This window comes from Heterocephalus glaber, unplaced genomic scaffold, assembly GCF_053883595.1.
Source record: "Heterocephalus glaber isolate CG9 unplaced genomic scaffold, H.glaber_assembly_v1.0 deba00001733, whole genome shotgun sequence".
Lineage (NCBI taxonomy): Eukaryota > Metazoa > Chordata > Mammalia > Rodentia > Bathyergidae > Heterocephalus > Heterocephalus glaber.
The window spans coordinates 130,678-202,766 of record NW_028258444.1 but is presented as its reverse complement, the minus strand read 5'-3'; the positions used below and the strand labels follow the sequence as shown (position 1 = coordinate 202,766).

The window sequence follows — 72,089 nt, the reverse complement described above, 5'->3', positions numbered from 1 at the left end:
CTCTCCCCTCTCCCTCACCTCCTGATCCCCTTCCCATCTCCACCAAGTCTATGTTCCTGTTTTCTATCATCTATATTTTATTTTGCTATTTATTTTAATTTTGGGTCTTTCATTTAAGAGGAACTATGTGATATTTAAACTCCAGTGTCTGATCTTTTTTTCTCAAAGTGCTTCCATTTTCCTACAAATGACGGAAATGTATCCCAATATTGTTTATACACACACACACACACACACACACACACACATTATATTCTCTATATCCATTCATCTGTTGAGATACATATAGGCCACTTTGGAGATTCAGCTATTAGAGATGTGCTCCTATAATATGGTGTGCATGGATCACAATAATATGATATTCTTAACTCTTTAGGAAGATACCTAGAAGTGCAAGAGCTGAGTCAAGTACAATTTCTAGTTTTAGTGTTTTGAGAATTCTCAGTACTAATTTCCATATTGGTTGTTCTAGTTGATGCTCCCACCGATGATGGAGAAGGGTTCTTTTCCCCACAACACACCAGCATTTGTTGCTTTTTTAGTTCTTGATGATGGCCATGACTTCTGAAATAGGATGGATTCCCAGTATTGTTTTGATTTGCATTTTCTAATGGCCTAAGATACTGTATTTATTTTTTTATGTATTCATTGGCAATTTGGGGCTGGTTTTAAACCTCTCCTCTCTGCCACAGCACACTCGATGGCTGGGTTCCGGAGGCAGCGATGGGGGCAGCTGTTGCAAGCACTGTCTTCACACATTCTTCTGCAGCCACAGCTACTTCCACTGCCAGGTCAGTGGTGGCCCAGGAGAAACAGCCCAAATCATTGCGGTCATCAAGCAGCTACGGCAGCAGCCTCTATGCAGCTGTGGTCCAGAGCCAAGCTGCCACAGAGAGGGGCATCAACAACCAGCAAGTCCAGAGCCATTTCCATCCTGAAGAAGAATACCCACCACCAGCATCTTCTGCCATCTCTCTTCTTTTGCTTCAGCCACACAGACATGGCAGCAAGCATCAAAGAGATTATTAGCAGAAACAAAGGGAGATATCAAGAGAATAGATTCAATTTAGGCTTGATCTATATTTATCCAAATATTATTGTTATGGCATTTCCTGCAGAGAGACTTGAAGGTATACATTGGAATAACATCAAGCAAAAAAGCATTACAAGATATATAGTGTCTTTACAAGCTATATAGTGTATGTGCTGAAACACATAACACCTCAAATTTTCTGCAGTTGCAGATTTTCCATTTAAATAGCCTCTCTTACCACAACTAGAATTTAGTATGCTTTTGTGAAGATCTTGAACATTGGCTAAGGGAAGATGACAATTATCTTGAGGCAATTCACTGTGAAGCTGGAAAGGGTGATATTGGTGAAATGGTTTGTGCATATTTATTACACCAAGGCAAATTTTTAAAGGCGTAACAGTCCCTAGATTTCTATGGGGAAGTCAAAACCAGAAGACAAAAAAAGCAGAAAATAGTCCCATTCAGAGACACTGAATGTTATTAGAGCTACCTGTAAAAGAATCATCTGGATTATACACCTGTGGCACTGTTGTTTCACAAGCTGATACATGAAACTGTTGCAATATTCAGTGGGGGAACTTGCAGTGCTGTTTATGATCTGCCAGCTGAAGGTGAAGATATGGCTCTCCAGTTCAGGGCCACAAGGCAGAAAGGTAAATTTATGTAATTCGAGTTCCCTCAGCCATTGCCTGTGTATAGTGAAATCAAAATTGCTTCCCTCCACAAACAGAAAAAAGGTGATTAAAAAAGGAACAAAATATTCCACTTTGGGGTACATATTTTTTTCATACCTAGACCAGAAGAAGCCTCAGAAAAAGAAAATGAAAGTCCATATGCTTCAAAAATTTATGGTATTTTCAGTACAGAGCACACAGATAATGATAAAGAATCTCAAGGTCTTATTTTAAAAAAGAATGATCTTGACAATGAAAATAAATATATGGCCTATTGAAAAGAAAGACAAATATAAAGTAATCAAGCAATATTTTACAGATTATCAGGGTAACTAAAAATGTTTTCTATATTTTTTTGCTTAAATTCTTTTAATGGTACATTTTAGGTATACAATACATTTACATCTATCATTGGGTGCTTGTACCTGTACATGATGTATCTTGGTTGTTATTTTTCCCCATTACCTCTGTACCCTTCCCCCACTCCACCCTTCCCTATTTACATAGACTGTTTCCAATTTTTTTCTTTTCTCATAATTTTTCCTTTCCCTTCTTTCCTTTCCCATTCCCCTCCCACATCCCCTACCCTTTTTGACCTTTTCTTCCTATTTCAAATTATCAATTATTTGTTTCAATCCTTATTTACACTTTCAGTTTCTCACACTAGAGAAACTATTCAGTATTTACACATGTGTCCTATTTTTTTCACTTAAGTGTATGGCCTCATTATGTATCCATTTAGCTATAATTGACTCTAGTTTTTCATTCTTTATGGCTTAGTAGTACTCCATTTTATAAAAAATAAAACACATCTTTATCCAGTTTCCAGTTGATGAGCACTTGGGCTGTTTCCAAGCTTTAGCTATTATGAACTGTGCCGCTATAAACATGGGTGCACATATATCACTGTATGAGTCTTTTAATTCTTTTCAGAAGATAACCAGCAGGGGAATAGCTGGGTCAAATGGCACCTAATGCCAATTGAAATTCTAAATATATACTTCATAACACTAGAGAAAATCATCCAAAAATTCTTTTGGAACCAGAAGAGACCTAGAATAGCCAAAGCAATTCTAAGCAACAGAAACATGGCAGGGGGTATAATAATCCACAACTTAAAATTATACTATGATGCTACTGTGATAAAAACAGCATGGTACTGGCAACAAAACTGACCTGACAATCAGTGGAATAGATTAGAAGATGCAGAAACAACTCCAGCCATACTCAGCCATCTCATCTTTGACAAAGGAGCCAATGACCCTCATTGGAGGAAAGATAACCTATTTAATATATGGTGTTGGAAAAACTTGATTTCAACTTGTCAAAGTTTAAAACTAGACCCATATCTATCATCATGCAGTAAACTAAGATCAAAGTGGGTTAAAGATCTAAACATTAAAACAGAAACACTAAACTTGCTGGATGTTAAGTTAGGTAAAAATGTTTTTTGATGATGTAGAAATTCCAAACCACCAAGTGGGAAGTTCAGTTAGTTCAACTGTTTAGAAAAGGCTTTTGAGGATTACACAAAAAAAGAAAATTTATAGTCTTAAAACTAATAATGTCACCCCAAGAATAAAGCTATCTTTCATTTTCATAAGGAGACATGCGAGAGAACATTCAGTCTGTTTATTCACAATGTCAGAAAAAACTACCTAAAATTCATCAATATTAGAATGACTCATTTTTGTCACTATACATCACATTAAAAAGGAGAACCATGTAACTTAATGTATTGTTGCTAAACCAGATGACATGTTTTAATACCAGATGCTTAATGAGGAAAATAACAAAATATAGAAATCACTCATCACCTTAAATTTATCGAGGTCACAAAAAGCAAACTAATGCTATGAGTTATCTGAGCATTTTAAAAGGGTGATCAAAAGCCATTAGATTAATAGAAAATTAGTTTTGGGGACAAATACGTAAACAAAAGTCATCAACACTTGGTTGCATTAATCCAGTGTCTATCTCTACTTCTGTATACCTTCAAAGACTGTCAAAATATACTTAGAGTCAATAAACTGGCACATGTACTTTCTCTGCAAAGACCTCTGTTGTACAAAAGAGCCATTCCCCTACTAGTGTTATAAATTCATAGTTACCATGCAAGGGGATCAGGATAGGGAAGTATTATTTGGACAGACACCACATAACTCCAGTCAGAAATATATTTGAGTGACTCCATAGAGAGGTCTATCATCAATGCATTGAGAGAAGAACACCTAGCTTCAGTTTCTGGCCTCCTCTACATATAAAACCTGAGAATCATCCTTGGAAGAAGCACCTCTAAATAAAGTCCTAATCCTTGAAGCTATACATTCCCAATTTCTAAAGTCCTTATAATGAACAACAGCCCTCCTTATAGTCTAAGCATCGTAGCTATAGGGCTCCTTTTTATGAGAAATGAAGGCATTTATTACTGATGAAGTTCAAAATTTTAAATATCACAAGACTGTCTCAAATCGCTGAGGTAATATAATTGTGATAATTTTATAATTAATGAAACTGAGTAGAGTAAATGGTAATATGACCCTTACAGAAGACTGACTGATTTCTCATGACAAGTCTCAGTAATTTCTTCATGAAGTATGAAATGATTGAATTTGCCTCATAGTAAGTGTACATGGTGGTGCATCCCATGTGAATCTAGCCATGAAGATCAAACATGGAAGCTAGCCCCAGATATAAACACCACCTTGATTAAATCTTTCTCTGCCTTGTCCACCTTTTCCAACATTCCCTCTGAGGCTCAGCCATACAGAATTGCTAAAACTGAATGCCTAACTCCGTTGCTACTTCCACAAAGTCAAAGCAACAAGATGGGGTTTAGAGATTGAAATCATTTCTCAAACATCACACCTCTGAATAAACAGCAAAATCAGGGTTGAAATCCACATTGCAAAGTACTCAAACATCATAGATTCAGGCATTTTGGCTCCTTGATATTATTGTAATTTAAACTTATTCTATAATCCAAAGCTCCAGGCCAATGACAAAATCACACATAAGATATTACAACAATGTGACTCCTCAAGGCACTCTTCCTTTCCTTTTTCCTCAAACTGTAGATAAGAGGGTGCAGCATTGGAGGGATCACAATGTACATAATTGAAGCCACTACATTCTTAATGGAGGAGTCAGTAGCTGCAGAATTCATATAGACTCCAAACCCGTCCCATAGAACAAGGACACCACTGAGAGATGAGACCCACAGAGGGAAAAAGCTTTATACCTTACCCCCACTGATGATATCTTCAGAATAGAGGAGAAAATTTGAATACAAGAGAAAATAATCCCCAAAAGAAGTACACCAAAAAATGTGATACCCACTAACTATACCATCAGGTTGTTGATAAAGGTATCAGAATAGGCCAGCTTGATGACCTGAGCAAGTTTACAGAAGAAGTATGGTATCTCCAGGTCTGCACAGAAGGATAGCTGCAGTACCACCAGAGTGTGGAGCAGGGCATTCACAGTGCTAATGAGCAGGGAGAGTAGAACCAGCAGGACACAGAGGTGGGGGTGCATGATGACTGTGTACCTCAGATGGTGACAAATGGTCACATAGCAGTCATAGGCCAACACTGTAAGGAGACAATTTTTCAAGCCACTGCAAAGCAGAGCAAAGAAGGCCTGGGAGAGGTAGCCTGTGTAGGTGATCCTCTGACCCTGTGCTTGGATGCTCACCAGCATCTTTGGAAGCATGGATGTGCTTACAGAGATACTGGTGAAGGAAAGGCTGGAGAGGAAGAAGTACATGGGGGTGTGGAAGTGGGAGTCAGAGCTGATGGTCAGGATGATGAGCAGGCTTCTCAAGATGGTGACCAGGTACATGGACAGAAACAGGCTGAAGATGAGGATATGAATCTCTGGGTCATATGTCAGTTTCAAAGGATGGAATTCTAAAACAGCTGTTTGGTTAGTGAGTTTTAAGTAAATGATTAATCTCATAGAAAAGATGGTGTGAAAAGTAAAATAAAATGACTTGATTTTAGACAAGCAGCAGGAGTATGACATGGTGACTTGTTAGAAAGGAAAATCCTTGGTACTGTTTCAGTCTCACTAATGACAAGATATGGAAATGAGGACCCATGATTCAAGTAGATTTCATATATCTAAAGATTGAGAACCAGGGTTTTTCCCAAAAAATTATCTTCTTGTGTATACTATGGAACCAAAAGGCTATTCAGATATTTTTGTCACTGATCCCTTCCATTCCTCTTCTCTCTTCTCCTCCTCTAACTTTGATACTCTTTATTGGAAACCAACACTTTTTCACACATTGTGTAAGCACTGAGACTATATGAAATAAGGCATCCAATTTCCATGAGAATTTGTTCATGTTTTCAGTGAAAATAAAGATGAGAATAAACTTATCGAATATGTCTTCTCAAGTCATAGTCTGTGGTGTTGGCATCTGAAGGGCTTGTCAAATTACTGTCAAGATAGTTGATGCTCTCTGATCCAGGAAATGAATTCACAAGGACATGTAATGTACACTGTTCATGTTTGGCAAACACTGAGTCAGAACTTATGTTGTCTGGCTGCTGGGTTGATTCTCATGACCAATTTCTGCCAATGTCTGTGAGCAGCACAAAGTCAGTATTGCTAAATGATCACATAGGTCTTTGAAATTTTGAGTATAGTTTTCATCATAAACACAGATTTTTGTTTCCCTTTCTTTCCAGGTATGGCCACTTCCACCACTTCTACAATTAAGCATGGAGGGAGGGAGAAATCCATCCAGGTAGACTTGAACAATAATTAGAAAAGGTTTCTTTCAAATTCAAGCCCATAAGACTCTCCCTGGAAGTGCAAGAAATCTGCTTTAGCAATAAATTCTAGAAGAAATGGGTAACCATGTTGAAAATACTGTCTTATCCTAAGTGAACGTTTTCCCTAGTGAGAGAGGTAGCATGTCATTACACAAAATAAACAAGTACTAGTCGCATGAGGGAAAGAATGAAATGCAGAAGCTCCTATGTAGACAGATTGAAATAAAAAGCAGTTTGTTACTCTTGTCAAGATGGCAGAGATGTCAAGATGACACCGACTTAGCTAAACAGGTTTCCTAATAAGAGGGTCCCTGGAGAGCAAAGGTCTTCCTCTCTTGGGGAAGACAGAAGCAGTACCATGCTGATCATCATTTGATGTGACATTAGATTCACACACTCTGAATTTAATTCAGGATCTGGTATTTGCTTTCTGAATGAGGGAAAATCTTCAACTATATAAGAAGCCAGGGTGTCCCCATGTGCTTAATGAAACTGCTTGATGAATGTGTTCTTTAACTGTACTTTGATAATCGTTTGTCAGTTTAGAGTTCTCCACACATTGTGTATCTTAAATATACAGTTTTTCTTTAAATATACACAGTTTTGTAAGTAAATTGGGAGGAAACTGCATGCAGATGTTCTGATTGATGAGAAATGAATGCAGCAAAGCAGTCAACACAGTGCTGGCAATTGGAACTGTGGTATTGATCTCTCCTGTCATGTGTATGATAATAGCAAATGATGATGTTCATCCCATAGAAAGAATAAATGTCGGGAGTAGGGGAGAGAAGAAAGACAGAACATCTCCAGCATATGAAATGCACACTTTGGGGGAGTGTTTATGTGCTGCACCTTCCACTGGGAATATTGGTTTGCAGAAAAGCACAGAAAGATGTATCAGTGACACCGAAATTCCTTTGGCATGGACATATAATATCTAACACTGAAAATGAATTAAATGCTAAATTCATTAGACACAGAAATCACAAAACTATGGCTACTTTAACTAGAAGCAAATGTATACATAAATAGCATTCCTTGAGAAAACTGAAAATATTTTAACCTTCCCAGATAAATGTGTTTTACTACAGGTTACTGTGGCATCAAGTAAAATCATGCTGGTCGGCATTCATCACTCACCAATTAAAACCTAATCTACTTTATGAAGGGGCAGGGGATTTAAAAAAGAACCAATCTGTATTATGCTCATGTAACTACTCCCTGAGATGATTGCAAACTGCATGTACTGCAATCATATACTAATAAAAAGTAAAATAAATGCTATCTTAGGATAAAAACTCATAAACTTCATTTTCTTTTAGACATCTTTAGTGCAAAAATATTTGGTGTATATTTGATACCTCCATTTTATATTCTTGCATAAACCCGATTTTTGTCTTTCCCCAGGGACACTACCACACCCACATGACATAATTATTCTGTTCACTTTTCATCAAATTGATATTATTCTTTCAAAAAATAAAAATTGCCGAATATGCTTGGTGAGCTTTATACATATACAGTCTTATAGCATATGCTATTTATAATTGATGCTCTCTGGTAATTTTTTAAAATTATCTTTTGCATATTTAGTCCTTTTTAAATTTTTACTACTAGAGTATCCCATTGACTTGTCACAATACAATTTAATGTCCATAAGTGATAAGCCTTTTAACATATAGGAAGATGATGGCAGATAGATATGTAGATAATAGACAGATAAAATAATAGTTCTATAGAAAGCTAGATGGATAGATGTGACTACATTTACAAAATAGAGCTATGCATTTGGGGAACCCCATTACATTCATGATATCTTATCTTATCTTAGAGAAAGGAAGATGAATGCAGGAGAATATAGTTTACAAATTGTGTGTACTTATTACTTTATTTTAAAAGATCTGAAACAATAGTATAATGTCCTAGGTTTTAATTCTGTAATGAGGTGAGTGGTATTGTTATCATTATTAACTCTAGTCACTCTGTTGTTCCTATATGAACTATTTCAGAGTTTTAAGAAGAAGAAAAAGGAAAGACAGTACCTCTGCATCTCCACCTCTCTACCCAGTGCCCTTGAATCACCTACCAGCATAGAACAAAAGCTTTCTGTATAATGGTGGATCAAAACCACTAAGATAAATCAAGGAGCTGATTGCTTTGAGCCAACTTCTGTACCCCCTAAAATTCATGTGTTGAAATCTTTATCCCTAGGCATATGGTGGTATTTGGAGATAATTCTTTCAAAAAGAACTTAAGTTAGAATATGCTCAGTAGGGTGAAGCCTAATCTGATAGGACTGGTATCTTTATAAGAAGTCACTAGGACAAACTCACAGGCACACATACACATATCCAAACACATACACACACATTGAAGATGCAGGGAGAAGATGGTCAGCTACAAGCCAAGGAAAGAAACCAACCTTGCTAATGTGTTGATCTTTGAATTTCCAGACTCCGCAACTGTGGGGAAAAAATTCTGTTGTTAAGTTACCCCATCTGTGGTCTTTTGTGTCAGCAGCCCCAGAACTGTATACCCCAAGTGAAACACCTTCCCCACCACCCTCCCTAAGTAACTTCAGTAAATTTAAAGATATTTTACAAGTCATCAGGTCTGAGAAAGAGCACGATTCTGCTCAGAATAAAATGGGCCTCATCCTCATGGAAAGTATAAGGAGAGCAGGAAGAGAGTGTGTGAATATTGGTGTGAAGGAACATGAGAATGTGAAACCTAACAGACTGGCAGGGGTCGCCTGGGGATTTAATTTGTTTCTTATCATTTTATGCATATAATGTCATCACTGCTTCCCCTGAGTGAAATTTAAGTAGAATACCATTCCTCATGTCCAAATCATCACCTACGAGACTGGCTTCACTGAGAGTGATGTTCAGCACATCCAGGTGTGGAAGGCAGAAGATCAGTTGTCAGCCCTGGTAGACAAATTAACTGAGGCAGGAGGGTCTCACTCAGGAAGGTCATCCTGAAAGTGGGTTTAGGTGTTGTTTCCTACTTAGGCCAGTCTGTGGAGTGACTTGGTCACAGGCCAATTCCTAGTCTCTTCAGAGCACATGAGGGCCTCGATATCCAAAGCTACTCATTAGAGTACCTATTTTCCTATTGTTACTGTTCTAGGAGTGTGTGTCCTTAAAGACTGAGAGTACAGAAAAGAAGAATTCAGGCCAGCTGATCTCCTGACCTCCAGTGTCATGTGCACCACCTCCAGTTCTCCCATGGCTTATGCTCTGCTCACTTCTCAGATCTTGCATACATAACCTGTGTCACTCTTCCATTTTTGCTATAAACCAAGTGATTTATATGGATTTCACAATATTAGAAAGGTGTGAAAATACATGGGTATGGATAATATAATTTCTATTAATGAAACTCATAATTTTATTTAAATTTTATATATTTTAAGTGGTCATGAAATATATCTTTAATTTTTTAAGCCATTGAAATATTTCAGTATGATTCTAAGCTCCTAGGGCCATATAAAAAGAAGTAACAGGCCAGATATAACCCAAGAGTCACAATTTGTTGACCCTAGTCTGAAAGAACGTTAAAAGGTACACTTCACTGAAGTTGTAGGATTCATCTGTGGTTTAAATATGAGCAGAAGTCTCCAAAGTTGGTTAACTTTCTCTAAAAAGATATTTTTAAATATAATAGTAGTATAAATATGACTAAAATGTGAAACTGCACTCATGGTATGTCCTCTTGTCATTGAATAGTTCATGAATCTTAATTTTTTTTCTATTTTTTACATAGAGGATTCTAATCTATTTTTTATTATTGGTGTAGTCCCATATGTCTATTTTTGATTTTATTTCTTTGCTTTGGGGTAATATATAAGATCTGATAGTATATACCAAATATTCATTGAAAATGAATTGATATGCAAAATCCATTCACCCTCTGAAACATTATTAATTGTCTTCCTCTTGACCAGGGTCTCTCAGCCTTGCCACTACTGATAAGGTAATCAAGTCTCTGCTACTTAGGTGGGTGATGCTGCCCTGTGCTTTGTGAGATGTTCAGCCGCATCCCTGGCTTCCATCTACTAGAGGTCAATAGTACAGTTCTCATCTGTAACAAGCAAAAATGTCTGCAGACATTGGTAGCACATAACCTGCTGGGAAACAAAATAATCTCAGTTGGGAAAAATTTACCTTAGACTCTTTCTGCCTCAGATTATTAGAGAGCTTGATACCAGGATTCTCATTCACATTTAACAAAGGGCAAGTCCTTCAAGAGGAGCTAAATGACAAATTCACTGTGGTTCTCTCTGAGATACCTTCCCATGACTAAAACTCAGGCTAATTGCTTTTCTGGGCACAAAGTTCTTACCAACCAGGAATCCCCGGGATGGGTTATTCCTCTACAAATGGACACGATTCACCCAATAGTGGTCAGGTCTCAGAATCTATGATTAGCATAGCCTTCCTGAAGATTCTTCCATTTCAACTGTGCTATTTCTCTCAGAAAAGTAACAGTTGTCAATGAAATAGCTGGTAGCTCTCTAGCTTCTCCCCAACCACTACCGTGATGGCTGTGGCTGTCTTATAGACCCCATACCTGCTCCAGATGATGTCTTCTGGACTCCACCACTGTAGGGAACAGAGGAAGGGGATGTTACCAGAACTTCTGCGGCAAGTCCTAGTCTCCTGTGAGTCATGGCAGCACTAGGTGAATTACAGGAAAGATAGAAAAATGAGACTGAGAAGAAGCTGAGCTTTGGGTCTGATCAGTGCTGCTCTGGGCAGCAAAGACAAAAACCCCTAGCTTGCAGCACTTTTTATTCAGTACATCAGGAGAAACAAATGTAACAAATGAATGTGTAAATTTCAGTATTTCACATTGGGATAAACAAAGTGTAACAAAAGACTGAGGGGCGGTGGAAATCTAAGAACAATGAGAAACTATGCAGATGAAGATTTGGTTCCTCCCAGGGTGTCTCCCACAGGTGTGGTCTTTTCCTGGAGCATTACAGCATCATGGGATCATTGAGGTCTCAGTTGTGATCCTAGACCAAAATGGAATTATGTCTCAGAATGCCATAGCTGGCCTATAGGTGGAAGAACTAGGCCTAATCAAATGATTTTTCCCTAGAATTATGTAGCATTGCTCCCAACACACCAGGCTCAAATTTAACCTAATTATAGAATTTAATTTGGACCAATCAGTAGGCTCAGATCAGAAGGCTTGAGTTTAAACCAGTTTGGACCAATCAACAGGCTCAAATTTGGTCCAATCACAGGCCTGATGGGGCTATAGAAGCAGCAGTCCTCTCAGAGGAAGACTCCTGTTGTATTGGAACCCCCACCCCATGCTGCAACAATTAAGCCTCACTTTGGTGGTCCTGTAAATCTGCTCATGATTTACTTCTCAGGTAGTGTGACCTCAGAAGGTTTTGTATGGACAGGTATTGATTTATAAGAAAGAACTAGAAACTCTAGGGGCTGTGATTCCTGAAGAACTCCAGAGACCTGCAGCAGAGAAAGATCATGATAGAGACCAGCAAGTGGCACAGCTACCCAATGTTATCCAGAACAATTCAGCATTGAACTGTGGTGGGCAGCAGCACCCCACAGTGACAGAGACCAACAATTGGCAATGTTGACAGGCAGCATCCATCACTGACTCATGCCAACTGTTGGCATCAGGGCCTCCAGCAGAGCTGAACTTTGCTGGCTCGTGATTTCCATCTGAAGAGAGCAAAAGAGCCCTCAATTGCTTGGTAACAACAGTAGTGGCATTTCCTGTGTTCTCTTGATTCAGCCTCCCCCAGTTATAACAAAATCTCACTATATTTCTCAAACCAGGAAATAGACATTAGAGCAATACTGATAATTAAACTACAAAAAAGACTAGGGCCCTCTTTTTAAGAAATGGAGGAAAGAGGACTTTATAGATTTGAAGTATATCTGAGCAAAACCTGAACCTGATCAATGACTCATTGCATTATGAAAGAAAACAGCTACCTCTGGAGATATAAATGGTTTCTCACTTCCTAGTCCCAACATGCGTACCTCCCATTTATGAAAGGCAGAAAAGAAAGAAAATAGGCAGTGAAGGAAAGAAGGAAGGAAGGAAGACATAAGGAAATAAGGAAGGGAAGGGGGTTGGAGGGAGAAGGAAGAAAAATAAAGGATGAAAAGTTAAGTAAATGGGAAGGGAAAATAGAGAGGAGAAAGGGAAGAAAAGGAAGGGAAGAGAAGGGAAGGAAAGGAAAGAAAGGAAATGAAAGGAGAGGAGAGGAGAGTTAAGGAAAGAAAAGAAAGAGAAAGAGGAAAGTGGAGGGAAAAGGGAAATGTAAAGGAAGAGGGAAAAAATTATTCCAGAACACTACTTCCTGTGATCATAATACAAAGTGGTTCCATTTGATGTATTCTTTGCTCTTCTTTCCCAATTTAATGACACAACATCTATCAGCATTAACTATGCTTTACATAATATCAACTTGAGCCTTTAAAAAATAAATATCATTGCAGAATGTGTTGAACTTTGTTTGGAGATTGGAATTATCATAGAGGCTAAAAAATGCCACCTGGATTCAACCACCAGAGGTTTTAGAACAATTAAAGAAAAAGGATAAAGGAATTGAAAATTATCAGGATATGTTATATGTGTGTATTGATTCCCCAAAAGAGAAGTTATTATTATGTATTACAAGCAGGCACTAATGAAAGAAATAAAGGAAAGAAGGAAAGAAAAAGCAAAAAATAAATATTTATTAATTTTTATCTATTGAAGAGAGAAAAAAAATAATGCCTAACTGACCTACATAAATGAAACCAAAATTGTAGTTTTGCAGTGTCATTTTTTTCACAATCTGGAGTGCCTTGGAGAAATGGAAAATGCCAGATCCAAGAAGAAAATATTCTAGATAAGCCTAAGTTACATTGTTGTGTTAGGTATCACTAACAAAGCCTACTACAGTCATGTGGAAGGATTCAGGGAACAGTTTGAAAGCCTTATTGACAAAATACAATCAATATCAGTATCATTTAGAAATAAAAATGGTAATAGAGAAACAGTTAAAAGATTAAAATCAGGCCAGGGATTTAGCTCAGAGGTTCTACCACCTGCCTCACAAGTGCAAGGTCCCGAGTTTGATAGAGTTAGATCTCCAGTACCAAAAAATAAAATGAAATAAATAAATAAAAATAAAAGATTAAAATTCATTAGTTTGTAATAATGGTTTTTAAAAAAGAAAATGAACACATACTCATTGGCTATCACACTTGGGAGACACTAGAGAATCAGGTCAATATTTTGAAACCTCATAAATATGGAAATAATCTAAAGACTCAAGCATTTGCTTCAATTTTACAAAATAAACGTCATTCAGGCAAAGAGTTAATAAAAGCAGTTATTTAGTGAAAATATATCTAATAAATGAATTTCTAAAGGAATATTCTCCTTTTTCAACTCACCATGAAATTATGGATCTAGGCAATGATCCTTAATGATTGCTAGTGACATATGATGAGAGACAACAGAAAAATAAATATTAGCAAAGAAAATTTGCAGCACAACTTATGGAGTATTTTTCCCTTCATAATTTAATTCTGAACCTAATCAATCATCTATCTAGACCTAAAGATCAATTTACTGTAGCTGGGCATCATGGCACAAGCCTGTGATCTCAGTAGTGTGGGAGACCAAGGTGAGGGAATTGGAAGATTGAGCCCAGCCTAGACAACTTAGTGAGAACCTGTCTCAAAATAAAAAATAAAAACAGGCTGAGGGTATAGGTCAGCATGAAAGCCATACTTTCACCTCCCAGCACTACAATATTAAGTAATTAACTAAACATCAACATATTGTTGTAATTTAGCAGAAGATGTCAAACAGTGACATACAAAAATGATCAAGAAAATCTCAACCATTTATTCAACAAATAAATGCTTTCAGCAATAAACAAGAAGGAACTAAATTCTATATATTAAAAGAGATTTAAGATTATGATCAAGATCCCATGAGATGCCAGTGTGGACCAGAGTGGCACAGGTGTAGGCACTCCCAGCCAGGGCCTTGCCCTGACTCCTGCCACTTGAGCCCACAAGCTCCAGCCAAAAAAGTTGTGGGGGGAATGAGCTGCACAGGTGCACAAACAACTGTCAGAGGCCTGCCCCATACAATCGGTGTTTGCAGACCCCAGTGAGAGGAAAGTGTGGACCAGAGCAGTGCAGATGCTGGCCCTTCCAGGCAGGGTCCTGCCCTGATACCATGGGTAAGTGTTTGCAGATACCAGCAAGAAGTCTGAGGGGACCAGAGTGGTGCAGCTGCAGGCACTTCTAGCCAGGGCCCCAGCCAGACCCTAGCTGCTTGGGCCCAGAAGCCACAGCCAAAAGCTGCCTGGGAAAGAGCCACACAGGCACACAAGCAACAGCTAGAGGCATGCCCCAATACCACTGGTAAGTGCACACAGATGCAGCTAGAAGCCTGCCCAACCAAATGTACAGGCCCCAGCCAAAGTCCCTAACAGACAATAGCTATGTAGGAGGGCAAGCACTAGCCAGAGGCATGCCTAGATACCATCCTAAGTGTGCACAGGCCCTAGCCAGAATCCCACTCAGACAAAAGAGCAATGCAGGGATCTAGAAAGCCACCATTCTGAACCCAGGAATTGGTGTAGTGGTGAGCAGGAGAGAAAAGGCCATTATGTGGCTTGCTAAGAATTAAAGACCTCTGGGTGAGCCAAAAGTTGCCTCAATAAAGGCACAGCAGCTGCATCTTTTGAAATTAGAAGACTTGCAAGCAAGCCTCAAAACCAGACTTCCAGATCACCTAAGGAAATCTCAAAGGGGAACAAGATGGAACAATCTGATACTCAACAACCTGGACTCCCTGAACTGGTAATGAAAGAGGATCTGGAAAAAATGAAATCAGAAATAATTTATCGGATAACAATAGAGATTGTGTCCACAGCACAAGACAGGATTAAGAAATCTAGAGCAAAAACAAATTTAAAAAAAAAGAGGAGCTGAGGAACACGACAGAATCACAACATAGAATACAAATGAAATCCATAAAACAGATGGAAACAGATATCCAGGAGATTAAAAACTCCATTGAAAGTTTACACAGCAGAACAAGCCAATGAGAGAACATAATTTCAGATATACAAGACAGGATTACAATTATTGACTGGAAAAAGAAATATCTCTTAAAAATAGCAAGGGGTCACAAGAAATCTATCCATCAGGTGATAGATGATGCAAAGAAAAACAACATAAGACTGATCAGAGTAAATGAAGAAAAGGAGAGAGTGCAATCGACATTAAAAAAAAGAAAAAAAACCTGTTCAAGAAGTAATGGCAGAAAACTTCCCAAGCAGGGGAAAATAACACCCCTTCAGCTTGCTGCCTGGCCTCTGCTGTTTCTTTTTTCTTTTTTTTTTTCAGGTTAATCAATTTTAATGGAACCAAATGATTATACAATAAAATTTTATATACATTCAGGAAACCCCCCCCCCCCCCATTGCAACCTTACTAGGAATTGCAGGAAGAAAGTAGTAGAAAGAACATCCATGTGGAGATTCTCCAGTAGGAACTGGAGATTAGTATTTTGGTCTTTTCACTTCAACCCCATCAGCTTCCATCTTCTTTCTCTTCTCAATGATTGCACTAATCTTCTTCCACTGGTGATCCAATTCTGTCTTGTCATTGGTTTCCTTGAAGCTCCTGGTTTTTCATCCTTCAGACATCTTGATACCATATTGGAATGCAGCCTTGTGCAAAGCCTCCTTGTTGTTCATATACTCACTGTATTCCTCCTGGGTATCAAAGTCCCACTGGCCTAAGGGGCCCTTCTTGTTACCCTGGTCCATTTTGCTATAATCCACCTCCTCATCACTATCCACAGCCATGCCATCCATCGTGGCTGGATAGCACTCTGCATAACCGTTGGAAATGCCAAAGAAATCACCCAGCTGCTTTTTATCTTCTGGCTTCTTCAGTGATTCAGTGTTCTCCCAGCCAGCAGACCCAGCAAACTTTTCATTGATGGACTTGATTAATTCCTTGGCAGATCCAGGTCCTTTGTCAACATCCATGGGCTCATCATCCACTTTTGGCTTTTCAAAGTAGCTGTGCCTTTTCTTTTCCTTCTCTCTCTCTCTCGGTCCTGCTCCCGCTCCCCATCCTGTTCTCGTTCCCGCTCTTGGTCCCGGTCTCTCTCTCTCTCCTGATCACGCTCCCGTTCCCGGAATCTCTCCCGCCTCTTGTCCCGAGGTGTCTTGGTTGTGGAGGGAACATAATCCCCAATGTCTTCACAAATGTTCATGTCAGCCTCAGGAGGTTTCTTCTCTTCCAGCTTCCCTTTATCCTTCTTTTTGAGTTTCTTGTTGTGGGTCCCCTGCCTCAGGTATGAAAGGATCTGAGTGAGCTTGCTGATGACAATGTCATTTGTGGTCAATGTAGTCTGGGCCTCCATGGTGGGACAATCAGCCTTGCTCCAGATAAGAGTGGTGGGGATGTCTGTGTCTGCATACTCATCATCCAGGTCTACCACATAGGCCATGTAACCTGCCAGGAACAGCTCATTCCGCTCATATGCTTTGCTCTTAAAAAGCATACGGTAAATATTGTGGCCCAGACATGTTTTAAATTTAATTTTGTTTTCAGGATCCTCATCTTTTTTTATTTCTTTCTGGGGCTTCTTCATTGGTTCCTCTTCCTCTTTCTCTGTGCTAGCAATCTCAACTCGGACCTTCTGAAGCAGAGCAAAATCCAAGCCTTTCACCTAATGGGTGTGTTCCATGTCACCACCCAAGAATTTGGATTCTTGGATCAACTGTCTTCTCTTCTCTGCTGCTGATTTGTCCGCTTCAGCAGTGGGGCCCACAGCCCTGTAGTTAGCTGTGGTGCTAATAAGTTCAGTTTCTTCATAATCTTTGTTCACACCATCTCTCCGTTCCTTGGCATGGTCCCGGTACTTCTCTGCTAGTTCTCTCTCTCTCTCAATTTCTTGTTGGCGTAGTTTGGCATAATAACTTTTTTTCTTCCTCCTTCATGCAGCTGGGTCTTCATCCTCATTGTACTCTCTTGGCATCTCATGATGACGTGACTTAGAAGGTGGTGCAGAAGTAGGTGCAGCCCTTGGGGTCATGAAAAGTTCCCTGAAGTCTTCATTGGTGAGTTTAGATTGGTTGAAGGAGTGAGGATCATCCACATCATGGCCATCTGGGGCCAGAGGATTGGAGAATGGCTCGCTATCTCGCTCTGGCATTTTGTCTGCTTTTTCTGGACATTTCAAGCTGATTTGTGCCTCAAGACCTTGGCCTTGCTATCACTCCATCTGGTGTCCTTTCTGGAGCTCTCCCCAGAGTTGTCTACTCCTCATCATTCCTTGTTGACCAGTCACTCTCATAAAAAAATACTGGAAGAGACAGCACCCAGCTGCAGGCCAGCCAAGCACACCCTGCCCCATCCCTGGCCCCAGCCCCATCCTTCTGGGCCTCGCAGGTGCCAACCTGCTGTTCTGGTTCCTTGCACTGACTCCGTGGAGAGTTTGTCATTTGATTTATGTCATGATTCTTGGACGTGTCATTATGCAAATAATAAAGGACACGGTTCTGTCTCGAACAAGAGGTGCACAGCTTCTGAGAAGCCTCAGCAAAAGCTCGAAGTTATCAATTCTAAACCAGATGAAAGACCCAGACTCAGTCATTGGATTGCAGATTTGTGGGTGAACTTCAGCATATTTCTTCCAGGAATGTCTCTTTTTAAATAGCAGAGTCCTGGCAAATTTTGTCTCCTGGTCTGCAGTGTGTGCACATTTTTTACAATCTTGGGAAGTTACATTCCTGGGGTTATCCTCAGCTATCTCCTGTTACTGTTTGCATTTCTATGTCCACTGTTTAAATGTAATGATACCGGACAAAAAATATACAGCAGGATCAAGTCAGTTCAGTTGAAACTAGATTTTGGAATCAGAGGATATATTAATCAGAAGAAACTTGAGAGGGCTGAAGCAGACAAAGAGGCACAAAGATGACAGTGAATTAGACCTTTCTGCTCTTTGTCCTAAGATCAGCCTTATGGTTGCTGCCAAAGAGTTATCAGTGTCTGACACAGATGTCTCAGAAGTGTCTTGGACCAATAATGGGACCTTCAGCCTCTCAGAAGAATACAGTCCGCAGACAGATACTTCCAATGATCTTGACCAGCCTAGTAAGGACGTTTTCTCTCAAGATTTCTCAGATTTTCCATCTGTAGAAAATGGCACAGGAACAAATGATGAAGATGAATTAAGCCTCGGATTGCCCACTGAACACAAGAGGAAAAAGGAGCAGCTGGACAGGGGCCATGCAGCAAGCAGAGAGAGGCTTTCATCAGCCAGGCTCACTCTTCCTCTGAACAGTGACCAAGCCCTTCAGTTGATGAGCAGCCTGGCTGGGGATGTCATCACAGCTCCAGTGATGGCTGCCATCAAAGACCAGCTAGGAGGGGCTCAGCAGGCCCTGGCTCCCACTGCACCCAGCTTGAGCGAGGACACAAACACTGAAGAAGGGGATGACTTTGAACTACTTGACCAGTCGGAGCTGTATCAAATTGAGAGTGAACTGGGACTCACACAAGAGCAGGAAGCAGAAACACAGCAAAACAGGAAATCTTCTGGCTTCTTTTCACATCTCCTTGGTGGCCACTAAGCAGGGCCTAGGCTTGCAGCAGGCACAGGCCACCACCAAAAAGTTTCAACCCAGCAAAAATAAAAAAAAAAAAGAAAGAAAAACGGAAAAAAATTAACTGTAAGCTTTAATGATTACTTTAGATTTTCTTAGTCTTATTTTCCCCTCTGCAGTGAATTAATTGGATATATATCAGCCAACACTGATAGATTGGTATTTCTGATATTTGTTTGTATGTAATAAGCATGGAAATGAACTTCATAAACATATATACCATGTTGTCAGAAATATTAGGAGTTATTTTTAAACAAAAAAGAAGAAAAACCCCAAACACCAAATTATTAAGATCCTTCTGTATCTTTATAATTAATTTTCAAGCATGCAAAAGCTTATTGTAACTCATTGAAAATATCAACAATTAATTGTGAATATATGCTGTATCAGCTCCCTTGTTCCTAATACTTGGAAATAATTTTTTAAAAAACTGGTAAATGTTGATGTAAAAAGACAGAAATTGTCAAAGGATCATTAGTTGAAGGACTTGGGAAATATCAAAATTAGTGTCCTAGGAAAAATTTTAAAAATAAGAAGTACAGATAGGCTGGGGCATCTCCACATGTTTTCTCCAGTCGTAGGCATAGGTGCACTTGCAAAGTGGCATCTTACTGGGTGCCACCGCTGGTCATGTGAAGGGCGGTCTTAACCCAGAAAAGTAAGTAGTTGTGTATCACATAGATGGAGGTTAGGGTGTACTCAGATATTCCGCTGTTCTGTTGCTCATTTTTGTCCTCTGTTTGTAATATACATTGTGAGTGCAGATCTATTCTGCCTGCTCACACTCACTGCTCATATTTTATATTGTGTCATGGAAAATGTCACCTAAAATTGTGAAACTAGTTATGGATATGTTCTAGGAATGATGTCATCATTTCAATAAAGAAATAATAACTTGTTTTCTTAGTCTGTATAGATAGAAAAAATAGCTGGCTTTAAAATATTTATTTGCTATTGAAGTCTACCTATGTCACCTGTTTCTTATTGGGAAGCTAGAATATATTTTCTCCTTTGCCTTAAACTTTTTTAGATCATCTTTTAATGATCACATTTGGCTTACAGTTTTTAACAAAGGAATGAAAAGCAGAAACCAATATAATTATGTTTTTGTGATATAGACTTTTAGTAGTATTGAGGGACCATGTCACCAAGTCTAAAACATCACTTAAACCTTCAGGTATTGCTGGCATTTCTACAGATGCACAGCATCTGAGACCCTCAGAAAGGAAGGATAATCTAACAGTATAGGAAATCTGTCTTCCCCTCCTTACATTTCATGCCTTTTCTTACATTTGTAAAGAACAACTCTCGGTAACTAATCTTGTAATGAAGCATCTCTTATTTGTATTTTCTTTCTGAGGTATTAAATTATCTAGACTGAATTTTGCCAAATGTTAAAGGGAAGAAAGTTACTGAAGACTTTCAACACTTGCTTTTGTGATTGACTATACTTATATGTCGTTAGTTCCTCCTACTATGTTTAATGTCCTTTATTGATGGTATCAAGTGAGGCTGTGCCTTCATTCTCTTGCCCATTTTGGTACAAATGTAAACCTGTGTTAGAAAATCTCTGAACTGTGTGGTTTTGGAAGAGTATGCCTGAATTCTTTTCAGTAAGAGTTTCTGGACATGAGGGGAAAAAATACAATCGCATATTCATAAAATAGTCGCTACCAGGATTCTTTTTTTAAAAAAAAATGTGTGTGTCTTCATTTGAAAAATATTCTTGGTCACAAGGTCAAAAAGTTTAAACATCATTTCAGTTTCTTCACTGGGGAGAAAATAAGAATTTCAATAACCAAATAATAAAAGAATATGTTATAAGTCACTGGACAAGCTTACAAGAAGATAAATTCAAGGGCTGGTATTTGTATGAACAATGAATCTAGAATAAACTGTTACAAACTACAAATTAAAATGGGTTTGGGGATGGAAGGTTGGTAGGGTAGAAGATTGTGTCACCAGCACTACTGAGGAGACATACCAGCAGTCTTTGGAGAGGAGCGCTATGACTATACATGCATTTGATGGGTTTATATAAGAACTTTTGATTAAAAATTTAAACAGTAATGGTACTCTTCTCAAAACTTTTAATTTGAATGAATGTAGGGGTGCTGAAGACTCTGTGTGTGGGGGCATTGTTTCTGTGTTGCTATAGTACCAAATAAACCCAATGACTGATCCAATATGACAGGGGACAGTAAATCCTTTACCATGAGAAATTAAATCAATAACAGTATTTCTCCAGTATCTAAGACACTGATAAAGAATGGCCTTTTCTTTGTGAGATCTAAGTGAAATGCAGTCATTAAAATGTGAACCATGGTTTTGCTCACTTCCTGTCAAACGTGTGTAGCAGATGTGTACCATGTATTTTTTCTCTGAAACAATAAAGTAGTGCTAAAGAAAAGAAAATACTGGAAGAAATATACCCTGATCCAGAATCTGTTGAGTGTTGAAATATCTGAAATTACCTTGCTTGTTAATTGTGTGTTCCCCCCTACTCCACTGTGTGTTGCATGAGGGTGACAAGGCCCAAGGTTATGGAGAGTACTGGAGCCAGACAGCATGGGTTCAAATCCCAGCTCAGCTGAGGGACCTGGGGAGTCTCTGCCCTTCTGTTTCTTCCTCCATAAGATAAGGGAAGGAGAAGAGGCTCTATATGGTAAAATAAGTAGGAGGTCCAGAGTAGGGATTATTTCAGTAGTCATTGTTTTTGTTGCTGTTTTAATAGTAATAATAATCTAATTCTTGGTTTCTACCACAGAATCTAGTTTATATTAGATAGTAGAAGTTTACTGGATGGATGGCAAGCAGAGAAAGGAAATGTACAGCCCACTTCAAGCTTTTACCAAAACCAGAGAGCCCATCACGGAAAGGGGCAGCCACCAGGAGCTCTTCTGCACCAGTCTCCACCCTCCCAAGTTCAGGGGTCCAATGTCAGATACAATGGAGGCAGCCTGGTCTTGAGGAGCTGGAATCTAGAAAACCAGGTTTAAACCAGCACAGGCTGACTCAGTTCTTAGCAGCTCAGCAAGAGTCCAGAGCCTGGTCACACAGCCAGATCACTGTCTTCCGGGCTCTACTTTGTACAACTCACATTCTTGCTTCCCTGTGATGTTTAAGAGGGGGAATAAAAATAACTTCCTCGCCTCTGAGCCTCCTCCTGCTGCCTCTGCCCTCACTACTTTTTATTTCCTCAGATTTCTTGGCCTCCCAGCAGGAAAGTATCTGGAGGGTTCTGCCCTGCTGCAGGCTCCCTGAGCAGCCCTATTTGATCAGCGTTAGTGAGTGTAATGGCTGCTTGGCAATAGCCAGCACCAGGCCTGCCCGGAAACCCTCCACAGACTCCAGGCCTCCAGCGCTGCAGGGTTCAAGTGTCTAGGAGATCAGAGAGGGAGGCAAGAGAAAATACAGGGAGGGCAGCTTCCCCTTGGCCTGGCCTCCATCAGACAAGTAATGGCAGATGGAAAGAAGGGGGAGGGAGAGGGAGGACAGGGGGAAAATAGACCAGGAGGAGAGAGAGGGAGAGGGAGAGGGAGAGGGAGAGAAATATTGAGAGATACACAGAGATGCCAAGAGACAGTGGAGAGGTGTTGGGGTGAAGAAGAGAGAAGAGGACAGAAAAATAAAGACAGAGACATATAGAGTCCAAAGGAAATACTGAGGGGATCCAGAAAAGAAAGAAAGGAGACAAAGAAGAGAGATTAAGAAACATTTTCAGAGAAGAGGGGAAAGAAAAGAAGGAAAGGACATAGGAGAGAAGGGAACAGGACAGGAAATAGAAAGCAGATATCAAGAGGAAGAGGGAGAGACAGATATTGAGGTTGCTTGCTCCCTTAAAAGCAATGAGGCCAATATATTGCAATTTTTTGGGGGGGGCAGGGGTCTAAATCTATCACAGCAGAGCCTGAACAATGAAGTGGAATTTACTTGTTTCTTAAATTTTAAAAAGTCACTCTATATGTGGATTTGAGAACAGTAATTGGGGTTAAAACTTCAGAAAAGAGAATGTGGGAATTTTGTTCCCCAGAAGGTCAGATCTATTTGCCTTCAGCTTGGCAGTGTATTTACCTCTACAGAGCAATTGTCCATACTTACCCTCGATGCAGTTTGGTTAGTGCTGACAGAGGAGCTCCCTGCCTGAGGAGGACCTGTCTATCCTAGAGGAAGAGGCTCCCAGTGACTGAAGTTACACACAGGATGTGACCCAGTCTCAGGCTCACACGGCTAGCATGGGCTCAGTGCTTGTCTCTCTCCCACTCCCACTGCAGCAGCCATCTCTCTCCTGGTGCCATTCACCATCAACTTTACCATCCTCAACCTGCTGTACGAGGAGGACACGAATCACCCTGTGTCCAAGAAGTTTAACTTCACTGAGAGAGTCCTGCAGAAACTGGTGAGAGCCCTTCCCATGGGGGCTAAGCCACGCCACCCACTCTGGGCCTGCCCACATTATTTAGGCCCTGCCATGACCCTCAGCCCTGTGCGGGTCCAACCTCATCACCCCACACCACACTCATCTCACCCCAAGCCACATCCACTCTCTCCAGGCCCACACACCTAACCCCTGCCCAGTGCCTCTCCACAGTGCCTAAGGCCCTGTCTGCTCTTTGAGTGATTCTGCCTCATTTCCTCTGTTTCCTCACAGCTCTAACCCTTGCTCAAGAGCAGCAGTGTGGGAGCTCTCTATGCCAGCTGCAGAATAGCTTTGCTCAGGTGAGGCCCTCCTCATGAAATGCACAGCCCAAGTGGCAGGACACCTGGAGCAAAAGAGGGTCCATGTTTCCAAACCTGCATTCTCACCTCCTACATGGCACTAACAGACTCTCTAGATCTATCCCAGCACTGGGAAGCTGAGGCATGAGGATTGCCACGAGTTCAAGAACATACTGGGCTACAAAGTGAGTTAAGTCCAGCCTGAAGTACAGTGAGACTGTCTCAAAAAAAAAAGAGAGAAAATTATATGTATATATATATATATATCTCCAGGGGTCTTGCTCTCAAAGGTTTCTATTTTGTCGCATTCATCTACCCCCAGCTTCGTTTTCTTGCAAGGAAAGAGATGAGAGGGGATGTAGGGACTAAGACCCTGAGTGAGATCAGAGCAATCGAAGCTTGAGTCACAGCTTTGACTTTTACTGAGGTCCGTGATTATGACTCTGGGCTCCAGCTTACAGCTGCCTGTTCCCTGATTCCTCATTCTATACCCATCCCTGTTTATCAGTGGGATCCAGAAATGTGGATTCAACTAAGTAATAACTGAAATCACTCAGAAAAAGGAATTATACCAGAACAGATCATCAGACTTCCCATGTTATCATTATTATTTCCTGAACAAAACAAGATGAGAGCTAAAAACATGTCACTGAATTATATGTTACATGGAACTTAGAGATGTCTAACGTGCAGAAGAGTGTGCACAGTTGTGTAAAAACTACCTCATCTCTTACTAGGGATTTAAGGATCAAAGGATTTAGGTATATATGGGGGTTCCTATCTGACTCCTGAGAGGTATGACATATGATTGATATATATGTATATATGCATGTATACATAATAGTTATCTATCTGGAGACATATACAAACATACTCATATGCTGCCGTATAGTTTTAGTACATGACCACATGAAACATATATGGCTATATAAACATAGAGCTATATATGTAAATTATATACATGATGTATATGTATATACAGCATTTGGCAATAGAGCTTTAGCATGTACCACATATTATCTACTAAATATATATGGTAGCTAGCTGAACAAAATTAATAAAATATTTAAACATAAATAATAGGTATAGGTAGAATGGCATGACATAGAATATAATTTTATTGAAGGTAATGTGGTAACATATAAAAAATAAAAGAAACATATCTCATATATTTACATATTGAACACATTCAATGATATTGAATTGTGCTACATATACGATAAAGCAGGCTTATTGTGAGAATTAAATAATGTCAGCCCATAAGTTTGCCTTTAGTCTGAGATATGTGACTGTATGTACAAAGTTCAGCATCTTGTGAGCAGTGAGTTTTGGACTGCAGGTAACTGTTGCTCTAGGTGGCACCCTCCATATTTCTGGTTCTTAAGAGCCTCTGAATTGTCCAATAATATATGCGTGGCTGAGTAGGTGGTCATTGTCCTCTAGAAAGGGATAGGTTCTGGGCCATGAAGGGATCTAGACCTCAGGTTGGACCAGCCATGTTACAAGACACACTCACCAAACAAGGATCTCTCTCAGCCTGTTTGGCATCATTGCATTTCTGTAGTAATGTCCTAACCTGGCTGAGCCACAAGATCTAACTTGGCAAATTAAGGTTTCTGACAACCCCACCTCTAAGAGGAAGTGTCACACATGATGCTATGATCAATTGCTCTGATCAGTTTCCTAAGGCCTCTGCCATCCACTGCAATTCAGCCTGCAGGACCTCTGTGTGTCCATCAGAATCCATGTGAGGACTTCTCTGACATCATGTGAGCCCTGGCTCTGAAGGAGAGCACCCACATTATTGTATCATCCGGGCCTCCAGGCCTTCAGGAGGCTTCTGCCAGCTCAGTGAGGGCTGGCTGGCATGATAATTCTTAATATGTGTGGATTTCCCTGAAGACAGTAGGTTCCTTATTAGCTAGTGTTTACCAAGATCCTCATTAGGGATGGCAGAGAGAGAGAGAGAGAGAGAGAGAGAGAGAGAGAGAGAGAGAGAGAGAGAGAGAGAGAGAGAGAGAGAGAGAGAGAGAGAGAGAGAGAGAGAGAGAGAAGCTGATGTAGAGATCCTTGGATCAACCATGTGTGGTGCTTACCAGGACTGAGGGGCATAGAGAAGACATGAAAGCGGACAGCATTTGGTTACATAGCCCTGGAACTCAAGGTTTCAGACTGGTTGGAGTGGCTGTATGGGGATGAGCCAGATGACCCATGGTGTCACCTTGGTGGACCTCTACACCCTAGAAAGGGACAGTCTCTGTGTCAATGGTGAGCATCAGGATGTGGCTGGGGTCTCTTCCCCCATGCTGGGTGGATTCTCCTCTCTGGATGGTCTCTCCTTGCCAACCTGGCCCTTAAAGCCTTGGCTATGTGTTCTCTGTGTGCTGACTCTTAGGGACCTCATGATTGGATTAGCTTCCTCTTCAGAGCCTTTTCTCTGCAGTGAGCATCCTGATAAAAAGTTCTACAGATCATGCCCTATGAATGTCCCTCCCCCTGCACCGTTGTCCCTCTGTTTGGTACCTACCTCTCCCTTTATCCTAACCCACTGTCCTTCTTCTCACTACAGGATTCATGCATCAGGGCTCTGCACTCCTCACCAGCAGTGAGTATTCAACTGATATCCCCACAGCAGGCAGAGCAGGAGCTGACCCCTTCTCATGCCCCATGATGTCTTCTTCAGGACCAAAGGCTGTGGGGGAAAAGTTATTTACCCTCCATGCCTCACCAGCTTCAGAGCAGCCCCATCTCAGCCCCATGTGCAGCAAGCCCCATAAGGAATCTCTCCTGCTGATTTCATCCCAGAGAATGCCTTGGAGCTTTCATTCATAAGAGCTTCTCCTGTGGAGACACTGGACCTGGGAACCTCTGGGGTTCCTTTCTCCACCTCTATCCCCACAGGTAAGTACCAGTGCCTGGCACTTCTGTGAGAAACAGGCCTGATCCTACAAATACCTCTCACGTGGCTCACTCAGAGATGGAAAGCTCACAGCAAAGCTACGCATAAGGAATCAGGCCACCACCTCAACTGAATCCTGGTTTCACCTGAGCTAGGTCCAGGGATCCATCAGGGAGAGGAGCTCATCTCTGTCCTCAGAGAGCTCATAATGCTGTGGTTATGATGACAGTGCCTGTGATGCTGCTGCTGCTGCTGGGATGGTTCTCTTCGTGATGATGGTGATGGTGATGACAATGGTGCTGATAACGACGTGGTCATGAAATGGTGGGGACAGTGATGACAATGGTGATAACAAGTGAAATAGAACACTTGACATGACAAATCACTGAATATGCACCCAAAACCTTATTCTGCACTTAGGTAGTATTGTTTAATAGGCTTTCGCTCAGAGCTTCCTATCATTATAGGGAAGGAGGCATGAAAATTTTTATTTATCATTAATATTAATTTCTCCTGCTTAGTTTTTAAAATAAGTGAATGGCAATCGTGTGTATTTTCCCCAGTTTTAACCTTGCATTTACTTCTCCTGACTCCAATTCTGAGCAAGCATGTGGGATACCCTGGTGGCATAGGACTCTAAATGTGGTTCCCATCTTCCCAGGATCTCCAGTCCAGCTCGCTGGCGCCCTCTGGTGGAGAAGCGGACCCCCTATGTGAGGGCAGGGTCTCCCTTGAAGATGCCCTGAACAGAGAACTTGGGAGGCTTCACTACAATTTCTCTTTTCTGCTTTTCTTTTTGCAGCCATGAGCCCTACTCTGGTGCCCTTTACCATCAACCTCACCATCAAGAACTTGCAGTCCATGCCAGATATGGACTGTCCCAGATCCCTCAGGTTCAACATAACCAAGGCGATCTTGCAGCACCTGGTGAGAGCACAGAGGTGTTTGCGGCCCACTCCTCCTGTTTCCATAGCTGCTCAACCCTCTCACTCACCTCCCCTTCCATCCTCCCCAGCTTGGGCCTCTGATGAAGAACACCAGTATCAGCCCACTAGTCTCTGGCTGCAGGCTGACCTCGCTCAGGTAAGATGTCCAGGCATCGGCCTTGTTCCCCACCTGACTGGTGGAGCAGATCGGGGCACAGGTGATACTGCACCCACTGAGCTTTTTTCCCAGGTTTTGTCCTCTCAGGCTGCTGTTCTACCTTTCTCTGATCCTCACCAAGATAGACATTACTCAGGAGTGAATGTCTGGAATTTCTCAAATCATTCTGTATTCTGCAAAATGATAAAAGCAACCATGAAGATGTTTTGCTTTAAAAAATTCTTAAACGATAGTCAGTGCTCAGTATTGATGCCCTCAATATACAGGCAGGATTCTTGGGCTGCCTGACGGGTTTCTTATTTCCTTTGGCTGGGTCTAGAATGGTATGAGGCTAGTATCCTTAAATACAAAATACAAAATGTTTCCACACGCTACCAAGGTCCCCAGTCACGTGGAACAGATGCCGAATCAGCCCGCTGCAGACAGGCTGGTCTGTGAACGCCCTACCAAGGTCCTGAGTCGCACGGAAGATGCCTAATCACACCACTGCAAACAGGCAGGTCTCCCATGCCCTACGGAGGTCCTGAGTCACAGGGAAGACACTGAATCACCCCGCTGCAGACAGTCAGGTCTGCGCACACCCTACCGAGGTCCTCAATGGTGCAGAACACACGAGGAATCAGCCTACTGCAGAAAGGCAGGTCTGTGCACGCCCTACCGAGGTCCTGAGTCTCATGGAAGATGCCTAATCACCCTGCTGCAGACAGGCAGGTCTCCCACAGCCTACCGAGGTCCTGAGTCGCACAGAACTTGCCGAATCAGCCAGCTGCAGGCAGACAGGTATGTGCACGCCCTGCCAAGGTTCTGAGTCATGCGGAAGATGCCTAATCACCCCGCTGCAAACAGGCAGGACTGCCCATGCCCTACCGAGGTCCTGAGTCACACAGAACATGCCGAATCAGTCTGCTGCAGACAGGCAGCCACCTAATTCCACACTACAAAGACGCAGGGGACAGCACACCACCAGACCAAGGTACTGAGTCCCACTGTTCCTGGCCCAGAGGTAGGGGCTTCTGAGCCATCGTCCCACTGCTCCTGGTCCAGAGGAAGGTGCTTCCCAGCCACCATTCCTCCTGCTGCTGCCAGCCCAGAGGAAAGGGCTTTTGGGCCACCTTCTGTCCCTCTGCTCCTAGCCCAGAGGAAGGGGCTTCTGGGCCACCACCCTACTGCTCCTGGTCCAGAGGAAGGGGTTTCCCAGCCACCACCCCTCTGGATGCTCCCAGTCCACAGGAAAGGGCTTTTGGGTCACCATCGCTATGGCTGTTCCCTACCCACCTCAGAGGAGGTAATCCATGCAGGCGCTAACAGCCCTCCGCCCCAGTGAAAATGAGAAAACACATAAATAAGTCTCAAAACCAGACTTCCAGATCACCTACAGCAACCCCAAGGGGAAATGAGATGGAACACTCTGATACTCAACCACCTGGACCCACTGGACTGGCAACAAAAGAGGATCTGGAAAAAATGAAATCAGAAATAATTTCTCAGATAACAGGAGAATTTGTGCCCCTAGTGCAAGACATGATTAATAAATCTAGAGAGGAGCTCAGGAACATGATGGAATGGCAATATAAGAAACAAATGGAATCCATAAAACAGATGCAAATAGATTTCCAGGACATGAAAAACTCCACTGAAAGTCTACACAGCAGAATGAGCCAATGTGAAGACAGAATTTCAGATACAGAAGATAAGATTGCAATTAGTGACCAGGAAAAGAAAAATTGCTTCAAAATTATAAGGGAACATGAGAAATCAATCCAGCAGCTGCTAGATGATGCAAAAAAGAATAGCATAAGACTGATTGGGATCAATGAAGAAACAGGAGAGAGTGCAGATGACATAAAAAATCTCTTCACAGAAATAATGGAAGAAAACATCCCAAGCAGGGGAGAGAGCTTGACATACAGATAAGTGAGGCATATAGGACTCCAAATAGCCTTGATAAAAAAAAATCTACACATAGGCATATAATTGTTAAGATTCCAGAAACAGAAGAGAAGAACAAAGTTCTCCAAGCAGTCAGAAAAAAGAAACAAATCACATACAAACAAAAGCCCATCAGAATCACAGCAGACTTCTCAACACCATCAAGGTAAGAAGAGCTTGGAGTGACATATTCCAAGCCCTAAAAGAAAACAGCCTCCAACCCAGACTGATGTACCCTGAAAAACTATCTTTCAAAATTGATGGAGAAATAAGATGCTTTCAGGACAAAGAGCACCTTAGGAACTTCGTGAATACCAAACCAGCACTCCAAAGAATCTTACACAATATCCTAGGAACAGACATTGAGGACCACAACCCCAGGAAGCAAAGCAGAATGAACCCATCTGGCATGACAAGAAATTAAATGTAAGGGGGGAGAACCCAACAAAAAGAAAAAGTCATGGTAATGTGAAGTCAATATGTTTCAGTTATAACCATCAATGTTAATGGTCTCAATTCACCAATCAAAAGAAATAGGCTGGCAGAATGGGTCAAGAAGCAATATCCAACAATCTTGTATGTATGCTGCATACAAGAAACACATTTAATTCAAAAGGAAACTCATAGACTGAAAGTGAAAGGGTGGAAAACAATACTCCATGCAACAGGAAGCCCCCCCAAAAAGCAGGAGTAGTTATCCTCTTTGCAGATCAAGTAGATTTCAAGCCAACACTGATTAAGAAAGATGAAGAAGGACACTACATCCTTGTAAAGGGAAGAATCCAAGCGGAAGAGATGACAATCATAAATATCTATCCACCAAACACTAGTCCACCCAACTACATAAAACAAACACCAACGGACAGGAAAAGTCATATATGCACTAATACAATTGTAGAGGGGGACCTCAACACCCCACTGTCACAAATAGATAGATCAACTAGACTAAAAGTAAGTAACAAAATACTACAACTCAATCGAACTCTGGAACAAATGAACTTAACAGATGTTTACAGAGTCTTCCACCCCACAAAATCAGAATACACATTCTTCTCAGCTGCACATGGGTCATTCTCCAAAATAGACCACATACTCACATATAGAACATGTTTAAGTAAGTGCAAAGGAATTGAAGTTATCCCCTGTATATTATGAGACCATAGTGTGATGAAATTGGAGATCCATAACAAAAGAAACTCAAAAAATTTCATAAACATGTGGAAACTGAACAACACACTTCTGAATAACCAATGGACCACAGAGGAAATTAAAGAAGAAATCAGACAGTTCCTTCAATTAAATGACAATGACAATACAACATATCAGATTCTATGGGACACAATGAATGCAGTCCTACGAGGGAAATTCATAGCAGTGAATATGCATATTAGGAAAACAGAACAAGCCCAATTAAACAACCTGATACTGAACCTCAAGCTTCTAGATAAAGAAGAGCAGGACAACCCCAAAGCTCATACAAGGGAGGAAATTATAAAGATCAGAGGAGAAATCAATGCAATGGAGACTAAGAGAATGATACAAAAAATCAATGAAGCCAAGAGTTGGTTCTTCAAAAGAATCAACAAAATTGACAAACCCTTAGCCAACCTTGTCAGAAAAAGGAAAGAAAAGGCCCAAATCCATGCAATTAGGAATGAAAAGGGTGAAATTACAACAGACCCAGCAGAAATCCAGAGGATCATCAATATCTACTTCCAGAACCTATACGCCAATAAGATGGACAACACAGAAGGAATGGACAGATTCCTAGATACATATGAATTACCAAAGTTGAATGAAGAAGACCTAAAAATTCTGAACAACCCAATATCAACCAATGAAATTGAAAATGTAATTCAAAACTTATCAACTAAGAAAAGCCCGGGCCCTGACGGCTTCACTGCCGAATTGTACAAGACATTTAGAGAGGAACTGCTGCCACTACTGTTTAAACTCTTCAATGAAATTGAAAGGGAAGCAATACTCCCAAATTCATTCCTGGAAGCAAGAGTCACCTTGATCCCCAAAGCAGAGAAAGACCCATCTGAAAAAGAGAGCTATAAGCCAATCTCGCTAATGAACATAGATGCAAAAATCCTTAATAAGATAATTTCAAACAGAATGCAGAAGATCATCAAGAGGATCATACACCCTGATCAAGTGGGATTCATCCCAGGGATGCAGGGATAGTTCAATATACGAAAATCGATCAATGTAATACACTATATCAATGGAGCCAAGGACAAAAACCATAAGATTATCTCCACAGATGCAGAAAAAGCATTTGACAAAATCCAACATGCATTTATGATAAAAACGCTACAAAAAATTGGAATAGATGGTCTCTACCTCAAACTGATAGAAGCCATCTATGAAAAACCAACAGCCAATATCATACTAAATGGTCAAAAACTGAAATCCTTCACACTAAAATCAGGAACAAGACAAGGATGTCCACTATCACCACTCTTGTTCAATATAGTTCTGGAAACATTAGTCATGGCAATTAGACAAGAGAAAGAAATAAAAGGAATAGAGATAGGTAATGAAGAAGTCAAATTGTCATTATTTGCAGATGACATGATACTCTATATAGAAGACCCCAAGAACTCCATCAAAAGTCTTCTAGACTTAATAACCAAATTCAGTCAAGTAGCTGGTTACAAGGTCAACACACAAAAATCAGTAGCTTTCCTCTACACCAATGACAGACTCACTGAGAGAGAAATAGGGCAAATAATTCCTTTCACAATAGCATCCAAAAAACTGAAATACCTAGGAATCATCCTAACGAAAGAAATCAAAGACCTCTTCTCTGAAAACTATGGCACTCTGAAAAGAGAGTTTGAAAATGATATCAGAAAATGGACAGACATCCCCTGCTCCTGGATAGGAAAGATTAATATAGTGAAAATGGCCATACTTCCAAAACTGCTATATAGATTTAATGCAATTCCAATTGAGATCCCAGCAGCATACTTCATAGACCTCGAGAGAACAATCCAAAAATTCATTTGGAACAAGAGACCCAGAATAGCAAAAGCAATTCTAGGTAACAGAGACGTGGCAGGGGGTATCACAGTCCCCAACCTGCAACTATACTACAAAGCTACTGTGAGAAAAACAGCATGGTACTGGCATAGAAACAGACCTGAGGACCAGTGGAACAGATTAGAAGATGCAGAAACAAGGCCAGACACACTCAGCCATCTCATCTTTGACAAAGGAGCCAAACACCCTCACTGGAGGAAAGATAGCCTCTTTAATAAATGGTGCTGGAAAAATTGGGCTTCAACTTGCCAAAGATTAAAACTAGACCTGTATCTCTCACCATGCACTAAACTAAAATCAAAATGGATTAAAGATGTAAATATTAAAATAGAAACTCTGAACCAGTTGGAACAGAGGTTAGGTAGAAACCTTGAAGACATTGGTGTAGGAAAAGATTTTATGAAGAAAACCTCAGTTGCCCATGAACTAGCACAATCAACAAATGGGATCTTTTCTTATTAAAAAGCTTCTGCACAGCCAGAGAAACCACCAGCAGTGTGAAGAGACATCCCACAATGTGGGAAAAAATCTTCACCTGCTCTTCCTCAGACAAAGGTCTACTATCTCAAATGTATAAAGAACTTAAAAAGATCAGACCTCTCAAATTTAAAGACCCAATCCAAAAATGGGCATCTGAAATGAACAGACATTTCTCAGACAAAGAAGTAGAAATAGCAAATAAATACATGAAAAAATGTTCAAGATCCCTGGTCATTTGAGAGATGCAAATGAAAACAATGCTGACATTCCACTTCACTCCAGAAAGAATGGCTCCTATAATGAAATCAACCAATAACAAATGCTGGCAGGGCTGTGTCGAAAGAGGAACCCTGCTCCACTGCTGGTGGGAGTGTAGACTGGTGCAAGCACGGTGGGAATCAGTATGGAGATACCTCAAAGAGCTAGGAGTGGAAGTCCCACTTGACCCCACTATTCCAGTGCTGGGGATCTTCCCCAAAGAATTAAAAGAATCATACCACAGTGATGTATGTGCACCCATGTTCATAGCAGCGCAGTCTGTAGTAGTTAAAACTTGGAAACAGCCCAAATGCCCATCACCTGGAGACTGGATAAAGAAAATGTGGTTTTTGTATAAAATGGAGTACTACTCAGGCATAAAAATATGAGAAATTAGAGACATTTATAGCTAAGTGGATGCACATTGAGGCAATAATCTTAAGTGAAATAAATAGGACACACATGTGTAAATACCGAATAGTTTCTCTGGTGTGAGAAACTGAAAGTGTAAATAAGGACAAAATGTATAATAGGTAATGTGAAATAGGGAGAAAAGGGGCAAAGAGGAAGGAAGTGGGAGGGCTCGGGGAAAGGATAAAAAGGAATTGGATTAATATGAGAAAATGGAAAAATAGGAACAAAATCTTTGTAAATAGGGAGGACTGGAGTGGTTGAAGGCAGGGCTGGGCAAGGGTGAAAAATAAGAACCAAGAGATACTATGTAAAGGTGCAAATTTCCAATGATGAATGTCATTATATTGTATACCTAAAATGTACCAATTATTAGAATGAATAATCGATAATGCAAAATAGGAAGAAAAGGTCCAAAGGGGTAGGGGTAGTGGGAGGGGCAGGAGAAAGGAAAGAAGGGAAAGGAAAAAATGATGAGAAAAGGATAAAATGGAAATAAAATCTTTGTAAATAGGGAAGGGTGGAGGGGGTGAAGGGAGGGCTAGGAATGGGGAAAAAATAAGAACCAAGATGCCTTACGGAAAGGTACAATTCCCAATGAGAAATGTAATTGTGTTGTATACCTACAATGTACCAATAAAAGAATTTAATACAAAGAAAAGTTTCAAAATCTGAACCTTCTTGATTTGTCATAATTCTGTTCAAAACAATTTCAAATATTAGAAGATGTCAGATGTTTGGATTATGGATGTTTAAGCAGTACACATTATGCATATGCTCTAAATCTGAATACAGAAATTTGAAACATTCCTGTCCCCAAATATTACAAAGAAGAGTTTCTAACATTTTTGTGTGAACAGTGAATAAAAGCCATGCCAATACATGTCCACCTTCACCTTCTGCATCTACAGATCATTTATGCATTCTAGATTTGTTTCATTGATTATGTCTGCCTTTTAAGCAATCTAATTCATCTTTGTGGCATTTCCCAAAATTTTGAGAAATTACCCTCCTGACCAATCTTGTTTATGTCCCTATGCATGTGCCCCCTCCCTAGGCTTGAGAAGGACAGAGCAGCCACCAGAGTGAACCTCCTCTGCACCCATTGCTCCAAGCGCACAGACTCTGGGGTGAACAGAGCAGTTCTGTAGGGAGCTGAGCAGTGAGACTCACAAAAGGAACCGGCTCAGCCCCTACAGCCTGGACGGGAACAACCTCAACATCAGTGATCTGCAGTCTGCAGCTGCAGCATGGCTTCCCCGTGGGTCTTGCTGCAAGTGTATGCTCTGGGCTTCTCATAAACCAGAGAGTACAATCCTCACCTCTGTCCTGGAGTTCAAAGATGGATGAGATCCTCAGAGAACAGGGAGGAGTGGGAAGATGGCAGAGGGATGAACTGCACATAACCCGACACAGAAATTGCATCTTGTGTTCCACTCATATTTCTGGGGTTTCTCTACAGAGGCTTCATATAATTTTATTGCTGAGGATGGAACTTTGGTCCTCATATATGTGAGGCCAGGGTTCCTTCACTAAGGTCCATGTCTTGCACCCTGGCTCTGCATTTTTGACCCTTTGAGAAGACCTATATATATTACTATAAAAATCCAATCGCTATCTGGACATGGTGGTGCATATCTATGTCTCCAGAATTCTGGGGACAGAGTAGAGAAATCAATAGTTCTAGACCAAACTGGACATCTTAGTGACTTAGCAGGATCCTGTCACAAATTTAAAAATAAAGAAGAGATAGGGATGTAGCTCAGTGTGAATATACCATAATCAATCTGTAGTACTGAAACACACACACACACACACACACACACTCACACACAAAATAAAGCATACATAGATGCCTCTCACTCCATTTCCTATCCATCTAGAACTTACCCTTTCTTTCCCTCTTTCCCCAGGTTACACCCATTGCTTCCTCACCTCCACACACCGCAGTGAATAACTTGGTTCCCAGTATCACTGTGCTTTTGGACCTGTCTGCTCTTTCCCCTCACCCCTACCTCACATCCCCTGAGAAGGAGGAGTCCACTAAACAATAAAGCTGCGTCCATTTGTGAAAAACATTTCTGATGAATGTGATCTGGAAGACAGGAAGGAGAAAGGATGTCATAGGCATTATTTCCCAGGGAGAAGGATATCCAATATCAGAATGAGCATTAAAATTTTTTCTAAAATCCATGCCTCATTTTCTCAATTAATTATGTCAATAATGTTACAAAAGAATGACTTTACACTTGACATGTCAATTCCTTACTAGGTGGTTTTACACATAAAATACTGAAGTCCTTCATCTATAATGGCAGTTGAAGCATCCAGGCAGAATTTGTTCAAGGTCTTGTCTCAGCCTTTCAGTATTCCCCCATTTTTTCCTCCCATGGCCTCACAAGCAGCCTGGATATTAGTGTTGGGAGACAGACTGTCCGTCTCATCGTAAGATTCAGCTTAGGATACAACAATATGCTTTTGTTTCTATATAACTGCTATAAAAATCCCATGTGACTCATGCTGTTTTCATTTAATTTCTTCCCTTTTTTGGGAAAGGAAGATGTACTGTGCACTATTTCAGATGAGTAATGTTTTATCTTGCAGTATCGGGTGAAAGTAATATCAACACAATAGGCCTTACAGCTGGAGGTACTGGGAAGCACATTCTCAGCATCAGGTGTGGGTCCTATGTTGAAGCTGTCACTTGCTACAGAGCTGTCAAGAAATTGCAGACCTTGAAAATAGAGGCATCTCCTGTGGCTTTATTTTGGTGGCAGTTTTCAAACCCCACATGGTATAATCACACTGACTCATTAGGCTGGCTAGTCCTATAAAGTCTGAGGTCACCTCCTGTGGTGAATGGTCAGTTCTGGAGCCCCAACTCCCACCTTCCACTCCTTTTATCAACACAACACATATGAGAGTATCATGTGTCAATATATATTGTGTATCCATAAATTTATCACTTTGTCTTTTTCTTTGCATAAGATGTGAGTTGAAATAGAGGCTATCAATAAACCTAATTCATAATAGTTTTGCAAGAGTAAAAACAGTTGATATCTTTTAAATTGTTAGAAACTGAACCTAGTAACAGAGTTTTCTAAGTGTTAATGTTGGTGATCACAGCCATTTATCTTAATTATTTTATTATCATGATTTATGGTAACATTCTCATTATTTCCAAAAATTAGGTTTAATCCAATGATGGAAGAATGAAATGACATGGAATATTTATGTCATTTTGGGTGCTGGCTCTTGCTGAACAGACTATATTAAATCATTCTTTTAGATAACCCTCAGTCCTATTTGCATTATCCAGCTGGGTCACTCCTCAGAAATTTTCTGATTCTGCTTGAACTGTGGAAAAATTAATTAACCATGCCACAAAAGAGTCTGTGTTCTAGAGTGGGTTTAAGAATGGTCTGTTTTAGATGAACCATATTCAAAACATGGTAGTGTGCTTCTGGGGGCCTCCATTTATAATGCCCATGCTTTTAGGAGATATTACCTCTTACCAATTACTTGAAGATAAAACATTACTCTCCTGAAATAATATGTACCCGGTTTTCTTTAGCTCAAAAGAAAATAAATGGTGAAAAATAAGTCATGGGGGATTCTACATTTTTCAATTTTGTTTGGAACATAATAGTCAATATTTTAAAATGGTGGACTTTTAAGTGCTGTATCAAAACCAACAGAAGCATCCTTTGGAATATTATAGAAGAGAAAATTTGAATCTATATCCAACTTTATGAAGCTGAAACTATTTGTGGAGCTCAATACTCTGTGATTTTTCTAAGTCCTCCAGCTCATTCTGATGCCATGGGCTAGTTGAGAATCACTATCATAAAATGCAGAAAATATAGTTTTAGTTGTGGTTTTCCTGTTAGCTTGTGATTTGGGGAAATTCTCAAGGAAAATATGGTATATTAATTGATTTGTATCCATTAGTACATACATTGAACAATCCTTCCATGAGACAGACAATCCAGAGTTAGTTGTTTTGATGGTTTTCTGAAGGGAGGGCTGGGGAATGGGGAAAAAATAAGAACAAAGATGCATCATGTAAAGGTACAAGATCCCAACAATGAATGTAACTGTATTGTATACCTAAAATGTACCAATAAACTTAATGGGAAAAAAAGCCAGATGATTTAAGACTAAGGAAAAGGTCAAATAAAAACTTAAATCTGAAGAATTATAGCTGTTGGTATAAATTGGCAGTGGAGTGTTTGCCTACCACACATATGTGTGTGAGTTTAATCCCCAGCAACACACACACACACACACACACACACACACATTCTCAGGCACATGGACACACACAATTCTGAACAATTTTAGCATTGATTTGAAAATGTGTGAAATGGAAAGTTTTGACATCTAACTCTTTTGTTGAAGTCTGGATATTCATCTGCCATCTTCAGAAGATATGGCCAATTCTTCAGTTCATTGACTCTGTTTTATAATTGCATAACCTTATTACACCTTTACAAATATTCTGACATTTATCAATGCAAGAATTTTCAGCAAAAAATATGGTAATATTATAACAAACAAATTTTAAAGAAGAAATAGTTATGATATTTCCAAGGGAATGTGAATGTCTGGGGAGATTTTACCATAAGCAGCAAGCTTCCTTCTCCTAAAAAATTTCAAAAAATAAGAAGGAAAACTTTGTTCTAAATTTTAATAGAGATTTTTGAGTGTCTTTCAGTTCCATAAAATAGAAATCTAACAAATGACTCCATTCATTTGAATGATGAATTACTATTCATATTTATTTATTTTATTACTTTTAGCAAGGCAGAAAATAGCTCTTTTGCATGCTTCTATAAACATTGTTTTATTTTTCCATGATTGTTTAGGGTTTGCATTCTCAGTATGAAAAAGTGACAGTTATTGTGAGTTCCTTAAGTGATGATTAGTCTTCTATGACAGTTTATGTTGCCAGAGCTTATTAAACTCTTCATATTCATACTTTATCAAATTCACCACTGGAAGGCCACTCTAAAATGAAAATTTGCATGCACTTGCTAATTCCTTGAAGGAAACATGAACAGTTTTGGAAGGTAGTGTCAGATGGGAAAAGTAAGACACACAAGCTCATATGCATACATATATTGTTTTCTCTTCTTTTGTTTCTTTATATTAAAATATATTTATGGGGTTACTAGAAGCTTTCAAGAAAGTAAAACTAAAAGTTTCATCTTCTCAATATTAAAAAAAGTTGGCTACATTTATTAAGAAATTTACATTTTGTTCTTCAAAGATACAAACTTGCAATTTTCTAAAGTTTATTGTCTTTTCTTTCTTTGGAAGAGTATAAAGATAGAATTCTGAATGCAATTTGGATGTGTTACCTCCTCTTCCAATTTAGTAAGGCTTTGAGAATAATTGATACAAGTTCTTAGCTAGTGTATGTTTGTAATCCCAGTGCTATTTGAGGCTGAGGTTGTAAAACACAAGTTCAAGACTAACCGGGCGACCTAGTTAAGTTAGAAAGACCCTGTCTCAAAATTTAAAATGCTGGATTCAATTCAGTGTGAAGACCCTGGGTTCAATCCTTAGTACTGTAAAAATAAAAGACAGTAAAATTTCTTTATATGTTTGGTAGAATTCATTGGCAAAGCTCTCAGGTCTTTAGCTTATTGCCAATCAAAAAGTTTTTTTTATTACTGATTCAGCCTCCTCAGAGTACTTATTCTCTCAGGGACAATTTATGACTTTATCCATCAATTCTGAATAACAGAAGGTACATTATAGTTGCACCCTATCCTAGGTTTTGAGATGCATCAATTTACCTAAAAATGTCTGAAGTTTATCCTTATTTGTGGCAAAGTAGTATTTTATTATTTGTGCATTGTTTATTGTATATAAGAAATGCTAGTGAGGATGTGGGGGAAAAGGGACTCTTCTGCATTGTTGGTAGGAGTGTGAATTGGTATAAGTACTATGGAAAACAGTATGGAGATTCCTTAAAAAACTAAAAATAAAGGTTCTATTTGACTCAGCTATTCTGATTCTAGATATCTTCCCCAAAACGTTAATGGCATCATATTACAGTTATATATGCATAGAAATGTTTATAGAAGTGCAATTTATTAAACCATGGAAATAGCCTATATGCTCATCAACAAAATGAGTGGTTAAAAATAATATGGTATTTATATACAACAGACTATTACTCTGCCTTTAACAGATTTATGAAATTTTTTCTTAATGTTGTCCATTTAATCATATGCTAGCAATATTATAATATTATGTATATACGGAGTCTGCCAAACATACATATGCACTTGATAAAGAGAAAAAATTTTATAATTATTCCAATACTAAATTTATTGAGACATCATGAGATTAATACAAGTTACCTTTGGCCTCTACAATTACAAAAAGTGCTCAAAGGGCTGGCCTTTAGCTTCCAGACCTTTATTAGTTTTCTTTTCCTGAAATGCGTATACATTTTTTGGCAGATCTGTATATATAATACATGCTTGTAAAATCTTTTTATACTAAAAATTCAATTAGACTTCCTGACATGATGAAATAGATAGAAATAGCTAAAATGGAAGGTAGGGATTTATTAGAGAAGTTGAATGGGATGTATATGCCAGGGTGGTGAAATGGGGCTGAACAGAAATGAGCGACAGACTTGGATGATGTACAGCTGGCATCAGGAGTGAGGAAATCACTCATGTTGAATTATTCCCCTCCATAGAGTTGGTGTTTAAGGATATATGCTCCTGGGGTAGGACTGACAGTAGTGATTCTGGTAACTATCAGGTTAATGAGGAGCTTTGGAAATTGACCCCTGAGGGATACAGAAACTTTAGGAGTTAGGGTGTGTAACATCACTTAAAAGCCCTGCCCAGTCAGGTGGCAGCAACTGTACTCGCTCCAGAGAAGGATCTCGGTATAGAAGCTCTGAGTCCATCCATGTGTCAGACCGTCCTGAGGACAGATCTTTTGATTTTCGCATGCAAGTGACTTTCTGAGCACCATTTTCAGAGAAACCATCTAGGTAAGACAAAGTCTTTTCATTTATTATTTGAACAAGTGTGCTCATATTGGAGTACAATTTCACCTCATGACAGAAAATTCTTGGATATCCATGTGAGGTGGGTGTGTGAGTTTTTTGGGTAATGAGGTGGAGAAAGAGTAGCTCACTGAGCACTTTCTTGGTCCTCATGTTTCACAACAATAGGAAGAGCAGAAATGACCTGAATAACAACACCTGCAACATAACAGTTCATCTTGCTCCCAATTTTAACCAATGTTATTACAGTGCTGTGTTGTCTCATGTCTCATTAAATGGAAAAATATAGTGCAAAGTGTACACAATTCACCACCTTGACACGCTCCTCCATTGTTCTATTTTCCCCAAGAGAGGCCTCTTGAATGTGGTGGAGGAGCCCACATGCATGGCTGCTAATTGGATGTGTAGTCATCAGCAAGAGGTAGTCACTGTACTACTTATCAGTTGAACAGTGTTCAAGTAAATTGTGCTGAAAATATAGTGGAACAATCTGCTAATTTACATCAAGTAAGGAGAACTACATATAACATTTATCAGAAATTAAACTTATGTAAGTACACTGATTGTAAATGATACACCTATACACTAGGGTTCTGTTATATGAAAAATTTCAGAATACAAAACCATGAAGAAGTTTTGAAGTATAATGGTAAGTTTATTGAAAATTCAAAGAGAATAATATATGCCAACTTAAGTGAAGCTTCCCCCATAGGGAAAAAAAATCAAATTTTTAAAAGAATGTGCTGAAAGGGGCTTCAGACATGCCCTTATTCTTTCCCACAATAAAAATATGTAAAGAAAGCCATGGTGAAATGTGTGGCATTTTGGTTGATATCTAGGGAGTGCCAGCCCTTCAAGATTTTCTACAATTTATCTAATGCATGGATAAGCCTTATGGAAAATGTACACACTTGTAGAGTTTCAATTAAATGTACATTTTCCTCATGTAATTTTTCTGATAATATACTCCTGAATTATACATACACTTTGTGAATCATGTATCTAATTCTTTTAATATTTCATTCATTCTCATTGCAACATATTTTATCATATGTTGATGCCAAATGAATAATGGCATCAAAGAAATTTCTTTCCTCATATTTTCATTTAGTATATGTGCTGCTGAGGTGAGCACTATCCTCATATTTTTATTTAATCAAGATTCCTAAAGATAATTTGAAAATGTATATTCTTCACTGATAATGGCATAGTTCATGGTACAGTTTTTCTGTCTTCTGTTTTGCTTTCTTCAACTACCCCAAGACATCACCACCTTCTGATTGGTGAAAAGTACAGTAAGCTATCGCTCATGAAAGACACACACAGACACACACAGACACATGTTCACACATACACAGACACAAAAGATTGGAAAAGTCAGTTGAGGGCTGACCTTACCTAGAACGATATAAGCTGCTTTTGCTCAATTCATTTCTCAGAACTTTGAAATATCTCTGTGAGGAGTTTAGCCCTGAGAATTGGGGGTATAATTACAAAATAAATATTATGCATTTAACATATACACAGTGCACACTGTAGAAGCACACACTGGAAAGGATTTCCATGCTGCAGGCAATGAACACATTCATTAAGCAGTTTCCTTTATACAAATGCAAAACATCCAGTTAAAGGTTTTATTCCTCTTCTATAAACAACTGCTGGAGGATAGAATAAATTCAGAGCCTGTGACTCTTATTTTCACCAAATGATCATTGGTAACATAGTCATTTTTCTTGTCCCCAGGGGAAAAAACTGCAATGCTCACAAGGGTTGTTCCTATTAGAATGCCTAAATATCTGAATCCAACTAACTTTTTAAAGTCTCTATCTTCTAAAAAGAAAGAATTAATTTTTATATTTATCTTTTTTTCATAAGAGACTCTGCATTTTACCTTTCATAAGTTTACTTAGTAGTTTGTTTGGTTTTTAATTTTATATGATTACTTGTTTTCTAACTCATTAAGGGAAGCTTTTCCCATAGGATTGGAAATAATGTTTTCAATAGAGTTACCTAGATTCTACTAGAATTAATTGCTAAAGCAGATTGTTTGTGTTTCCCAGGGAGGGTCAAATCAGCTTCAACTCTAAAGGCCGTGTTTTCCAATCACTGCTCATGTCCACCTGCATGGCTGTCTTCCACATCCTACAGCTCACTTAACACATAAAGGACAGCACACTTTGAAAGAAAGGAGAATTTTCGGGATTTATTTAAACAAGAAACTATTAAAATTGTATAAGAAATTAATCAAAAATATAGAAACATGTAGAAATGCTAATTCTGTATTATCCAGGGGAGTTGCAGAGATGAGTCAAGAGGATCAGCTCAGAGGTCTCACAATGAGATCTTTGACACAATATTTGACAAACTGTGTAGATTTTTCCATGACATTTGCTGAGAGGTCCATGGTTCTAAAAGATAAACTATCTCATCTGTAAATTGGAAAGACATTCAGATGATACTAGGACTGTCTAAAATAAGAGAACTTTGGTTCACAACACACCATTGTTCCTTAACCCTGGGCTGGGCACTGGTTTGTGGCCTGTTAGGAATCAGGCCATACTGCAGGAGGTGAGCAGCAGGCAGGTGATCAAAGCTCTGTCTGTATTTACAGCCACTCAGCATGGCTTACATTACTGCCTGAGCTCTGCCTCCTCTCTGATGAGCAGTAGCTTTAGGTTCTCATAGGAGCTTGAACTCTACCCTGAACTGTGCATGAAGAGGATTGAGGTTCCAGACTCCTCAAGGCAGTCTAAAGACTGGTAATCTGTGGTGGAGCACAGGTGCTGATGCTAACTCCAGAAAATGGATGGAAATAGTGATTAAAAGTAGCAGAGATGTCCGCACAGAGACCATAATAAATCAATTGCTTGAAGACTCATACTAAAACTCAATCAGTGAGTGACAAGTGAAAATTAAGCCAAACTTGCTAGCCCAGGTTACAGTGGCAAGTGAGTTGATGTATTTCAATTCTACAACTGTATCTGGTGGCAGGGTTTAGGTCAGAATTCAACCCTAATTTCAGTTTGCATGAGACTTGCCTATTATTTTATTGACTTGATTCTGCATTATAGTGAGTTGTATAATTATTTCATTCTATACTACATTACAATAATAATAGAAATAAAAACACAGCACAAGTTAATGCATTTGAATTGTCCCAACCGGCTTCTCCTCCCACAGTCTGTGGAAATAATGTCTTCAATTTCTGGGAATTAGCCTCCAGTACCACAAAGCATGGGGATTCCTGCTCTACAAGAAAAATTTTATAAGTTTATTGTTACATTTCTTTCCATTACCAGGATGGGTAGAAAGAAAAACCCAAGTCTTATGCTTTTTTTTTTTAATCTCATGTTTTGCCACCATTCTGAAAATGGATGGGTATTCAATAAAGGAAGTAGGAGTTAGAAGAGAAAGAAGAAAAGTAGAGGAAGAAGGGGGGGGGAAGAGAAAGATCTGAATATTCACATGGGTTTACAATGTGAATTCTTAATTCTTCTTTATTTTAAGGCACTGTTAGAAACACTTTAGAAATACTAAGTTCAAGGAAAATATATGTTAAACATGGAATTCTGGTCCTTATTCCCAGAGTGCATACAACAGACATCCATAGTGATAACAAGAATTTTCATTTTTATCATGTCCAGTAGAGTCTGGTACTCACCAAGAGACCATTTGTTTCATTTTATTTTTACCCTATCTTCTCTACAGATTCACCAACAACATAAAATTCAAAAACCAAACATCTGTCTCAGAATTCCTTCTCCTGGGACTGACAGATGATCCAGAACTGCAGCCCCTCATCTTCAACTTATTCCTGATTATCTACCTGGTCACCATTCTGGGAAACCTGCTCATCATCCTGGCCATCAGCTCTGACTCCCACCTCCACACCCCCATGTACTTCTTTCTCTCCAACCTGTCCTTCACTGACATCTGTATAAGCACAACCACCATCCCAAAGATGTTGGTGAACATTCATACACAGGATCAGAGAATAAGTTACACAGGCTGCTTCTCTCAACTTTGTTTTGCTTTAATTTTTGGCTGTTTAGAAAATTGTCTTCTTGTAGTCATGGCCTATGACCGCTATGCAGCCATTTGTCATCCCCTGAGGTATACAGTCATCATGCACCCCTACCTCTGTTTCCTGCTGGTTGTACTCTCCCTGCTCATGGGCATTGTGCATGGTCTACTCCACAGTCTGGTGGCACTCCCACTGTCCTTCTGTACAAACATGGAAATTCCACACTTCTTCTGTGAACTTGCTCAGATCATCAAGCTGGCCTGTTCTGACACCTTTATCAATGCCATGCTGATATATTCAGCAGGAAACATAGTTTTTGGTGTTCCTCTCATTGGAATTATTTTCTCTTATGTTAAAATTGTCTCCTGTGTTTTGAGAATGCCATCAGTGGGGGGAAGGTATAAAGCTTTTTCCACATGTGGGTCTCAGCTCTTTGTTGTTTCCTTTTTCTATGGGACAGGTTTTGGTGTGTATTTGAGTTCTACATTTAGTAAGTCTTCCAATAAGAATGCAGTGGCTTCTGTGATGTATATTGTGATCCCTCAAGTTATGAACCCTTTTATCTACAGTTTGAGGAACAAGGAAATGAAGACAGCTCTGAAGAGTCTCATTACTTGGAAGCCTTTTGTATGCTGGGGTCATGGGCTTTGAGTTAGCATTTCTAAAAAAACACAAAATGAGAAAAATACAGGGTGGACAGAAGCCTAGCTCTGTGTCATTAAGATCTTCCAAAGTGCCCACATAATATGATGTCTAAGGATATTTCAACTTGTACTTTGTGCTTCCTTTTGATTATACAATTCTGTGATGTTTGACAAATGATCTCAACCTGCAAACTCTGTTGTGTTGTTCTGATTCATTTAAAGAATGCCATGAATTGAGTCCTCAGCTTTTAAAATTCTTTGTGCAACTGTTTAGCAGAGGTAATTTTGGAGTAGTTCAGCTAATGAAAGCCTGATTGATATCTGGAGACAAACTTCTGCATGGTCCCATAGATAGAGCCATGATTGGTTTTTTTCCCACATGATGCTAACGAACTGGACTGTTATATTCAATTAATTACTGATACTTTCTTCATGCAACTGCATATTTCTGGATTCATATTAGCATCTTCCCTACTCAATGTCATTATTTTTCCAATTCATATAATAAGATTACTTATCAACAGTTTGTGGTGCTTTTGTGATATTTTGGACCTCATTAGAGAAAATACTTTACTTCTCATATGCAAAAGAAATCTTTACACAAATGTGCTGGAACTATCAAAGGAATTATTGTTCATTATTATGATTACACAAATACCATGACTACCTAGTGTCCAAGATTAGGTCTTCATGGAGAACTACATGATGTGGCTTCATTCTAGGATTGGTCTCACAGTCATCGGGTTCTATAGATTCAATCTGAAATGTCCCTAGAGGCCCATGAGTTAAAGGTTTGTCTGCACCATTTGATGATCGAAAAATTATTGTGCCTTTAAGAAGTGGTACCAACTAGGAGGAAATTACCTCACTGGAGGCATGACCTTAATGGATAATGGGAATCAACACAACTCTCTCTTACATCCATACTATTATGAATATCTATGGTCTATCACTTGCTCCTCATGATAATATCTTTGTTCTTCACATGCCCAAAAGCAATCAGGCCATCTGACCATAGACTGAAAACTCTCAAACTTAGAGGCTAAGTAAAGCTTTCTTTTTTAAAAATTGATTGGTTCAGAAATTTTGCTACAGTAATAGAAAAATGACCAGCACATCAGGTAGCTGCAGGATATGGTGATGTCAGACCCAACTTGATCCTAGAGACAAGAAACTGAGTGGCCTTTCCTTGGTCCATTAATGATAGGTAACTCTTTGGAGTAAACCTGCAGATACTTCTCTTTGTTTTTTAATCAAAAATGTTTATGAAAGAACAGGCAATACAAACATAGAAACAAACAATCCCATCTCATTCATATAACATATAGATGACCCCACCTTCTCTATATAACATATAAACCATCCCTCTTCATTTATATAAATATATAAATGACCCACTTATAAGGGACCATTCAGGCCTTGTAAGTGAAAAAATCCCTTGCAGATACTTCTCTTATGGGTTGAATGGTGGCCCTGAAAATGATGCTTCCATACCTTTATCCCTCTCATTTTTGTAACTGTGATCCTCCATGAAAAGAGGGTGCATGCTACTCACATCAAGAAAGGATGTCCTTGTCCTGGATCATTTGTTTCACTCCCATTGTAGTCAGAAGTATTGGTGAGGGAAAACATTAAATACAGGACACATAACTTATAAGGTTATTTTATGATAATTACCTAAAGAGTCAAATGCAAAGGATTGCAAGGGATTAACCACACACTAGAAGCCCAAAGGATTCAACTGAGGGCCTAGATCCCAGATGTTCCCCACACAAGTCCAGCTGAAGGCCTAGAGTCCAAGGCAATAACCTCCTTGAGTCCAGCCAGTGGCCTAGAGTCCATGGCAATGTCTCATGCTTGTCCATATTGAGGATCTGCACCTGGAAGGCCCAAAGGTCAGTGGTGGAAGCCAGAAAATCTACACTGGTGAGATGAAGGATTTGTGCCACCAGGCTGAAGGATCCACATTGGAGCCAGAAAGTGATGCTCATGGCAAAGATCAGAGCTCCCTTGATGAAAACAGCAGCCATTCCCAGGAACATTGAGTCCTCTGAGCTCCTCCTTTGATGAGAACATTCCAGTTTGCATCAGGAAAGCCACCCTCAGCAAGCTTCTCCTAGCAAATCAACAGGCTAAGATCTTTCCCTCCAGCTCTCTTTTTATGGCTATTGGTTATAATCTTCAGGTGGATCCTTCATGCCCAAACCATGCTGATTTAGTTCACCTGGGCATTACAAGTTGACCATTAGTCAATCCACCACAACTACTAAATGCAATTTCACTTATTAAAAGACAAATTTAGAGAATCAAATTGGGTAAACACGGGCAAATTTGATTGCACTACAGTACATGTACTTATTTGTAGGTCTCTAATGCATTCTCACCATTTTATGTGTTTGTATAATATTTTCACCTAATAATGTTTTAATCTTCATGAAGATTCAAGGTTATGGAAAGATACTTGAAAGTCCCTCTTCCTAGGCCTGCAGGCCCCACAGGCCCCGCAGCCCTGCACCTGGCCCTGCTCCTGGCCAGAACCACAGAGTCCAAGTGGCCTCCAGATGGGCCAGGCCTGGCCAGCCTAGCCACTAGTGCTCAGCGGGTTAAGCCAGCTGGAGCCGAGTCCACACACCCTGCCACTCCACTCCCCACTTGCAGCCTGAGCAGGCTGTTGCCTAGACCGAACCAACTGAGACTAGCAGAGCTGCCAGGAGCTGCATGGAGGAGGCAGGGCGCAGGAGCAGATCCACACAGAGCTGCTGCCCCAGCCGTGGGGCGCTGATAAGCCCCCTGCTCCCAGAATGATGTGGTCCTCCTGGGCGCGGTGGGATTTTTTTTCTTTTTTGGCTGTGTGTGTCCAACAAGTGCTCTATTCCCAAGCCAGATTCACTGAGTTCCCCCAGAATGTGCCAGCCACAGAGGGGCAGAACATGGAGATGCCCTAGGCCTTCCAGAGCAGTACTGCCTGAGTCTCCCTGGAGTTCCAGTGGTGGTTCCTGCAAGGGCCCAGGGACACGGAGCCCTAGGGTGGCCTGCAGGCATAGCTCTTGCCTGACCAATACCCTGACCTGCATGGGACCAAGATCAGTAGAGTGAAAGTCCAAGGCAATGGCATCTCCCACAAGCTTCAGATTTACAAAGTCAGGAAAAAGGATGAAGTTCTTTATGAATGCAGGGTGATGGATGCCAATTATGGGGAACTTTAAGAGCACAAGGCCCAGGCCTACCTGAAAGTCAACACCAACCATCATGCCCACAGGATGAAAGCCTTCAAAGCCTCCCCCATGTGTCTGCAGGACACAAAGCCTCGAAAGAACACCTCTGCCACCCTCCCTAGCCTGTCCTACAGCTCTGCCAACCAGGGAACACACTCCACCTCCAGACCACAGGCCTTGGCCAGAATCCCCGAGCAAAGTTGACAATCAGCAAAGAGTAAATCACCTGTAAAACCTACGGAGTGGACAGCAAAGTTGACCCTAAACTCCAAGGACTACTCGGCAACCCCTGTACTATAATTACCTACACCAGGAGCTCCTGCATCATAAGCATAAATGAAAAGGCTATCACACACTTTGTTCCTAATGTTTTCTTTAGCAAATCACTCATCTTTCATTTCAATGAAATTAGTGAGAAGCAATAGGACCTTTTCTTGTTTTGTTTCATTTTTTTTAATTTTTGGTACTGGGGATTGAACTCAGTACTTTACACTTGCAAAACAGGCGCCACTGGAACCACTGAGCTAAAACCCCACCCCCAATAGGACCTTTTCTAATAGCAAGGCCAATTTTTTTCTCTTTTCTTTCAGCAAATAACATCATCATCTTTCTGACTGCTCAGAGGTTGGCCAAAGTCATCATGTAGCTAATTTTTACTGTGGATACCACTGATTTCCTCCCAAAGGACCCACTGTCAACTGCAGAGAAACAGAGATTAGAAGTCTATAGAACCAAAACCATTACCCAACAAAACTCCTTCTGAGGCAAGAACAACATTGTCAATGCTGCAAGTCAACGAGGAGAATGTTGTGTTAAACATGGGGTAATCATGGAAAGTTTACTTTAAACCTTTTTCTTGGACTTTGTTTCTTCTTGTTCCTGATCCCAATTCCCCTTCCATGGTGGGGAGTCCTGCTCACAGCCAATCCCTGTCCATCCTGGGAAGTTTCTATGAGTACATTTTGAGCCCTCTATGTTTCAATGTATTTTAATTCATTTTGCAATTGTTGTATATGCATACATCACAAATTCTGTAAATTCCTTATAGTATTTGTGATATAACTTCAAAGTAGATAGACTATGAGCCACATGCAAGCTGATTTTTATCATTCTGTATAGTAATATACACATATGAATATCACTATGTTGGGCCACCAGCCTACTTCTTTTGATAAGTTGCTTGTTTTTCATTTATGATCCATGTATCATGTGAATTTTGTAGTGGATCCTTTCATCTCTGCAGGTTTGACAGCTTCAGATGGTCCCTGCTGTCCTCTGCTTCCTCCTGGGAAATGGATATTCAAAACCATATCTGTTTCTGACAAATGAATTAATTTTGTTTTCTGTATGCTACGTTGGAATTTGCTATGTTCCTTTATGTATGATGTTCACCGAAGTTGGGAGCCTCCCACCTTGAGAACACACTGGTTTTGATAGCTACACCTGTGTTATCATCATTCTGTTGCTATACAGCAAAGTCCCTTCTAGAAATTCTGTCTCATGGTGAATGTGGGACAGAAACTGACCCCTTGGTCCCTGCATTCATGGAAGAAACCTTTTTCCTATGACTAAAATATGCTACTTCCTTTAACTTGTATAAATTTTTGTAGCTTTGTCATTCTGTTATTTGGTGCTAATTATATTTTAATGTCTCCTAATTAAAAATTAAAATTTGTTGCTGGCTAAATACAATATGCAAATGATGCAGATCCCCTCCCAAAGAAGATGTGTGTTCTGTGTTCACTAATGAATTAGGATTTCAATATTCCATCTCTATTTTTGGCTTAATAATAATTCAAACTACTTTATTTAGAACATCTTTTTTACTCTGGGAAAGAAAAATAGAAATATTAATGTGTTCCAAATACACCAGGGAACAGGAACGACTGGAGTGAGCAATGATCTAAGTTTCCTACCAGAGCATCTTCTGCTTTTTTTCTGTACAAAGCCAGAAGCTCACCTTCATGGGGCCAGTCTTCCTTGCCTCAGCCCTAAGCAGAGGGTGAGAGGGCAGTGAATGCCTCTCTCACTCAAAGGTAAATGCATTGACTTTCTGCCTTCAGTTACATTAGGGTGCATACTTTAGTAATATTCTTCACATTCTCTTCTGAGAAAGAATGTTTCATGCTACATATTTTTCTTGCCATTTTTCTTGTTAATTTGGTTTATTATTTCAGTCTAATGAGAAAAATAAAGGTTTTGATTGCAGTATTTTATTAGGTTAGGAATGTATTTTCTTTGAAAGATTAGTACTTGTAAATGCATAAAATAAGTAAATGTCATTTGTGAGTCTGTCTGAGCTTGAAGGATGGCATATATTAAAGCATCAGAATTCTGATTCGATTCAGTCCAGCTGGGAGAATGCAACAGGCCTTCACTCAGAGTCCAGAGAATGAGATCGCTCAGCACCAAGCAGCACAGATTGGTACCCAAATCCACTGTTTCACCATGGCAGGGACAGATGCTGGTATCAGAAGAACACTCCCTAGACTCATTGTATCAGTGTTGAAAATAATATAGACATCATATTTGTCACTGTGCTCCTGAGTCTAATTCACTGGCCGCTTTGAGGTAAAACATAGCATGTTAACTCAAAAAAATTAATATGGAGTATTAAATATTAGAATGGAAATGATAGCACATAAAGGAGACCATCTAGTGGTCTGCATCTAATCTTTCACTTTGGGAGGCAACTGTATGTTATGACTATGGAAATGAATAAAGTTGGAAAATAATTGATCTGGATTCTCAGCCTTATTTCCAAGCTTTTCCCACATCTTTCAGGAGACAAAATCATGAAAAGTTGAAATTGCTTACTTGAATTCAAGCCAGATCCTTTGTTCTCTCTCAAAGACATGTAGACTACTTACAAATAAAACAATGCAAATGAAATTACTTGAGGATAAAATAAGATAAAATTTCCTACGGCCAATGTTCTTAATGTAGGTTAATAAATGAACTTGGTGGATTCTTCAAGCCCAGTGAATTTACAGTCAGCCATCTGCACCCTTAAATAATAAATTCAATGTAACAATTCTTTTTGTGGTGTTTACATTGTATAGATACTATTAGAGATCTTCAGATGATTTTAATTACATAGGGTAATGCGTGTGTGATATATGCAAATCCTGTACCACTTTAAGAGACATAAGCATCCACATATATGACCTTCCAGAAGGGCTCATCCAACCCCTCCCCACAGGGCCTGTAATGGCTCTGGTTCTGTATTTTGCATATGTATATTTGTCTTATGGGAATGGTCCTTCACATTAATTGATTCTGAAAATGGTTTACTTACCATTTGCTTGTTTGAACTGGTTTGCCAAAAAATTCTTTTTTTTTTTGGTACTGGGGATTGAGCTCAGATCCTTGTGCTTGCAAGGCAGGCAGCAGAACCACTGAGCTAAAACCCATGCCATAAAATTCTTGGAAGCAAGATATCTTCAAGGAAGTACATTAGGACACACATACATGAACACATCTGACAACAAAAACATATATATTTAAATTCACAAAGGATATCCTTTAAATTTGATATAAACAATATAGAGTAGTAGATATGGAGTGGTGTTTTGTTGAATTATTATTAAAGATCCAAATATAATTTTTCGAAGGACTTGCAGCTACCATTCAAATAAGTGGTCCTGGTATTGATCTCATGTAAAAAAAAATCCCAAAATATTAAGTACAATGTAGCATTAGTTTGTATAAGAAGAGACAATTACAAAAGTAAATGTAATGTTTGTGAGATAAAACATAACTAATGACTGTAGTTTGGAATTGAGACTATGCAATTACAAAATATGTGTACATAATTTTAAACTTTAAGCCCAAAGGATTTCATTTTTAAAGCTGCTCTTTAATTAGAGCAACATTCAGTGATTCAGGAAGTGTGGGCAGTTAAGGTTTTGGCCAGGGCATCAATCATGTATTCCCTGCATCTGGGGGGACAGGAAGTCTGAGGAAACCCACTGGTGTGGAGTGTGTAATCAGGTGGGTGCAGGAGGCTGCTCTGAGCAGGGGCGCTGATGTTAATCTTGAGAGATCAGAAGTCAGTCAAGAGCGGATCATAAATCAGAGCATCCAGGGGCAGTGTGCCACTCTTACTAAGTCCTGAAGCCAAGTCCACATCTGCTGTTTAAGGAGCAGAGCTCATAAGCAAGAGGACAGTGGCCAGACAGCACCCACGAGGAGGTATCAGGCCAGATGAAGTCATAGGGACTGAATGGGGCAGAGCCAGAGTCGGTGATGTTTCAGGTGTGCTGCCACTCTGCAGTGGGACAGGGCTCCTGGGAACCTGATCTCCAAGACCCCTCCTGCAACCACACTGCCTTCCAGATGGCTGGAAGTCTATGCCAGTGCTGAGACACAGGGGCAAGGCAGACTGACTACATTTCCTGCTAATTTACATTGTATCATTTTGAGGAGCAACAAAAGTGACAGAGGACAATCTGGACAAGTGTGACTGTGCCATATGCCAGTTACAGTCATTACAGATGTGATTTGAAGTAAGAGCAGTCCCCATGTGTGGCTTTGCTTGCCTCTGGTTTCAGCTACTGTGGTCAGCCATGATCCGGAAACATCCAATGTAAACCCTTCACATAAACCAGTCCCAAGCTGTGATTGTACGTGTGTGTGTGTGTGTGTGTGTGTGATGGGACATTTGCTGTCCTGTTCTAGCACTGGACACGAGCCATCCCACCTGCACTCACCAACTGTGCCTCAGTCAAGGAACAGCATGAGCAGAGGAACTCTCACAGTGTCATCACTCTGAGTGACAGAACCCTTATTTCACTTATTAATGGTCCTAAAGCCAAGAGAGCCAAGCTGGCAGTTTGAATTTTCCAAGGAGAAGCTGTAAATGTTTCCCTCAAATGGAAATGTAAAAGTTTGTTTTTTCTATCAGTGTGTGTGGGTAGAAAACAAGTGGTCTATGCAGGGTTTGCACCAACCCAAGAGAGGGGTGGCAAGACATCCCCCTTGAAGAGGAGGGGACAACATGCTGTAAGTCTGAAGCACAGGGAAATCGGAGGGAAAGAGGTGTGCTCTTAGACATTGGCTGGAAAACACTGTGATTAAAAAGGTGGAGAGGAAAACTCTACAACGTGCACACACGGACATTATTTTTCAACAAATCAGAAATTACAATCAGAATTCTCCACAATACCAATCCCAGAAGTCAGTGGATTAAAGAGACAATATTTTCAGGGGGAAAGATTGTGACAAAATCACTTTATACTTAGATTATATTTTCACTGTTAAATAAATAAAATTACTTTGAACTAAACAAGATTAGAAACAAAAAAAGAAAAAAAAATACTTGAAACCATAGGAACAGACTGTTATGGCTTGAGTCTAGATGTTCCCCCAAAGCTTCATGCAGTTGTAGGTGGAACTTTTTCTGAGGTGCTGAATCTAGAGTGTGTGGTGCTGGGATTAAGGGTCTGTGATGATTAAACCACAGATGTGATTGGTTGGATACCAACCTAGTCCTGGTAGTCTAGATGAGATTAAAGGTCAGAAGGATGTTGTTAAGGCCCCTTGTTGTTTTACTACCTTCTGCCTGAGGTAAAATTTTCTCCTCTGCCAAGCCATCCTGCCTTGGACTGAAAATGTCTATGAACTATAAGACAAATAAACCCTTTCTCCTTTAACTTTGGGTCTTGAGTATTTTGTCTTAGCAATGAGAGAAAAGTAACTTACACACAGACAAAGCCTTCCTGGATAGGACTCCAGAAGCAAAACAAATAATATCAAGAATTGACAAATAAGCTTACATCAAATTAAAATCATCTGCATACCAAAGCCAAGAACAGAGTGAAGAGACAAGCCACTTAATGGAAGAAAAATCTCTTCTACCTATGCTTCTGATAAAGAATCAATATCTAAAATATATAGAAAATTCAAAAATGTTAAATTTCTCACAAACAAATAGTTCAGTAAAAAGAAGAAACTTCTCAAAGGAAATAGAAATGGGAAGGGATCCACCATGGCTGACTAGGGTCAGAGTTATTTGAGAGAACCTTGGTAAAGACTCACTTGAAAATACAGGCAATCAAAGAAAAATGATGCAAATATAGCCAGATACAGAGGATCAAACTTAAAGAGAAATCCATCAGATGAAATCCAACCTTGGGAGGATTAGAAAGGGAAGGAAGATGCCTTTAACCTGCCATACCCCTTGCACCCCAGAACCAGTGAAAGTGGGATCTTGGGAGGGGTTCTAATGTCCTGAGGGAAGGAGCAGAAGTCAGGCTCTTGGGATAGGCTCCAAACCTACTATCTCTCCCCACTGGGAGAGGGAAATCACTGATGAGATATTTGCCAATTATGGCATCTAAGAAACTCAAAGCCAGAAAATAAATTTGAGGACAGAGATTAAACAACCACAAATGATCCCCTGATAATACCTACTTAGAAAAAAACATAGTACTGACTAGGATTCCTGAACTGACACCTGGGAGAACCATCCCCTAGGGAGGCACCAAGTATAGCCATGGACATAGAAGTAAGAAAAGGCATTCTGGCAGTGCCAAAGTAGACAATCCTCACTGATCTCCTAAACAGAAGGGTGTTCTGTGCTTGCATGATATCATCCTTATTGCCTATAGTATTGCGCCAGAAGAAAATTCCCCAAATCCCAGAAAAGGCAGCACAGAGCCCCCTGGACCACAGAGCTCATGTGTGGGGAGCTGTCTTAGAATCAGTAAGACAGGGTGAGGGAGGCAGTTCCTGCAGCAACAGATCAGGTAAATCTCTCATCATTCTCCCAAACACCAGGGAGTTCTGAGTTGATGTGATAGCCTGTCCACTGCCCAACATTTGTTCTGGGCAAGAAAGATTCCCCATCCCAACTCTAATGTTGCCAAGTGCTGTAGGCCCTAGACAACAAAGAGCTTGCTCATGGTGAGCCACACACTGCATCTGGTGAGATTTGAGAAAAGAAGGTAAAGTAGTGGTCCGTCAAAGCAGGGATGTTTTTACTGATTTCCCAAACACTGGTGTATCTTCTGCCAGCACAAATCCTGTCCATAACCCACCTTTGACATAAGCATAGACTCTTGCAAGCCCAGCTTAAGGGTGCTGAGGGTGCTGAGGCCCACGCTTTGTCAAGATCACAGGTTGAAAATTGATGGCTTTGCAAAGGATAGAAGAGGCCTAGGCAAAGAGATGGCAAGACCTGCTTTAGCTAGAGGACAAGACATATGAAGAGCAGCTGGAGCCTGCAGAAAGTGAGCACAGAGGGATGGGTGATTATTGAGAAGGGAAGGGAGCTGCGATCAAGAGAATCTGTTTGGAGGATTAAAATTGGTAAAATAGAGACCAGAAGCAAAATACCCTGTCCCTAAGACCTGGAGCTGACATATCTGGAAAACAACTTGCTGAAAAGAAAGCATTAGATCATTGGAGCAAAATGTAGAGAAATAGTATGGAATGCTAATCCTAGTTCCAGAGTAGGGGAACAAGTCTCTGATGAACTAGGGTAAGTCCAGAGAGTGCCACAAACTTTGAGACAATGGCCAGCAGAGCTAGCTGCAAGTAAAGGTCACAGCTAGTATGGATTGCAAAAACTGTATGAGGTTTTACTCTGAAGGCAGGCTAGAGATATAGAAGAAAATGTATGAGGTTTTACTGTGAAAGCAGGCTAGATCTGTAGAAGTAATCTAGTGCAGTGCCCACCACATTCTATAGTGTTTCACTAGGAGCTATTTTGGGAAATCCTTAACTGTTTAAGACTGAGCTACAGAACAACTCCAGAACTTATTCTTGAGAGTTACTGGCATCAGTCTACCAGAGTAGCAGGGTGGTAGATAGTCAAAAGGGACAGTCATGGAGAGGTCACAAGTTAGGCATAAGCCCCCTTCCCCCAAGAATTTTACACCCAGGTCAAGAAAGACATAGATGTCCTTCCATAGGTGGTGAGTAGCCAGGCCAAACATGTCAGGTTTTCAGAGGGGGCTGGGTCTGGAAATGTTATCATTGATCCCACAGGTCTTCCTGAACCACAGCATCACTTCCTATAAGATAAGTTAGTGGTGGTTGCTTTCCTCACCTATCAACATGAAGACGGGTAAAGATTGGCTTGCATCATTGCCACACCCTGAGGTGTATGGACAGAGTGGCCACTAGAGGAGTGCAGGGGGTGCAAATCAAACCCAGAGGCCCTAGAGCTCAGCAGAGAAAGCCAGGATTTGGGCCACACAGGGGAACATGGAAACTAGAGCTGCTGTGGTGACTGTAGCCCTAAGGTGGAACATTGACCAGCAACACCCACTGGGAAAGGCAGGCACACACAAAACCTGAGTGTGGAAACAATATACCTCTTTGCATTCATCCATTATCCAACACAGATAGTAGGAATTCCAATGCTGCAGACCTGGAAAGAAAATGCTCATTCAAAAACAGAGGAATTTTTTTTCAGGGCCTTTTATTTGTTTCTTGGGTTTTGGGTTTTTCTTTTTTTTCCACATTTTTTGTGCCAGGAATTGAACTCAGGTCCTTGCACTTGCTAGGCAGGTGCTGCACCAATGAGCTACATCCCCAGCCCTGTGTTTTTCTCTTGATTTTTCTTTTTTCCCATTGTTTTCTCTTATTTTATCTAATTCTATTAATTTTCTTTCATTCTGAAGTAAGAAATTTTAATTCACTTTTCAACCTTCCTTCTCTTCCATTTCTTCATTTTTCACATTTCACTTCTTGCATTTTCTCATCCCCCACCCACTCCATTTTTCCTACCTTTATTAGTCTTTATATATTTAGCATACATTAAACTTTATCAATCTTTATATATATAGCTAACCAAATGAAATTATTGTTGAATTCATTTCTGATGTTAATGATGGTATAGTGGTTGCATTAGTAGATATTTACTCTATGTAAATATTTGGTTTATCTTTTTGTCCAAATTATAATTATAGATCTGTTTTCTATGGTTAAGGTGGTGCAGTGGTAGCTTCTATTGTTTTTTTGTAGTATGTCAGTAACCAGTCTGAAATGATTCTATTATTATTTCTGGTATTATTTGTTTGTTTTTGATACTGGGGATCGAACTTGGGTCCTTGTGCTTGCACAGCAAGCGGTAAAACCACTGAGCTAAATCCCCGGCCCTATTTCTGATACTGATCCCATTGCCAGGATGGCATAATTTTTGGTATTAATTGATTTTTACTTCACACTATATCTGGTTTGTCTCTGTGTTATCACTAATACTGATTCATTTCCAGAGAACTAGGCTCTGAGCCAATTACACTACAATCTCTCCACCCAAATGAACTTTATCTAGAGTGCCTGCAAACATACAGTGGTTGTCCTCATTTGTATATGATGTATAAGAGACATTCATAATGGTATCGATTACTATTTTTATCTCCACAAGAGATAAGATTGGTTACTCAAAAATCTTTTGTTTTACTTTATTTGTAGCCTATCTTTTCCATATATTCATCAACGATATAAAATTCCAAAACTATGCAGTTTTTTTCAGAATTTATTCTTGTGGGGCTGACAGATGATGCAGTTCTGCAACCCCTCAGCTTCACCCTGTTTTTTGCCCTATGTCTGTTAACCATGCTGGAAAACCTGCTCATCATCCTGCCATTCAGCTCTGACTCCAAACTCCACACACTCATGTACTTCTTCCACTCCAGCTTGTCCTTCACCGATATTTGTATAAGCACAACCACCATCCCAAAGATGCTGGGGAACATCCAAGCATAGGATCAGAGCATTACTCACACAGGCTGCTTCACTCAGATCACCTTTGCATTGAGTTTACGAGGTGTAGAAAGTTGTCTTTTTGCAGTGATGGCTTATGACCGCTATGTGGCCATTTGTCAGCCCCTAAGTTACCAGGTCATTCTGAACTCTGACCTCTGTGTCCTGCTGGTTCTTCTCTTTTGGATGCTTAGCAGAGTGCATCCCTGCTCCACAGTCTGATGGTGCTGTGGCTGTCCTGCACAAATGTGGAAATCCCACACTTCTATGAACTTGCTCAGGTCATCAAGCTTGTTTGTTCTGATAATTTTATAAACATTCTTCTGATATATTCAGCAGGAAACATTTTTTAGTGTTCCCAATGTTGGATTCACTTTCTCTTATACTAAAATTTTCTTCTCTAATTTGAGAATATCATCAGTGGAGAGAAAGGTATAAGGTTTTTCCACCTATGTGTCTCACCTCTCTGTTGTTTTCTTATTCGAGGGGACAGGGTTTGGGGTGTACTTGAGCTCTGACTTTACCAAGTCTTCCACTAAGAATGCAGTGGCTTCAGTCATGTATGTTGTGATCCCTCAAATGATGAATCCCTTTATCTATATACTTTGAGGAACAAAGAAATGAAGAAAGCTCTGAGGCATTTCATTACTGAGAAGCCTCTTACATGCTTGTGTCCTTGTCTTTGAGATAGGATTTCTAGAACATGAAGAAGTGAGAAGAATATAAGTGAGCCAGAAAACCCAACTCTTATCCCACCCAGCTTTTCCAAAATGACTGTATAATAATATGTCTAATTAAATTTCAACTTGTAAATTAAGCTTCTTTTTGATTCATCCAATTCTGTGATGTTTTACAGATGAATTCAATCTCTAAATTCTATTTTGTTGCTTTGATGGCTTAGAAGAAACATGTGAATTTAAACCTCATTTTTAGCAAATATTTAAGATCAGCTTCAGGGAAAGGAATTTTGGAGCAGTTGGCTAGAACAGGCTTGCAAACAAGGAAGGATATGTTAATATCTGGAGAAGAGCTTCTGGATATTCCATACATAGAGCCATGTGTATTTCATCCCACATGAAGGTATTGAACTGAACTTTTTCCATGATTACATAACTGATGAGAGTTTCTCCAGGCATTAATCCCCTTCTGAACTCATTTAAACATTTCTTATGTTCTGCTTCATTATTTAATTGGTTCACACAACTAGTTTTGAGGAGAGTTGTTTTTTATTTTATTAAAAATAAAACATAACAAATTAAGGGAACAGCTATAGTTAGTGCAGTATATATTATTATCTTCAAAGTAGTTATTCAGAATACAAGACATAGACAAAATGATTTTTACATGAGTGAAGAGTCTCTGGAGCTAGGGCTTCACTGAGCTGTATGTAAGGTAACTTCTTTTTACCACTGTTTTCCTCACAGTTCCTGGATGCTCTAGTTTGGATCTGAAATGTCCCTAAAGGCCATGTGTTAAAAATTTATTCCCCAGTTTCTGATCCTTGAGTGGTCCTGATACTTCTAACAAGTTGAGCTAAGTAGGAGGAAGTTAGAAAAGGAAGGATACAGTGGGAAACAAAATCATCCCTCCTCTTTTCCCAGATACCATGAACTGAACAGCATTGGTCTGTCACCTGCTCCTCATCAAAATACTCTCCCACATTGCAACACTAATTGCAATGTGACCAGCCACCCACAAAGAGATAAAAGCAAAATAAATTCCTCTCTCTTTAGTTAATTAGCTCAATTAATTTTTACAGTAATGCAATGATGAATACCATGCCAAGTGGCTGCAGGACATGCCAGCATCATATCCAACAAGATCTCTTAAGCAGAAAGCTGTGTGCCCACTGTTTGGTCCACTGGTAGGAGATCTCTCTATGAAAAACCCTGAAGACACCTCTGTCTTGAATTGAATCCTGGGCCTGAAAATGATACTTTCAGAAACTTATGCCTCTCACTTGTAATTATGCATATTCATGATAAGAAGATCCATATACTGACTTGGTACTGTATTATAAACAATAGTGTTTAAAATCACATGGTACTAGAGCAAAACAGATACAGGGATCAAAGGAACAGAATAGAGTTTACAGAAACATCCCCAGATACATTCAGCTAATTGATCTTTGATAAAGAAGCCCAAAGCATATGTTGGAGAAAAAAATCACTCAACAAATGGTGTTCAGAAAACTGGATAACTGTTTTCATAAGATTTAAATAACCCATCTCTCACCATGTAACAAATTAAAATAAAAATGAAACAAAGATGTAAATATTAAAACAGAAATATTAAACCTATTGGAATATAAAACAAGTAAAACAATTAAAGCTAGGTGTACAAAATGATTTTCTATATAGAAATGTGATTACACAAGAAATAAAAGTAAGAATCAACAGATGGGATATCACACTGAAAAGGTTCTGTACATCAAAAGAAGTAGAGTGAAGAGAAACCCTACAGAATGGGCATTTTTCCAAGCTGTTCCTCAGAGAGAGCACTAATATCTAGAACATATAAAATTTTCAAAAATGTATCTACCTAAAATTTAAGACAAAGTCAAGAAATGGGCAAGTGACACAGGTAATGGGGAAAAAATGAGAACCAAGATACATCACGTACAGGTACAAGCACCCAAAGATAAATGTAAATGTATTGTATACCTGAAATGTACCAATAAAAGAATTTAAGAAAAATAAAAGAGAAATGGGCAAGTGAAATGAACAGACATTTCATAGGGAAGAATTACAAGTGGCCAACAAATATATGAAAAAAAAGTACTCAATAACTTTGGCCATTAGAGCGATGAAAATTAAAACAATGCTAAGGTTCTGTCTTAATTATTTCTTTCTCCTTGTTGAGACAAAATATCCAACACCCAAAGCTAAAGCATGAAAGGTTTATTTAATTCACAGTTTTAGAGGTTTCAATTCATAGTTAGCTGACTCCAATGAGTGGTTGTAGGGAACAGGGAAATGGGATGTTACTAGAACCTCTGCAGAGTCCTAGTCTCCTGCGAGCCATGGCATCACAAGACGAAGTACAGGAAAGGTAGAAAAATGAGACTTTTAGTAGAAGCTGACCTTTGAGTCTGATCAGTAATGCTCTGGGCAGCAAAGATGAAAGGCCCAGAGCTTGCTGCACCTTTCTTTCAGTACATTAGGAGAAACAAATATAACAAATGATTCAGGATGGAGAGTTCAGTACATTGGGACAAACAAGGTGTAGCAATCCAAGAACAATGAAGATCTGAGTAGATGAAGATTTTGTTCCTCCCAGGTGTCTTCAGCTAGTGTAATCTTGTCCTGGAGCATCCCAGCATCACCAGATCATTGAGGTCTCAGTTGTGCCCAGGGGACAAAATATCATTATGTCTCCAAATGCCATAGCTGGCCTGTAGACAGGAGAACTAGTATTTTCCCCTAAAATTATGTAGCATTTTTCCCAACATATCTCCTTTTCTGTTTTATTTTATGCCAAGGAGTTTTTAGGAAAAGTGAGCACACCCAAAAATGGCTTGGCCCTATATATTGTGAAGCTCTACAGTGTGTTTGACTGGCTTAGGTGTCTATAATAAGCATGATTTCTCTTAATTGGGGCTGTAAAATAATTAAAAATTAATAAAAATTTTAAATGTTGGCTAAAAACCTTAAAACTTTTGTTGAACTCAAATAAATATTATCTTGTTATACTTTTCTACTGGGGGTTTAAAACCACATTATGGTGAGACATATTAAATAAAATTAACCTCTTTCTATCTAACAAGGTCAATTAAGTCTCCATAGGCACTGTCTTGAAACCATGCATAGAGCCTCTCTGCTCCTCTCTCAGTGTCAGTCATCAGGATATGTCATGGCCTTGCTTGACCATGTTGCTTTCTGTGAAAACATGGGAGATTTTTTCCTCCATGTGACATTCCTTTGGCACACTTTTTGTTCTATCTTTACGTTTTGGTGTTCAGCAACCTCTGTACTCAGGAGGTTGGGAGACTCACCAAAGATTCAGGATCTTGGAGAAGGTTTTCTCATGTGCTGGATCTGTTTGTTATTGTTGTTGACCTTGGAGGGCCAGGGCCAAAATATTGGCTGTCTTCTAGCCCAGATACCTTTTTAGTTTTGGTCTCTAAACTTTACTTGTTGAACACCCAGAAGAGAAGATCAATAACATTAGCATTGTAAGAAGAGAGTGAACTCAACTATTATAATTTTACTTGGATATTAAGCATTTTGGAATAAAAATATAGTTAAAAGACTTATCATTGCCAATTATGGTTGTTCTTGTGGTTGGATCTCTAAGTAGCTATCTTTTTTAAGGATGTCATCTAAGGAAAATAAATCAGCCTACAAGTGTTCTTAGATGGCTGGAGTGTAAGAGAAAGGCAAATATCTGAATCAAAAGGTTATTATCATAAACACTGTGTGGAAGATGCATACAATTAGAGGGCATGAATACATTTTGTACATCAGAAAAGGAGAAGTAACAAATATCACAGTTATATAAAACCTTATGTTCTCCAATGTAGTTTGGTACCAAAGGTATCTTTCTAATAACAGTCTTTTGTTTATGTCACAGAAATTAATCTTTTGAAGATGACCAATGTAGACATATCACAGTAACATTTTTAGAACTCAACAAATATAAACACTTTATAATAACATATTTAGAACTTAAACTTCAATGATAACCAATGAAATCAATTTATAATAAAATATTGAGACAATATTTATTGTGGTGTGTATCCCATAAGATTATGAAAATTACTAGGGGGTCCCTTTAGTGAATTAAGACCAGAATAATTATTTTTCTGGATGGCCACTTCTTTATTCACCAAAAGGAGTACCCACGGTCTCTATTTACTTTGACAAATAAATCTCAGTGGCATTTTGATCAGTTAGTAACCTGGGGGAAGAAGGGCATGCCTTTAATTTAATAACATTTAATCATTTTCATCAGTCCAAAGGTGGAGGGGTGGTGAGAGGGGAAGGGGAAACTGAAGAAAGGAAAGGAAAAAGTATGAGAAAGAAAAAATAATGGAAACAATGTCTATGTAAATAGGGAAGGGTGGTGGGGGTGAAGGGTGCATAGGTAATGGGGAAAAAATAAGAACTAAGATACATCATGTTCAGGTACAAGCACCCAATGATAAATGTAAATGTATTGTATACCTAAAATGTACCAATTAATATATAAATTTTAAAAAAAAATAGATAAATAAATAAAAATAACATTTATCTGTAAGCCAATTTAATAATAGGTGAATATCTTTTAAGAGAGAAAATATTTTTTTCAAAAGGTGAAAAGGAAAAGAGAGGAAAAAAGTTTGAGCTCAACTGTACAAACAGACAAACAGACAACAGACAAACATATAAGTCAATTTATAAAACTAGAGTGCACTCAAGTATATTTGGCCAAATTGAATTATAATATCCATTTTATGGTTTTTAGGTATGTAGTTATATATAAGACTGGTAAAAAACTTTTGTAGTCAATTAACAGAGATCTCTTGAGTTTAGAATCAGAAGGAATGCAAGTGCTTTTATACCTGTAAATGTGAAAAGAACATTTTCAAGTTGTGCTACCCCCTTTTTTATAAATCTGTATTTCTTCTTCCTCTGGCGGCATCATCTCAGTTCTGGACCCCACTGTGGATTTGTTGGTCATTAATGGTGAGGTGGGTCACTCACGTGCAGCTGGCTTATCTCTCTCAGCTGGGGTGCTATCACCCATTCTCTGAGATGTTGGTGGTTACACCAGTGTGACCCATGGTCTCACATTCTGGGAGGGCAGCAACAAGTTTTCATCATTATCTGTCAGGACACAGGTAAAACCTCTCCCCCAAGTTATTAAGGCAGTGGGGGCCATTCCACTTACCTGTTTGGACATCTTTCCAAAGGACTTGTGGTTTCTGAGTCTTAGCCATGGCATCTGTATGCCAGTGGAGCATAGCAGGCAGTTGTGTGAAGCCTGGTACAGAATTCAAAAAGTTAAGTACAAAAACAGCTATATCTAAATGGGGTTGTGGAGGCAGCTGATTTCTTTGTGATTGTTTATGAAATTGATGTTTGAGGGTGGCATGGGCTCTTTCTACTATTGTTTGTCCTTGCGGATTATACAGGATATCCATACTATGCTTAACATGCCCAATAAGAAATAATTTTTGGATAAATTTATTAACATATGATGGACCATTGTGAGTTTTAATATTTTAGGGCACTCCCATGGCAGCAAAGGTGGACAAGCGTGTTGTGGAACATGGTGCCCTTTCTCACCAGAGTGACACATGACATGTATCTTGTGTGAAAAAGTGTCTATAGAAACATGTACGAATGGAGACTTTCCCAAAGAGGGGACATGCCTAACATCCATCTGCCAAATCATATTGTTGGCTAGACCTTGAGGGTTAGTTCCCTCAGGGGAAATGGGGCATGGAATTTGCTGGCAACTAGGACAGGCCATAACTATCTGTCATGCCTGAGCTCGAGATAGCTGAAAATCACGTTGGAGTGCTTTTGAGTTCTGATAGAAATAACTATGGGATTCCTTAGCTTGATCAAAAGCAGCAAGGTATCCTATAAGCCAATCTGCTTGTGCATTGCCATAGGAAAGTGGTCCAGGAAGACTGGTATGTGATCAGATATGTCCAATATAAAAGGGACCAGTTTTTTTGACATATGGTCTTTTGTAATCTTAAAAACAAGCTTAATAATTTAGGTTCTAAGGTAGAGCAGACCATAGCTCCTTCCAGTGTTTGAGTCAAACAAACTGCATAAAAGTAATCACTCAAAATATTAAGAGGTTGGGAGGGATAGTTTTCAATCACAAATAAAATGGCTAGCAATTCTGACCTCTGAGCAGAGACCAAGTGTAAGCAACACATAACTAAACAAAGAGCTCCAAGTTTCTTGGCCCTTAGAGGAGCCATTGGTGAAATGGGTTGAGGTACCTTCCAGTGGCTGAAGTTGAGTAATCTTGGGGAGAATAAACTCATGGCACAAAAAAAACTGAAACAGAGGATCACTAGGGTAATGATTATCTATCTGTCCATTGAAATCTGCAAAGGCTACTTGCCAATATAAAGCAGTTTGTAGCAGCATCTGCATTTGATCCCTATCAATTGGGATATGATGAAATGAGGGTCAGCACCAAATAATTGTCAGGCATGATTACATCCCAAGGAAACTATTCTTGTAATTTTCTCTAGATATAATTGTAGAGATTTCACTAACTGGTTAGATAAAAACAACCATTCCATGGGAAAGACCTGTTTCTCATACCATTGCCCTATCACACCTGTAGGTGAGTGGGGGGTGTTAAGCACAAACAAATGAAGCAGATAATTAGAGTTTATAGGAAAAAGCTGATGGTTACGTATGCTTTGTTCTATTAATTGTAACTCCTTTTTTGCCTCTGGAGTTAATTTTTGAGGGGAATTAATATCAGAATATCCCTGTAATATTTCATACAAGTTCTGCAATTAAAAAGTTGATAATCCTATTTTGGGCCTAATCCAATTAATATCACCTAATAATTTTTGAAAATCATTTAATGTTTTTAACTTGTTTTTAAATTGTATGTTTTGTGGCTTAACCGATGGATGGCTCTGTTGACAAGGTACCCAGGTAAATATAAGGCTCAGATATTTGAACCTTTTCGGGTGCTATGCACAATCCAAAATGAACTAAATCCTTCTTTGCAACAGCAAAGGCATGGAAGATTAGCTGCTGTGTATTCCTAGAGATTAATATGTCATCCATATAATGTGTTAAATATACAGTAGGAAATAATTTAGGAGTAGCTTGACAAGCCTGTGCTACAAAAAGCTGACACAATGTGGGGCTATTAGCCATTCCTTGAGGCAACACAGTCCACTGAAAGCATGCATATCATTGGCTCTTTAAAATTCGTACTAGGTACTGAAAAGGCAAATAGATGTCAGTCACTTGGCCACAAAGGAATGTTAAAGAAGCTGTCTTTTAAATCTATAATTATAAGTGGCCACTTCTGGGGGATTGCCACTGGGTTTGGTAAACTAGGTTGTAGTGCCCCTATTGGAATGAGGCTTGCATTAACTGCAGTAAGTCCTGAAGCAAATGCCATTTGCCTGACCTTTATGAATAACAAAGATAGGTGTGTTCCAAGGGCTCACAAATGGTTCTAAATGCCCCTTGTTAAGTTGTTCTAATATGAGTTGCTCTAGAATGGTTAGTTTCTCCTGTGGTAAGGGCCACTGATTAACTAAAATGGGATCATTTGATTTCCATTGTAAAGGCAAGGCTGCCTTGGGTGGAGAAACTTCTTCAATAGCCCCAAATAAAAATTTTGATCATATACAATTTCAAAGTCACTATTTTTTTGTTTTTGTTCTATATTCTGTGTTCTTCCCTGAAGCTGTTTGCCTAATCCTTTTCCCACTTCTTATCCCATTTTAGGCATCATCTGTTGGCCTGGTGAAGTTTCATGGGGCAAAGTATTCACTATGACTCTCCATTCTTCCAATAAATCTCTGCCCCATAAATTCACAGGTATGGGGGCTATGTAAGGACAAATATGTTCCAATTGACCATCAGGCCCTTCATAAGGCAGGGGAATGGAGCTTTGCAAAACTTGTTGGAGGGTGCCAAGGCCTACCAGAGATGTTTTAGTTGGTTTTATCCCCAAGATGATGGTCAAAAGCATGTGCCAATCACAGACACATCTGTGCCTGTGTCTATCAATCCTGTAAAGAATTTGCCATTCAATTTAATTTTGCACATGGGGCAGTTTTTGGAAATTTTTTGAGTGAAATAAATCTCTTCTTGAAGAATTTCTGGCTGAGGATATTCTCAGGAATTTTAAAAGCTAACATTACTTAATTTTCATTTAGGCAAGAGCAACAATTGTGCAATATAATTTCCTTGTTCTATTACCCAAAGTCCTGTGGAGCTAACAGGAACTCACAATTCAGAGGTACAATCAGAATCAACAATAGCTGGAATAACAGTAATACCTTTCAAAGTTAGAGAGAATTTTCCAAGTATCAAACCAATTTTTCCATGGGGTGGGGGGTTCAGGAATTCCTGTGGGGACAGATGCTGGAGTCTCACCTCCGAGCAGGTGAACTCTCTGAGGAGCAGGAAGATCTAATGCTGAGCTCCCAGGTGTTCCCCTGATGAGGGAAGAAATGTCCAGAGGGCTGGACACCAATGCCATCTGATTTTGTACTTGTGCCCTGGTCTGAACCTGGTACCACTGACTCAGGGGGACTGGGGCCCCCTGGACTTGATCCTCTATTGTTTCCCAAGCCTGGGGAAGGGCTCGATTTCCATTTCACAGCAGCAGTGCACCATCCCTATCATATTTAGAGTGGCAATCTTTAGCTCAGTGAATGCCTTTTCAGCGTCTAGGGCAAAGGCCAAGTGGCAACTTCTTTTTGCTGGATGCCTGACTCAGTGGCTCTGGGTCAGCTTGTAAAGTCACTTTCATTTTGCAGTTTTTTTCTGAGATGCCCCATTTTTCCACAATTAAAACATTTTAAATCACTTTGTGTACCACGTAAATGTTGGGAGATGGCTTGAGCCATCAAAGCTGAATTGTATAAAGGAGACCCAATATTTTGGCATGCCTTAATATATGCTCCAAGATTTTTAGGGGAGTGAACAGGATTTATTGCCTGTTTGCAATCCATATTAGCATTTTCATAAGCTAGCTGTAAAATCAGGATGCCTGCTGCCTGGGAATTAGAAATCTGTCTCCTAATAGTTTGTTGTAATCTTGCTACAAATTCTGTGTAATCTTCCAATGGCCCTTGCATGATTTGAGTAAAAGACTGCATTGGCACACCATCAACTGGCACTGAAGCCCAAGTTCTCTGTAGGAGGTCCTCTAGCTGGTGAAAGATTAACACTGGGCAACAGGCCTGCCTGCTTAAATCTGAGAAGTCACCCATGCCCAATAACATGTCAATAGTAATTTCTCTAGACTGAGCATCTCCCTGAGAAGTTTTATGAGCCTGTTACCTGATTAATGAATGTATTTCCACCTCAAGTGGAGATACTGAGTGGGGGACAGGCACATTTTCACAAGGTGCAAAACATCATGTGGAACCAGAGAATAAATCTGAAGCACGTTGTCCAACAAATGCACTGTATAGGGGCTTTGGTCACTGTTAGTTAGCATGCTCTGCCTGAGGTCCTTTAGGATGTTAAAATCAAATGAGGCATGAACATAAATGTCCACCTCTGAGTTGTCAGGATCAGGCAAACTGAGATAGGAAAGCACAAGGGGTCTCCAACTGCCTTGGTCAATGTCACAGCCTTTTTCGGGGTATGACAATAGGGAGTGGCCCCAGAAGTGGGCTTCACAAGAGGGGTAGCTAGACCTTTGCAAGATACCTGAGGAGGCTGAGGGGCTAGAGAATTAGGGTCATCCTCAGCACACTGTGGTGGTGGAGCAGAAGTTGCAGTGAGAGGAAAGCAAAGTGGGGAAGAAGCCAAACCAGCAGAATCCTGGCCAGAAGGATGGGTGGGAGAGGGGAAGCTGAGGTCTCTGGAATTGACTGAGAGAATTTGAGAGCAGTGGACTAAGGCCCAAGTGGGTAGAGTTCAGGGGAAAAGATGATCACCCCCTCGCCAAGCCTCATGAAGAACAGTACCTATACATTCCCATGCAATTAAGTTAGTTGTCCTTTCCTGGGGAAAAGATGGGACATACATTTGTGTCTTTTAACAAATCTATCACAGCATCTTTTGGTACCAGATACATAGCTTGCTTCAACAGCTACTTTGGAAATTTGGCAAAGTTATGCTGCTCTGATGACAGAGACTGACCCATATTTGTAACTCAGCAAAGGTAGAACATTACTCCCATCCCATCTGGACACACTTACCACCAATGTCCCTCATCCATGTCTGGAAATCTTCCTGGGAGATCCATGTGCTGTTTCTTTTATGCTGAGTTTTTCTCATCAGGCTAGTTTACCCCTGGATCCATTCACATCCACTTGGGTGCCGAATGTAGGGAACAGGGAAAGGAGACATTACTAGAATCTCTGTAGTGAGTCCTAGTCTTCTGTGAGTCACAGCAGAACAAGGAAAATTACAGGAAAGGTAGAAAAATGAGACTTTGAGAAGCTGAGCTTTGGGTCTTATCAGTGCTGCTCTGAGCAGCAAAGATAAAAGCCCACAAGCTTGCCCCACCTTTCATTCAGTATATCAGGAGAAACAAATGTAACAAATGACTCAGGACATAGAATTCAGTACACTGGGACAAACAAGGTGTAACAATCCAAGAACAATGAGGAACTGAGTAGATGAAGATTTTGTTTCTCCCAGTATGTCTACAGCTGTTGTAATCTTGTCCTGGAGCATCACAGCATCAATGGATCATTGAGGTCTCAGTTGTGACTAGGGGCCAAAATGGAATTACGTCTCAAAATGCCATAGCTTGCCTTTAGGCAGGAGAACTAGGATTTTCCCCTAAAATTATGTAGCATTGCTCCCGAGAAGTGGTGGCATGCCAGAGGATTTGAGGGAGGTATATAAATACAAGCCATGATTTTCTTCCCATGGCCCCTCAAAGATTCATGTACATAACATTAAGCAAAAGGCATTTAGTATATCTCTTAGTTGCCAATGTCCTAACAGTTTCCGTATTGATGAAAAGTCCAAGTCCAAAATCACCTCTGAGATTTTAGGCAAGCTATTAACTTCATGCCCCTTTACAAATGAAAAGAAAGTTAAAAACTTCCAACATACAATGACAGAAAAAAATTTTCATTCCAAAAGTTACAAATATAGAGATAGAAATGAATGGAACCAAAGTAGAATCCAGCAGGACAAATATTAAGTCCCATAGTTCCATATTGAACATGCAGGGCATCCAGTGGCATGATATGAACTCCAAAGGCCTTCTGTGGCTCTGCTTCTAAAGCACCACCAGTGGCTGTAGCTCCCATAGCTTCTCTGCCTTCTTTCTTGGGGCAGCTTTGCTCCCTCCTTGCACTTTTGTTCAGACAATCTGCATTCTGGGCTTCTCCAAATTTCTGAGGTCTCCACTGCCCCTTTGACTTCATACTCACAGCTTCAAACAAAGACCTCTCAGGGGCACACTGTCTGAGTTCCCAGGCCTTCTGAAATCTGAGTGGAAGTCTTTCTGGCTCCACCTTGCATTCCACATGGACCTGAAACCAGCACCAAGTGCATGATTTCAAGGTCTACCAGAAGCTAGAGTATTAGAAAGGCTTTGTTCTCTCTTGCCTGTAGAGCTAGGTTGCTGAACACTATGAACCAAATCTGCAGAAACTAGGCCACAGCCATTCTGGAGAATGGCACTCTGCAGCTCCCTTCTCAAAGCATAGCCTTCCACATTTGTAACTCTGAGGCTACAAATTGTGGGGTCTTGCTTGTTCTTGTAATGTCCTCAAGATATATTTTCTATTGCCCTGTTTCTTTTCATCAAACAATCTCTTCTCTCTTTTATTTTTGCAAGCCACAACTTTACTGAAGCTTCCTTTCTGGCCAAATTCAAAATATTTTAAATCATTCTGCTGGGCGCTTTGCTCTTGATTCTCAAAATAGATCTGGCAAAAAGCCCCCAATAGCCATGCCATGCCTTCAACATCAGACTGCCTTGAAATTTCTTCTGGAAGATTAGTTAGTCCACTGCCCTTAATCTCAGTCTCAGGTAGTCTCTGGATATGAGCAAAATGGAGACAAATTTTCTGCCAAGGGATAGCAAACATCATCTGGAATCCATTAGCCAATAAATACTTCTTCCCAGCAGAAATCTTCTGAGCCTGATCTTTACTGGCAGGGTTTCTCTCAGCCTACTTGTCTTCTGAGCTCTGACAAGAATCTCCCATTGAGTACACTTTGAGGCATTCCAGGGCTTCTTCTTCAGTCAGCATCTCCAAACCCTTCCAAACTCTTCCCATGAGCCAGTTTCAAAGGCTCCTGAACCACATGATCATGTATATCAATGACCCCACTTCTCTGGTGCCAAATTCTGTCTTAGTTACTTTTTTCTCATTGCTGACCTAAAATACATGACACCCAAAGTTAAAGGAGAAAATGTTTACTTACCTCACAGTTTGTAGAGGTTTCACTTTATAGTTGGCCTGTTCCAAGGCAGGGTGGCATGGAAGAAGTGCATCACCGGGAGAAATAGTTCATGATGGGCAGCAAAGCAGCAAAGTAGTGAAGAAGCAATGCTTATATCCTATCCCTCATATCCTATCCAGGTTTTTCACTGTTGGGTTTGGGGTTAGCTCTCGTACTCAGGGTAGGGAAGCCTTAATCTTAGCATTGCACCATGACTCAATCTCAGCATCACATCCTTGATCTCAGCTTCACACACTCTAAATCCAGCCACCTCTGAAAAGCCCCACCAATGACCACAGGTGGCTTTGAGGGGCCATGTAGATACAAGGTATAGTAGATTTCTT

At 39.9% G+C, this 72,089-nt stretch overlaps 2 protein-coding genes and 4 pseudogenes across 2 annotated transcripts; 4 read left to right on the top strand and 2 right to left on the bottom strand.

Annotated features, from left to right (window-relative positions):
• Positions 1-723: 723 nt before the first annotated feature.
• LOC101724221 (phosphatidylinositol 3,4,5-trisphosphate 3-phosphatase and dual-specificity protein phosphatase PTEN pseudogene) lies at positions 724-4,709 on the top strand (annotated as a pseudogene).
• Positions 4,710-5,049: 340 nt separating this feature from the next.
• LOC147821450 (olfactory receptor 7G2-like) lies at positions 5,050-5,475 on the bottom strand. The gene has a single exon (XM_087199954.1). It carries the CDS (start codon positions 5,473-5,475, stop codon positions 5,050-5,052), a length of 426 nt encoding a protein of 141 aa, XP_087056080.1.
• A 10,503-nt stretch (positions 5,476-15,978) lies between these two features.
• LOC147821449 (protein Red pseudogene) lies at positions 15,979-17,742 on the bottom strand (annotated as a pseudogene).
• Positions 17,743-17,951: 209 nt separating this feature from the next.
• LOC101724930 (reticulophagy regulator 1 pseudogene) lies at positions 17,952-19,149 on the top strand (annotated as a pseudogene).
• Positions 19,150-36,621: 17,472 nt separating this feature from the next.
• LOC101725313 (olfactory receptor 7G1-like) lies at positions 36,622-48,522 on the top strand. The gene is made up of 3 exons (XM_087199953.1): positions 36,622-36,682; positions 44,720-45,723; positions 48,187-48,522. The coding sequence occupies exons 1-3, from the start codon at positions 36,622-36,624 to the stop codon at positions 48,520-48,522; spliced, it is 1,401 nt and encodes a 466-aa protein (XP_087056079.1).
• A 19-nt stretch (positions 48,523-48,541) lies between these two features.
• Positions 48,542-49,255, top strand: LOC101725701 (V-set and transmembrane domain-containing protein 2A pseudogene; annotated as a pseudogene).
• Positions 49,256-72,089: the final 22,834 nt, after the last annotated feature.

What these genes read in the sequence shown, in the direction of transcription:
- LOC147821450 (XM_087199954.1), bottom strand. Translation starts at nt 5,475, where the DNA reads ATGTACTTCTTCCTCTCCAGCCTTTCCTTCACCAGTATCTCTGTAAGC.
- LOC101725313 (XM_087199953.1), top strand. Translation starts at nt 36,622, where the DNA reads ATGTTTTATCTTGCAGTATCGGGTGAAAGTAATATCAACACAATAGGC. An exon ending in AATAGGCCTTACAGCTGGAG is followed by an intron (nt 36,683 to 44,719) that starts GTACTGGGAAGC and finishes CATGTCCAGTAG; the next exon opens with AGTCTGGTACTCACCAAGAG. An exon ending in TCATTACTTGGAAGCCTTTT is followed by an intron (nt 45,724 to 48,186) that starts GTATGCTGGGGT and finishes TGAAGATTCAAG; the next exon opens with GTTATGGAAAGATACTTGAA.